Below are 72089 nucleotides of genomic sequence, written 5' to 3'. Positions count from 1 at the left end.
ACCCACTACTTCCCCAAATTGCGTTCATAATCTTGTAGGTGCAGAAATGATCTTGTAAGTGTCCCAGGGTTGGCTAGACTTGCAAAGCTGAGTCATTCAAACAAAGCCCAGAAGTCAGTGATGTGTAAAGCTAGAATGCTAATTCAGAATTTTACATCCATGATGGCCTGAGTAGCCTCCTCTGCCCTTCTAGACAAGCTACCTTATCACCAAAGTGCTTGGTCAGCATGGATGGCAGTCAAGGTAATCAGGGCACAGTGGCTTAGAGCTGTGTTGTGTCCATCTTCAAATTGGAGATAAACTTGCGGGACAGACCAAGTGCATGGTCACTGATAGAGAGCCCTCTTCTTACACATGTCTTTGGGAGTCTCTTTTTCCTCTGTGTCCATTGCTGATGAATTCCTTTTCTGGTTGACACTTTTTTTTCTTTAACTATGTGACTACTTTCCCTTGTTTACCAGTAGCCATTCAATAGGGTCGCTTTCTATCTTTCTAGGGCTGTGCTGGTCTGGTGTGCTTGGTTCTTTTCTTTTTTCACCTTAAAAAAATGATATTTATATATTTATAAAACAATTTCCCATTCTCTGGGACTCAGAATAAAAAAGATCCATTTGAGGGGAAATAAACAGTGGAGACAGGTGTATTTCCATCCCCCAAAATCACCAAACCCAGGTCCCAGGCCCAAGTTAGGCTGATACTGACAGGAGATAAACCTGTCAGTGGTTTTAAACACAGCCTCTCTAGTCTGGAAATTATTTCCTCATTTAATGGATAGGATGCAGTCGCTCTTCCTCTCTCTCTCTCTCTCTCTCTCTTTTTTTTTTTTTTTTTTTTTTTTTTTTTTTTTTTTTTTTTTATGGCTGCACCTGCAGCATATGGAAGTTCCCGGATTAGGGGTTGAATCAGAGCTGCAGCTGCCAGCCTAGCCACAACCATGGCGACACTGGATCTGAGCCACATCTGGATCACAGCATGCAACAATACTGGATCCTTAAGCCACTGAGAGAGGCCAGGGATCAAACCCACATCCTCACAGACACTAGATCAGGTTCTTAACCCACTGAGCCACAACGGGAACTCCTAGAGTGCAGTTTCATTTCAAATCGTTAGGGGCACTTTCCCAAGTGCCACCTACATAATGGAAGGATGTGAAGATATTTGATGAAAACCTGAAGACCACGTGATGCCTTAAGAGCTGGCAGCCACGGGGGGCAGGGGGTGTTGGGCAGTGCTCAAGACTAGGCTAGAAAAAGCATCACCAAGATGACTGTGTCTCCTGGAGGTTTTATCCTTAAAGAGATTTGGTTACAGGATCACTAAGGTGTGACAATCAAAGGAGGAAGAAGGAAGGGGAAAAGATACACATCGACACCTGCCGTTTGGAGGTGTGGCAACCACATGGTGCTTCTTACTCAACTGCTTCTGGCTCAGGTGTGGTCCCTGACTGAGCACCTGCTCTTGTCATGGTGCACAGCTCTGCGCTGCGAGTCTTCCAGGCCCAGAGAAAATGAAGACAACTTGGCACAAATGGTTGATGGGCTGTGCTCTCTTTGCCTTGCCAGGGCATAATCTTTTTTCTTCATTGGCATGGAATATCCAGAGGTGAGGAAGGCAGGGCACAGCAGGAGATTTGGGGGAATATCAGAAGAAATCTGAGAAGATGGAAGAGAATAACCACCTGGCATTCCCTAGTGGGATTTTGAAACCTAACATCAGCTTTACGAACTTGCCTAAGTCTTTGAGAAAGATTGTCCCCGTGTCTTTACCCCTTTAGCTTAACAATGAACCTGCCTGACCAACTAGATCCCAGACTTTTACATGAGATATTTCAAGAACAGGAAGTAGATTAGTGAAGGGCAGAGTGTGTGGTGGGGAAGGGGGACTTTCTTTTCTGGACCGCAGAGAAGGTAAGGAAGGAGAAGGAATGGAAGGGGATAGGCCAACAGCCCGAGGAATATCCCATTTGCCCCTTCCTGGTTTTTGGCCTGGAGTGAGACTCTATCAGTCAATTTTTATTCACTACAGTCTGTTCTATAAGATCACCACAAGCACTGAATTAGCAAATACTGGACCATTGTTTCTGAGGAAACCAAGGGTTAGGTTCCTGTGGGCTTGTGGCTCACACATTTTTTTCTTTTTAAATAGATTTTATTTTTAGAGCAATTTTAGGTTCACAGCAAAATTGAGCAACAAGGAGCATGTGCTCCCATGTCCCCTATGCCCCCCACACTCACAGCCTCCCTGACCATCAATATCTGCTCTCATAGTGGTGCATTTGTTACAGTGCATGAAGCTGCATTGACACATCCTAATTAACCAAAGTCCATAGGTTACACTAGAGGTCATTCCTGGTATCGTACATGCTCCAGGTTTTGATGAACAGTGACACATAGTTACCTTCATGGTATCATACAGGTAGTTTCACTACCTAAAAAATTTCTGTTTATCTCTCCTTCTCCCTGGCAACCACTGATCTTTCGCTGTCTCCATAGTCAGTCATGTAGTTGGAATCATACATTACAGAGCCATTTCAGCTTGGCTTCTTCCACTTAGTAATACACATTTAAGGTATTCCCCATGGTTTTTTCATGGCTTATTAGCTCATTTCTTTTTAATACTAAATAACATTTTATTGCCTGGATTATGTCTGTGTTATAGACTGAGTTATGTCCTCACAAAATTCATATATTGAACCCCTAACCCCCAATGTGACTAGACTTTAAGGAGGTAATTAAGGCTAAATAAGGACACCAGTTCTATTGGAATACTGCTAAAGTGGGGCCCTAATCCAATAGGACTGGTGTCCTTATAAAAAGAAGAGACATACACAGAAACAAAAGGGCCATGTGAGGACAGAATAAGAAGGTAGGCATCTGCAAGCCAGGAATAAGTCTCTTACTAGTAGTCAAATTTCCAGTACGTTAATCTTAAACTTCCAGCCTTCAGAACTGTAAAAAAAAAAAAAAAAATTATGTTAAGTCATATAGTCATATAGATATTTTGTTTTAGTAGCTGAAGAAGACTAATACAGTTTATTGATCTTTTCATGTACTGGAAGATGTCTTAATTGCTTCTAAGTTTTGGCAAATATGAATAAAGCTACTCTAAACATCTATGTGGGGATTTTTGTGTAGACATAAGTTTTCAACTCATTGGAGTAAATATATTGAGTAAAGGAGCATGACTGCTTGATCACATGGTAAGAATATATTTAGTTTTGTAAGACCCTGCCAAAGTGTCTTCCAAAATGTCTGCGCCATTTTGTATTCTTTTCAGTGATGAATAAGGCTTCCTGTTGCTCTCTATCCTTGCTAGCATTTGGTGTTGTCACTGTACTGGATTTGGGCCGTTCTAACAGGCATGTGGTGGTATCGCATTGCTTTGCTTTTTTTTTTTTTTTTTTTTTTTTCCACACCCATGGCATATGGAATTTTCTGGGTCAGAGACTGAATCTGAACCACAGATGCAACTTCTACACCACAGTTGTGGCAACAATGTATCCTTAATCCATTGCACCACAGTGGGAACTCCTTTCATTGCTGTTTTAACTTGCATTTTCCTCATTACATAAGATGTGGAGTGTCTTTTTATATGCTTATTGGCCATCCATATATTCTCTTCAGTGAGATGTCTGTTCAGGTCTTCTGCCCATGATTTAAGCAGGTCGTTCCTTTCCTTACTGCTGAGTTTTACAACATCTTTTTATATTTGGGACAATAGTCCTTTGTCAGATATGTCTCTTGAAATATTTTCTCCCATTCGGCAGCTTGTCTTCTCATTCCCCTGATGGTATTTTAATGAAGCAGAATTTTTTAATTCATTAACCAATTGACATATAACTCTGTTTTATGTAGGTATCTGTTTTAAAATATTTGATAGATAATTGTTAATTCAAGAATATTGAACTCACAGCCAACAGGTCTGTAATACATGAAGGAAGCTTATTTAAAACATGTCTTAGCTCAGGCTGCCATGACAAAATACCACAGATTGCATGACTTAACAGAAATTTATTTTCTCACGGTTCTGGAGGCTGGAAAATATGATGACCCTGGAGGTTAGGCTTCAACATAGGAATTTTGGAGAACACAAGCATTTGGTCCATACCCATATGTATTTTCTCACGTGTTCAGTCCATACCACATGTATTCTCTCCCATTAAGCCACATCATAGTCTTCTTGCCCTTAGGAAATCTACACAGCACTTCAGGACTACACAGCAAGCCATTTCAAAGAGCAAAATCACCAATACAAAGCAAACAGATATGAAAAACGTGGCATTAAGTATAACACAAAAAGAACACTTGTTTACAGTGTGTGCACTGAAACAAGAAGGCAGAGTGTCACCTTATAGGACTTCACCTGGAAACATACACAAAGGACAACTCAAATTTTTCACCACTCTGTATATGTCCACAAATGATGGTGAAAGTACAGGAGTGTTGATTTGGGGGTTAAAATAAATTTCAGCTAGCAGGCAAATTCACAAATATGAAATCTGCAACTAATGAAGAATTACCAGATATGGTTTAGATAATTTGAAGGAATGTCTCAGAGAAAAGGGGTTCCCCAACCTGTCCATTTGTATCTTAGGTAGAAGATTATAGAAGGCCAATGACAACATGCGGTCATCTAGGTGCCCAAGAGTGTGAAAACACGGGGAGATAGGAAAGGTCTAGCTGGCCATCTGGAACGTCCCTTGTCCCCTTTGCCCCACAAGACTCTACGTTGAGTGCAGAGAACCAGCCACAGGCCTGCTGTGACAAAGCAAGATGACCCCACAGAAAAGGTCATGGGTGGACAGCCAGGCCAAGGACCTGAAGGGAAAAGAGCAGAAACCCAGCAGCTATAGTACATTAGCATTGAGGAGAAGCAGAGTCAGTGAGCAAGGAATGTATAGCAAGTTCTTTTCAAGAACCTTGCTTAGCCAGATTTTGCCAGCTGCAGATTTCAGACTCAAAGGGCAGCGGGACCTGCTGGACAAGGCATTGCCTATTGGAGATGGGCAGATTCCTCCAAGAGCAACTCATGAAACCTCACGAGGCCAAGAGCCAACAATCCCACCCCACCCCAATACAACTGGGAACCAGTAAGCCATACTCTAGACTCTATCATTTCAAGTACGTTGAAATGCAAGGGGAAGGCCAGGTTAACTGGACCCCCAAGCAGCTTTATCCAATAGCAATTTAAGTTAACCTAAGAGACTTTTTACACCACTGGAGCTTTAAAACAGACTGGACATTCAACTTTTCCCCTACTTCCCAATGGGTGGGCACTTGGAAGGACAGCCACTTCAGTTAAACAAAAGGTAAAGAAATTCCTTTTTCTCTACGTATCTCGGCTGTACTATGAGCTGAAATACACAGCCCAGTTACATAAAACATTTTTCCTTGACAGCTTATTTTTTGAATGGTGTGTATAATATAGTGAGGGAAATAGCTGTTCTTCATTAATCATAATGACAAGGCAAGCAGTGGTGAGTGCTCTGTTAGTTACATTGTTTTGTTGTATCCAGAGGGCAGCAGTGAGCTTTGGCAATACTGTCAGCAAAGAAAAACGTCGAAATGTGCTCCAGAGAGCTGATGCCTTTCAGTCTGAAAGGTCTTTGGAAGGCTGCTAGAGTATATGTGGGTGTTAATTCTCATGGTCTTTGGGGCTCACTGCAGCAGAGTAATCTGTGAGGGGCACAAGCACCACACCCCTGACCTACCGTCTTCTTTTCTCTTCTCACACACTTTCTTACCTCCACGTCCCCATCCTGAGCCCCTCCCCCTCCGGCATCTGGCTCTAGAACACCTTATATTAACTGATTCTCTCTGGTAGTTACTGTGTCCCTTTTGGTCTATTCACAATTTTAATCGCTCAGCAATTCTTCATGCTGCTGCTGATTTTGTACTTGAGATTTAAAATGTGCCGATTATTTTTCATGGCCACTCCTGCCTTCCCCATCCGTTTGCTGTCCTCCTCTGCCCTCATCGGTGCCCTTGAAGCACTTGGGGGAATGCGTTCAGGATTCTTGCTGGCCCACTTCAACTTGGGTTCCCCCTTGGAGGGCACTCTCCCCCTTTCTCTTGGTATCTTCCCTGCTTTCACACAGGCTCTGGCATTTGCTGCATCCCTTTTGACTACTGCCTCTGCTGGGGGCCATCCTCAACAGCCCCACTGTTCAATGGAATTTAGTGACACTATTGCCTTCTCCTTGCTCCTTCGGTCCTGCCGATGGTGATGGCTTCCCACAGCCGCTGAGTGTTTTAATACCTCTCCTGTTTCCCTTAAACCTGCCCACACCTCTAGCATTTCTTCATTGAGACGTTGTTGTTCAACCATAGGAGGTGGATTTTGCTTCTTGATACTCTAGATAATCTCCAATTTACTATTTGTGATACTTCTTTCAAGCCTTGCAGGTTCTCTAGTTCAGCCCCCAGACCACCTGCTTTCAGAATCGTCATGATTGCTGTCTAAAAACGCAAACCTCTGGGGCCCATCCCAGCACCTTCCCAATCCGACTCCCTGGGAGAGCTGGTGAAGATCAGGGCATCTTCATTTTAACCAGTGCCTGAAGAACTTCAAAGCAAACTGAAACCAAAGAACTTTGTATCAGGCTCCCCTCTGCCTGCCATCAGCTAGCACCTGAGTGTGTTCTTGGGCATGTCAGTAGCTTTCCAGAACGCATGAGTACAGCCCCTTTTTATTCTTTAAAGTTGAATCAAAGATGAATGACACATATTTCAAGCAATTTAAACTTATTGGAGAAAAAGGTATCTATTAAATAAGATATTTTTGAGCTAAGCTCACTAATGTTTGTAGCCTTGCCTATATGAATCCCTGTCTACACTCTTAGGAACACCCAAAGTGCCTCTGTTAAAGGGGAACTGCAATGTTTAGTCCAGTTCGCTCAGCCAGGATAAGGTCTCTGTTACAAAGGCACCTCTATTCCTGCCAGGTTCCCTGTTTGAGATCCTGAAAGAATTCAGACTGGCAGTAAACACAGCAGCCTAGTTGCCATCTGGTTCAACTTACTAACATTACAGAAAGGAAACTAAGCTAAAGAGACTCGCCCAGAGTCTCACACCCTGTTGGTTTGTTAAGTGTATTTTTTGACAGGTTTTCCTGCTCAGTAATGACTTTGGGTGTCGCTTACATATAGGTTGTGACGGAGATGTCCTCTGGGTCCAGTCCTTCCACTGACACTTAGTGACATATGATTGAAATGTCACCTTTTTGTTTGTCTTTTTGAGGTCTGTCTTAGTTTCCTATTGCTCATAACAGATTACCACACATTTAGCAGTTTAAAACAACAAACCTTTATTATCTCTACAGTTTCTGTAAGTCAGAAATCCAGGCCCAGTTGAACTAGGTTCTCTGCTTAGGATTTCACAAAACTGAAATAAAGGTGTTGGCCAGGCTGCACTCCTTTCTGGAGCTCAGGGTCCTTTTCCAAGTTTATGTAGCTGTTGGCAGAATTCAGGTCCTTGTGGGTGAAGGACTGCAGCCCCTGTTCTCTGGCTGGCTGGCCGAGACTGCCTACAGTTCACTGCCATGTGGCCTCCCCCACAGGCTCTTTCACTTTAAGTCGTTTTGGTTTTTCCTGTCTCTGGCTTCTAGATGTAAAGGGCTTCTGTGATTGGGTCAGGTCCACTAGATAACCTCTCTTTTAATGAAGGTGAAGTCAACTGATGAGCAACCTTATCACAAGAGTGATGTGCCTGTGATTCAAAGGTTCTGCCCATACTCAAGGTGTGGGAATTACATAAGGAGTACATCCCAGGAACATCGCAGGGGCCGTGTAAGATTCTTCCTATCACCAGGCCTTAAGGCAGCAGACATTTATTGAGTGTCAAACACTGATCTAAACCTTGTTAAAAATATGGAATTCCCTTTATGGCTCAGCAGAGAGGAACCTGACTAGTGCCTGTGAGGGTGCAGGTTCAATCCCTGGCCTCACTCAGTGGGTTAAGAATCCGGCATTGCCATGAGCTGTGGTGTAGATTGTAGATGTGGCTCTGATCCAGGGTTGCTGTGGCTGTGGCATAGGCTGGCAGCTGCAGCTCTGATTTGACCCCTAGCCTGGGAACTTTCACATGCTACGGGCATGGCCCTAAATCAACGACAACAAAAACAAACCTTGTTAAAAGATAAACTGAGGCATTTTTTTTTAATTTAAGAGTTTATTTGAGCGGACATCAATTCCAATTAGGCAACAGAAACCAAAAAGTAGCTAGGAGTGCTCTAGCAACCAAAGCTAGGGGTAAGACTTTATGGAAAGAAAGTAATTTCTTGATTGGCTCTAGCTTGAAGCCTAGTTGGCTGTTTGTGATGGGCTGGCTGTCCTTAGCATTTTGATTTTGTAATCTTGAGGCATTTACAGGTTTGTATATATAGGTCACTGGCAGCATTATAGTTACCTCATTATAATGGTCTCCTTGTTTAATTAATATAACAACTCCATACATGTTTTAACTCCTAAAATCCTTACAATAGCTCTAAGAAGTAAATACTATTGCTACTATTATTATCCTCTTTTTATGGACAAGTAACTTGAGGTATATCAGAGCAAATACAAATGAAAAATAAGAGGTTTAATTCCCTCTGTTGAAAAGTAAGGGAAGAGATTCATGCCTCTCCTCTTGCTTCCAGAATTTCTCTCTCTTTTTATATATATAAATCTTTTTCATGGCTAAATAAACCTCTGGCCAGTCTCACAACTCAAGGACTAGGAGTCATCTCTTTGAAATGCAATCATCAAGGAAGACAGAGCCCAGTGTCCCAGTGGCCTGGGAGGAGATAGGCTACTGGTCCCTTGACTCTCAATTGCAAAACCCACATAACATAATGGATCAGATCCCCCTAATTCTGTGGACAAGTGACATTTCTGTCTGTCTTTGCAATCCCTTTGGCAAGTTGCCTGTGACACCATATCACATTCAGGTTTAATGTTTTTTCAATAATAAAATTGCTTTCTTTCTTCTTTACGTTCATAGCAAGATTTTCTGGGTTGGAAGATTTTTTTTTTAATTTTCCCAATAGGTAGAGAGAAAGTAACTAACTTGTCACTGACACCTCGCTGCTGAGTGGCAGAGTTCCAACTGTGAGCTCAGGTCACCCAGGTGTCTACCCACCTCACTATCTTGCTGTTGTTTGGTCAGAAACAGCTTGTAGTTGCCAACAGTACCTGAATGGAGGCTTCTCCGTACACTGTTCTATGATCAGTGAGGCCTCACATTTAATCCTTTAGACCAGGGTTCCTCCACCTTAGGAATATTGACATTTTAGGCCCTGTAAGCCTGTTGTGGAAGACTTCCTGTGCATTGGAAAATGTTCAGCAGCATCCCTGGCCTCTACCCACTAGATGCTAGTAGCACACACAGTTGTGACGACCAAACATGTCTCCAGACATTGACAAATGTCTGGAAGGAAGAGGGGGAAATCACCCCAGGTTGAGAACCACCCAGTTAGTGAAAGAAGTAAGAAATACACACACACACACACACACACACACACACACACACACACACACACACACTCCATTACTTGGCAGGAAGCAGGGAAGGGAGAGAAGAAGAACATGGATGCGAGAAAGCCACAGAATGGCTGAGGACCCACAGTCTGGTAGTTGAGGTAATCAATTTCTAAATCTTGATTTTGAAGAAACAAGTAGAGACCAGGGTTGGGTTTAGCTTTGGCCTCATTGTTCTTTCATTTACTCTCTCTCTCTCTTTTTTTTTTTTTTTTTTTTTGTCTGGTTGGGTTGAAGAATTGCCTAAGAAGAGCAAGTCACAATAAAAATAATGCTTTTGGGAATCTATTGTGGTTCAGTGGGTTAAGAACCTTGATGATATCCACAAGGAGGCAGGTTCAACCCCTGGCCCTGCTCAGTGGGTTAAGGATCTGGTGTTTCTGTGAAGTAGGTCACAGATGTGGCTCAGATCTGGCATTGCTGTGTCTGTGGTGTAGGCTGGCAGCTGCATCTCTGATTTGGCCCCTAGCCCAGAAACTTCCATATGCCGTAGGTCCAGCCCCAAAAAGCAAAACAAACAAAAAAAACTCATCCCCTTTACCAAAGCTTTGGGCAGCTCTAGTTTGTCCTGTATTTTCCTCACCTTTGGTGAAATTAAAAAATTTGTTAAATCCCATAAAGATCTTTGGTGGGGGGGGGGATTAATGAGCTGGGTCAAAGACTGCCCTTCAGACTTTATTTAACTGCAGACCATAGCATGAAGGTGAAAATTCTCAGCTTAAGGCATGGGAACAATTTAATAAATTTTTTTTAGGGAAAGATTATTTCCTGCTACATTCAAAATTTTGTGTTTTTCCTGTGCTATCAAGAAACATACATATCTTTGGGAGCAAGATAATTTGCGCACTGAAAACCAACCCAATGCACTTTCACCTCTTTGTCTGCACATTCTGTACTTTAAATACACTTCAGAACTATTGCAGTCTTTGTTCTGTAGTCATTTCCTTCCAAGCTGTGTAAAGGACGATTCCTTTCAAGCAGTCAGCAAATGCTGTGTATTAAAAATCTGCTATCTCACCCATATTTTAGGAAAGATAAAGAATCATAAGATCCAGTCTCTCGACCCTCAAGTTAGGTCACTGCTGTAAGAAACCAGTTGTGCAGCTGAGGTGGGAAAACATTTGCAAAATTTTCCAATCTGGGAGCCCTCCTACTCCCAAGCAGGTTAGGTTTCAAAATTTACTCATGGATTCTTTTGTTGATTAGTAAAAGGAGGCCAAAAGTTGTTTAATACTCTCTTGCTTCTTGAAGTATTTCTACCAAAGAGAAATGAGAATGATTTCATTCATGTGGTAGAATTTGACATACTCTTTTCCTCTTTACTTTGGATATGTCACCATTGCATTAAACATCTTTCTTTTATAAAATAAAGCAACTTTGGGAATACCTGTTGTGGCTCAGTGGGTTAAGAACTAGACTAGCATCCATGAGGATGCGGGTTCAATATCTGGACTTGCTTAGTGGGTTAGGGATCCAGCATTGCAGTGAGCTGTGGTGTGGGTCGCAGAAGCAGCTCAAATTCTGTGTTGCTGTGATGTAGGCTGTGATGTAGGCCTATGGCTGCAGCTCTTGTTCAACCCCTAGCCTGGGAACTTCAATATGCCATGAGAAAAAGAAAGAAAGAAAGAAGGGAGGGAGGGAGGAAGGAAGGAAGGAAGGAAAGAGAAAGAAAGAAAGAAAGAAAGAAAGAAAGAAAGAAAGAAAGAAAGAAAGAAAGAAAGAAAGAAAGAAAGAAAGAAAGAAAAAGAAAAGAAAGCAACTTTAACTAAAATGAGGATCTATTGAAGAAAATGATATCTCACTTGATGATAGTTCCAATATTCTATAAAGCCTCTTAGCAACTACATTTTGATGTTAAGCAAATCCCAACAGGCATCAGATTTATGAAAACCTCAGTCACACTCTTACCATGCATAAGCTTGGAGTTACTGAATTCACATTCTAGACTTCTCCTAAATCAACCTTGGGCTATTATGTGCCTAGTCTCCATGCCTTAGCTGTGTGGCCTGGTGGATCCTGTTTTATTTCTTCCACCACAAGCCTAATGCTGAGTCTTGACACTGATCCTTCCAGTACTTTCCACTGCGTGGCTGCCAAGGTCAGAGGCTGCCTTTAAAGTCTCAAATGCAGGAATCAACAGAACTTTCTAACCTTGGGAAAATCCCTGCTACATTGACTATGACATCATAGTCTTTAATACCAGGAGAGATTGACCTGACCTCTCTGTCTCAAAACCCAAGTTTCTGGCGGGGGGTGGGGGGGGCATTATACAATCTAAGGGAGGAAAAGTTTTTCCTCTACCCTCTTAGGTTCTTTTTCTGCCGGCTGTAAATTAAACTGACTGAAAGAAACCAGAATGTGTCACTCCAAGGTGTGTCGCTTTGGCATTTTGTTTATTTTGAATTACACGCACTTAAGAAACAGCAGGTACAAGAATACTCTGAGTCTCCTTTTTCCTCCTGAAAGCTGGAGATAAAACTCTCTTCTGAATGGTACCTCCCTGTATTAGGAAAAAAGAAGACATTCTTATCACTGGTGATGGGGAATTGGGGGTCAGGAAATCTGTTTAACTGACCCTTACCTTCCCAGTTACTCTTTTACCATTTACTATCCCCAGCCCAAACCCTTTTGTTAGGTGAATTCTCCACAAATTTATTGTTTCTTTGTCTAAAAGGCATAAAAGCTTCTTGTTCTGCTTATTTAAGGTCTTCATTTTCTTGAGAAAGCTCTGGTGTACATGTAAAAATTTAATCCAATGTGTATGCTTTGCTCCTGCTAATGTCTTATCTCGGTTCAGTTCTTAAGCCAGAGACCCAAAGAGACTAGAGAAGAAATGTTCTTCCCTTACGAGATAATAGACAGATTCGCAGGAGAAATGTTACACATTTATTTGATGTTAACTTTTTTATGTGACATAGATGTGAAGGGAGAACATTAAAGAAAGAAATAAAAATCCCCAAAGACTTCAGGGCTCATGTACCATTTTAACAATGGGCTGTAAATTGTGGAGAAATAGCTAGACAGAACGAATGAGTTTAGGTTTCTAGAGGTGATCAACTATGAAAAAGTGACTAGGAAGTATATAAGGGAAACCAATGAAAGTGTCAGAGCCCAGGGAAGGCCACCTCAAAATATGCCTCAATTGTGTATTGATTATTTTGAATTAAAGTCACTTAAGAAATGGTCAGTGCAAGAGGACATTTGACCTCCTTTCTGTCTCCCTGAAAACAGGAAATAAAGCTCTCATGTGAAAGTTGCATGCCCTGCATCTGGAGGGAAAGGACATCCTTATCACCAGAGATGGAGAATCTGGGCCAAGAAACCCATATGAACAAATCTTGTTGCTTCTTTAATTTATTAGCCCAACCCAACCTCTGTTTATATTCTTTACTAATTGAGCACCCAAAGCCTATGTTTCTTCATCCTGTCAATTTCTCATAAATTTATTGTTTGTCTATCTAAAAAGTATAAAAATGTTGCCTGTTTGGCCACTTCTTAAGTCCCGTTTCTATGAGACCTCCATGTGCACAAGTTGAAATTTGTTTCTTTTTCTCCTGTTCATCTGTCTTATGCAATTTTATTAGTAGTAGTCCAGCCATAAGAACTCAAGAGGGGTAGGGGGGAAATTTGCCCTCCCTAATTGAAAACAAAGTTTTTTTGTGTGCAGACTCATTTGAGGATCAATTCCCCCTCTTTAGTGATAAGAAACTTCTCTTCCTCTTGGTACTGGGAGGGCATCTTTCTCATGGGAAATTTATGCCTGTTTTGGGGGCAGAAAGGAAGAGGGCAGAGAAGACTTCACGAATCTGCTGTATTTCAGTTGTCATCAGCTCAAAATAATCAATGTGCCAAAGCAGCATATTTGAGGGTATTGTGTTCTGATCCCCTTCAGTGAGCACCAGGACTTCCTTGCTGGATCATCATTGCCTTGCCTAGGCAGGAAGCAAGCCTGCAAGTCTGAATGGTTTTCAGGATATTCTCTTTTCAGTGATGGTCTCTGGGTATTGCTGGGAGGTCCCCTGCCTCTTGCTTCATTTGCTATATTTTAGTGGGGAAAATGCCACTGGATCTTGAACTCAAGAGTAGAGCTGACCCTCACATTTGCTATGCCTGGCTCACTTATTGTGTATATTTCCATTTCCTCTGTCCCTTGTTCTAGCTAGCACTGATTATTGAGGAGTGGACAGATGGATCATTTTTCACAGGTGGCATGATTCACTCTTTGCCCTTTAAAATAATTGTCCAGCAATTGCTCCAATGTTCTCTACAATGTTTGCCATGGCCTCACAATTTTCTTCCTTCTTTCCTTCCTTCTTTCCTTCCTTTCTTTCTTTCTTTCCTTCTTTCTTTCCTTCTTTTTCTTTCTTTCTTTCTTGCTTGCTTGCTTGCTTTTTTTGGTCTTTTTGTCTTTTTGGTGCCACACCCAAGGCATATGGAGGTTCCCAGGCTAGAGGTCAAATCAGAGTCGAGCTGTAGCTGTCAGCCTATACCACAGCCATAGCAACAGCAAGGTGGGATCTAAGCCATGATTGCGACATATACTACAGCTCACTGTTACATCGAATCCTTAACCCACTGAGCAAGGCCAGGAATCAAACCTTCATTCACATGGATACTAGTCAGGTTTGTCAACCACTGAGCTATGACAAAAACTTCAAAATTTTCAATTATCATCTGTACTTATGTTTTTGTCAGTGACACATTTCTTCTAAGATAATGATCCTAAAAACATCTTTGCAAACAAACCCCATCCAATAGAAAAGCATAATGGCAAAATCCTATTATTCATGGCCATTGATGGCATCTTCTGGTGCAGGCATATTTGGAATAGTTTTACTCCAAGTTTATAAAGTATTTAGTAGAAAGGGTTTTCCTGATGTTAGTTTGAAGGCAGTTAAACACGGACAATTCTTTGTTTATCTTGTCTTTTTTTTTTTTTTTTTTTTTTGTCTTTTTGCTATTTCTTGGGCCGCTCCAGCAGCATATGGAGGTCCCCAGGCTAGGGGTCTAATCGGAGCTACAGCCACTGGCCTACACCAGAGCCACAGCAACACGGGATCTGAGCCGCGTCTGCAACCCACACCACAGCTCCCAGCAATGCCGGATTGACAACCCACCGAGCAAGGGCAGGGACCGAACCCGCAACCTCATGGTTCCTAGCCGGATTCGTTAACCACTGCGCCACGACGGGAACTCCTATCTTGTCTTTTAAAAGACAGTGTGGTGTTATGGCAGGAAGGATGGACTAGGAACCAAGGTTCTTGTCCTAATACATAGCTCATTTGCTCTCAGACCCAGGTTTTTGTACCTCAGTTTGGTCACTTTGAAATGAGAAGGTAGACTAGATTATTTGAATTTTGTATTCCAATGCTTAGATTCTATAAAGTGCTACTCAAAGCCATGCAGTTCTGTTAATCCAAAAAAACTTTTATTGTGTTTTAATGTATATGGTAGGGGTATTATGCAAAAGGGAGTTAGAGAAATTGCCTGTGTTGGAACATTAATAGTCTAATAAAAGACATAAATGCATAAATAACTATAAGCAATGTATGAAATGACAAGCATCTCCAGAAAGGAACAGATAAAACAATTTCTATTTAAAGTTGTCATCCAGTTTTGGAAAGCTGGTTAAGATGCTACATCTTGGTCAGACAACTTGTATGAGTGAGATTAAGGCAGGGCAGAAAGTGATCTAATTCTCCTTGTATAAATGAGAATTTTTATGATAATAGAAGCAATGCATGAGAAAAAAGGTGAACAGGCACCCACAAAAGGCCAGTCAACATATGCAAGTAGTCTGAATCTCAACAGTCAACAAGGAAATGCAATTAACTATCGTACAACTATACACCCACCCGAAAGGGCTAAATTAATACCAAGTGCTCATCAAAATGGGCAACAATAGGAACTCTCATAAGCTGCTGGTGAGTGTGTAAATTCATGTAGTCACTTTGGAAAACTGTTTGGCATTACTACTAAAACAACTGAACTATGCTTACTGCAGGACCCAGGTATTTTACTTGTAGGCTCACCCCCAACAGATATGTGTGCACTTGTGAATGAAAAGACATGGAACAAGAATGTTCATAGCTGCATTATCCATAACAGCCTCACACTGAAAACAACCTCAATGTCCATCAACAGTGAAGTGAGTAGATAAACTTTGGAAGATTCACAACTGTAGATACTATGGTATTTTTCTTTACAGTCTTTTTGTGCCTATGTAGTATTAAAGATCCACACTCTGCATCCTTTCTTAAAATGTAGTAACACAAGCATTTCTTCCTAAGATAAAGTTATTTGTAAACATTTTAATGGTTACACAATCATTGACTTTCTTCTGGTTATTATGATGCGTTGTGGTTAATACATGCGCTGTGTGCCAAGAACTGTGTTCAGTACTTTATATTCTTTGTCCAGCCTGAACCCAGAGTCCTATGCTCCAACCCAGCTTTTAACGTCATCGCCTATGGCTGAAGTCCAGGCCATCTGCTTTGGCCTAAAGTCCTATCCTCTGAAGCCTCTGGTCAACTAGTTTGCAAAGTGTTCCTTTATCTCTTTACCAAACCATTAGTCACCAGGGCCACCATCTCAGGCTCACTGGCCTAGTCAATTCCATTTGCCACTGCAACGCTAATACTTGGGACAAAGTGAACATGGTACCACACTTGCTCCTGGGATAGCTGTCCTCCAGTTTCTCTATTCCTCTCTGGAAATTTCAACCATATCTCTTCACTTCTACTCCTCCTACTCTTGTAATTCTGCCTCAAAAGTTTGACTAAGGATGAGAGATTAAAAACTCTGATAATTTACTTCCATAATCTTCCTATTCCTTTTTCCTTCCCACAAGTTACTGACTTGCTCTTCCCTTTTCTTGGCTGGAGCTCATCTTCCTTAAGTCAGGAGAACTCTATTGTCTAACTGAGATAGAGAATCCAATGGAAATCTCCTCTATGCCGTGAAAGGAACTCTATGGTCTGAGTCCTCCAGCCTCAGCCTTTGAAATGGGACTAGAAGACAACACCAGCAATTAGTAAGTACCCTAAACAAAAATACATTGCTCTGCTCTCTAAAAACTTATCTTTGTATTACAATTTTTAGTGTAGAGTAAGTGCCTGTCTCATGTCTCTCCTGGCCTGTACTTACGTTTTTTTTTTTAAGCACCACATTTACAGACAAGGAGAGACAAAGAGAAGAAAAGATGCAAAAGAATCTTGCTACTTTAATTTGCACATTTCAAATTTCTAACATTGAAGTATTTCTTATTTGTTAACAATTTTAATTCACATTTTTGTGCCATGTCACAGCCTTCACTCATTTTCTTATATTGAGTTTTTCTCATAGATTTTTTGTTTGGTTGGTTGGTTTTGTTTACTTGTTTGTTCTTTAGGGCCACACCGTCCACATATGGAAGTTCCCTGGCTAGGGGTCTAGGGGTCAAATCAGAGCCACAGCTACTGGCCAACGCCACAGCAACACGAGATCTGAGCCATGTCTACAATTTACACCACAGGTCACGGCAACGCTGGATCCAAGACCTACTGAGTGAGGCCAGGGATAAAACCTGTATCCTCATGGATACTAGTAGGATTCATTTCTGCTGCATCACAACAGAAACTCCCTCTCATAGACTTTTATGATCATTTACTTTTTTAAATTAATCACAATAACATTTTGTTTCTCATATTAGTTGAAGGTACACGTCCCAGTTTTTTCACCTTTCAATTTGGTTTACCTAGTAGGTTTGTGGCAGTTTAAAATGTTATGTCATCAAACTAATCAGCTTCTGTTTTCCATCACCTTTAAACTTAAAAAGTCCTTCCACATTCAAAAGATCTAATAAACCTTTACCTTCATTTTCTAATATACTTATAGTCTGATATTTTTATAACTAAAGATTTAAGTGAGGTTAAAAATGTTGTATGTGTACTGTTACTCTTTAAGTAAGATAAATTTCCAAATTGGAAACTGGTTTTTTATTGACTCTCTACAGTATGCCGAATATTTTATATACATCTGCATTTGCCCCAAAATATTTGCAGATTGGTATCATTATTTTCCCTTCAAAGACAATGCAACTCAAGATGAGAAAGATCAGGGAGTTCCTGTTGTGGTTCAGTGGGTTAAGAACCCTACTACTATCCACGAGGATGAGGATTCAATCCCTGGCCTCACTCAGTGGGTTAAGGATCCAGTGTTGCTGTGGCTGTGGCATAGGCTGGCAGCTGAAGCTCTGATTCGACCCCTAGCCCAGGAACTTCAATATGCCACAGGTGTAACCCTCAAAAAAAAAAAAAAAAAAAAAAAAAAGGATGAGACAAGTCAAGCATAAACTTGTCCACGATAATATAGACAGTGACCAATGCAACTAGCCTTGAACTCAGGTGGGATTGGCTGCCTCTGAAGACCACGTTGTCTGCTGTGGTCAGGGCATTAATTCAGACAAGCATCCTAAAAACCAGCTCATGGCTGCTAGTATTTCAACTTAACTGATTTCTGCAGGTTTTCTTTCATTTCCAAATTCACATACCACCCAACATAATTGTGCTATCTTTCTGAAAAAAAATGATATTTTTCTCTTCTGTTGGTCTCCAGTCCCACCCCAAACAATTTTATTAAAAATTATATCTAGCTATTCTTCATGTCCATGATTTTCTTTTCTGTGGAAAGGTTCATTTCTGCCATATATTAGATTCCAAATACAAGTGATATCATATGGTATTTGTCTTTCTCTTTCTGACATTTTTCACTTAGTATGAGAGTCTCTAGTTCCATCCATGTCTTGTGGTTGCCAAGGGGGAGGGGGAGGGAGGGGGATGGATTGGGAATTTGGGGTTAATAGATGCAATCTATTGCCTGTGGAATAGATAAGCAACGAGATCCTACTGTATAGCACTGGGAACTATATCTAGCCTCTTATGATGGAGCATGATAATGTGAGAAAAAAGAATGTATACGTGTACGTGTGACTGGGTCACCTTGCTATACAGTAGAAAATTGACAGAACACTGCAAACCAGCTACAATGGAAAAAATAAAAATCATTAAAAAATTTGAAAGAGTATACCTAGCTATACCTTGAAGTGAAGTCTATATTATTCTGCCCCATAGAATTTTCTCTGATGATATAAATCTGTATCTGCATTGCCCAATACAATAATGTGCCATTGGTCACATGTAGCTATTGAACACTTAAAAATGTGTCTAAGGTAGGAGCTCCTGTCATGGCTCAGTGGAAAAGAATCTGCTAGCATCCTGAGGATGCAGGTTCGATCTCCAGCCTCGCTCAGTGGGCTAAGGATCCGGCTTTGCTGTGAGCTATGGTGTAGGTCACAGACAGGGCTCGGACCCTGCATTGCTATGGCTGTGGTATAGACCAGCAGCTACAGCTCTGATTCAACACCTAGCCTGGGAACCTCCATATGCTGTGGGTGTGGCCCTAAAAAGACAAAAAAAAAATGTGTCTAATGTAAATGATGACCTTAATTTTAAATTTAATTCAATGAAAAGTAGTTTAAATTTAAAGAGTCACTTGTTACTAAAGGGGCAGTGGCTACTGTATGAGCAGGTCTATAGATTAAGTCCTTTCAATTAAGTACCAAAGATTTTCAAACCCCAAACCTTAAACCTAAAATATTTTCCCTTGTATTAGTTTATTGTCAGTAAAATAATTGTAGTTTAGCATCTGGTTCACTTCATCAGAATGGAATGACTAGTCAAGCCTACCAATAGAATGTCAGTAAGTGCTTCCTCCTGGGCTGCTATTTCTGAAAAAGAAAGTGCATGGACTTTTGTAATGCATGTGTCATTTATGTAAAACTGCTTGCAGTGAGTCGTTCCAAGAGGGAAGGATAACAGCCCACCATAGCTGAGCCCCAACTCTAACCTGCCCAAGTGTCCCATATGTCTATCCACATCTTCCTGGAATCCTTATAAAAATGGTAGCTGCCACCAGAAATAATTGAAGACCTAGAGGCTCCTTTTCACCAGTGGTTTCAAGCTTCTAGAAAACAAAGGTCATAAAAAACAAAAATAAGGGAGGGAAAAAACCAAAACAGTAAGAGCACAATAATTCAGCAGGAAAAAAAAAAAAAAAGATGCTTTTCTGAATTGTACTGATTACTATTGAGTCTTTGTTCAAAGTAGATGCGATCCTTTCCATATCTTGGCAATGGTAGATAATACTGTTACAAACACTGAGGTGAAAGTATCTTTTCCAGCTGGTGTTTTTGTATTTTTTTTTTTTTTTTGGATATATACTTAGGAGTGGAATTGCTGGATCATTCTATTTTTAGTTTTTTGAGACATCTCTATACTTTTCCACAGTTGCTGCACTGATTTGCCTTCCCATCAATGGTATACGAAGTTTCCCTTTTCTCCACATCCTCGCCAACATGTTATTTGTGGTCTTTTTGATGATAGCCATTCTGACAGGTGTGAGGTGATATCTCTTTGTGGTTTTGATTTGCATTTCCCTGATGATTAGCGATGTTGTACATTTTTTCATGTGCTTGTTGGCCATCTGCATTCCCTCTTTAAAAAAAATGTCTATTCAGTTCTTCTGTCCATTTTTTAATTGTACTTTTTTATGTTGGATTGTATGAGCTATTTATATATGTTGGATACTAATCCCTTATGGGGCAAATCATTCACAGATATTTTCTCCCATTGAATAGGTTGTCTTTTCCTTTTGTCAATTTTTTTTTTTTTTTTTTTTGCTTTGCAAAAGCCTTTAAGTTTAATTAAGTCCTGTTTGTTTATTTTTGCTTTTATTCTCATTACTCTAGGAGAGGAATCCAAAAAAATATTGTGGTGATTTACGTCAAAGAATGTTCTGCCTATGCTTTCTTCTAGGAGTTTTATGGTATCTGGTCTTACATTTACGTCTTTAATCCATTTTGAGTTTACTTTTGCATATGGTGTTAGAGAATGTTCTAATTCCATTCCTTTACATGTAGCTGTCCAGTTTTCCCAGCACCACTTAATTGAAAAGATTGTCTTTTCTCCATTGTTTATTCTTGCCTCCTTCATCATAGATTAGTTGACCGTAATTGAGCAGGTTTATTTCTGGGCTCTCTATCCTGTTTCATTGATCTTTGTGTCATCAACAGATGAATGGATAAAGAAGATGTGGTATATGAATACATTACATATATATTTATATATTATACAATAATACATAAAAAACATAAATATTATATATTCATATAAATATTTATACAGCTATAATATATAAAAATAACTGATATAGCAATTAAAAATAAATAAATAGGAGTTCCGGTCGTTGCACAGTGGAAACAAATCCAACTAGGAACCATAATGTTGCGAGTTCGATCCCTGGCCTCTCTCAGTGGGTTAAGGATTCAACGTTGCTGTGAGCTGTGGTATGGGCTGCAGACCCAGCTGGGATCTGGCATTGCTGTGGCTGTGGCATAGGCTGGCAGCTATAACTCCAATTAGCCCCTAGCCTGAGAACCTCCATATGCCGTAGGTGCAGCCCTAAAAAAGGAAAAAATAAAAATAAAATAAATAAATAAAAACATAGATAAAATATACAGGAAAAAAACCAACAAGGTCCCTCCTTGCAAACCATCCCACCCTTCCCTCCTGGGCTAGACCTCTGGAGCCTTGCTCTTATTGCAAATGTTCATCCAAATTCTGCTGTTGCCCCAGAGCCTTTTAGACTCAGCTCTGGTCCCTGAAAAGCATTTCTCTCTAGTTCCCAGAGTGTCCACCCTTGGCTTTGAACCGTGACACCCTGTTTTGACAAGGCCCTACTTCACTCCTTTTCTGAGGTTTTCCATTGCTTGTGGCCCCTAAAATTCTGCCTTTATTCCTATTCCATTAATCTTTACACTGCATGGTTTACTTGTAGCATGTTTACCAAACAGTTGTTAAAAACATGGTCTGCTTCTCCCATGTTTAGAATGAAGTAGCTGCTCAACAAATATTTTGGGAATGACTCAATCTGGGAACTTTTGTGTTGCTAAGTGAATGATTGAGCCCCTCCCAGGCAGGGAACTGACGTCCCTATCCACCACTTCAGGGCAGCCTTACAAAGACTAGAACACCTCAACTATCTGTGACAGGGATAAAAATTTTTGAGACATTAAGTCAATACCTTTTTGTTTCTGGTGATTCATTTTCCCCAATTTTTCTGGAAGTTGCTACCCCTTGGACCCAGGGCCAGAATTCAATGAGAACAAGAGCCATCACCACTCTTTGTTTAAAAACGAGGTCATAAAAGATTATAGTTAGACAAAAGCCTTAAAACAAAAACTGCTGTTTTGCAAAAGTTCAGCCTTGCTGAGGGGGGGGGGGGGGGACAGAAAAAAAAAAAAAAAGGCTAAAAGTAACCGTGTGGCCTGATGAGCTGGATGTCGGGGGCTGGTTCTAGGGCAGAAAGGAGAGAAAGGCAGTTCTTAGCCCCAGGAAGAGATTAATCACTAAGTCCCCATGACAGCCATCCTGAGCTGCAGAAAGATGCTGAATGAAAGACATGGGAGAAGGGCCAAGGCCAGACCTGGGCCTGGGGCAATCAGAGAGGTTTGGGGGGAATCTGTAAACATAACGGGAGCGGGGAAAACAGCCAGCCTCTCATGGATTTCCAGCACTCTCGTCAGGGGGTGGACCTGGGGCCACCACAGGTCCCTGGGGACTCACACACTGCAGCGTGGCACTAAGATGGCAAAGAGAGGAGGGGACTGGGAAGAAGGAGGGATACAGGCACCGCGGAGACCATCTGACTAGATGAGGCTTGGGGACAGAGTGCAGAATGCACAGACCCACGGAGACCATGCGGGTGGGCCACTGGACATCGGCAGGGGGTGGCAGCTCAATATCTGAGGTGCATGCTGGCTGTGAACAGCAAAAGCCCCAGGGAGCCAGCTGGAGGTCATCTGCACAAGCCTAGGGGCTGCAGAGGGCATTGGGGACCAGAGGTGTCCCCTCCCTTGGCCTAGCACACAGTCCTCTAGTCTAGAACAAGGAAAGAGAGAGGCGGAACTTCTTGACAGGGCAGAAACTGCCCTATGAGAGGATTTAAGCTTTGGAATGATGCAATATTTACCCCTAAAGAAATTTTTAGCCTGGAAAGAATGGAAATTGTCAAGGAAAACACATCTACTCTGTCATCAACAGGGGCTCCAAGCAAGATGAGCTCACTGAAGGGAACTAAAGAAGGATGCGTTTCTTTATTTCTGCAGATGTGATTCAGAGTGTGTGAATTGTAATGCCACTACAAATACATTAAGCATTTTTCCATCAAGGTTAAGAGGAAACAAATGCTTCTCACTCCCCACATTAGAAGCAATGCATCTTAGGGTTGCATCTTAAATCTAGGAAAAGCCTTCGATCACTATGCCCTGGGTTCTTACCACATACCTGCAATGTGCTAGTTCTGTTAAGCACAAAATTAAAATGTAATGTTCATTTGTGATATTTTGAACAAAATATCTTCATGGACAGGGAAAATGGAAAGATCCTTAGAAAGATGATACCTGTATTAATGATAGTATTACAAAATGAATGTCTTCCCTTGCTTCTAACAGGACCCCAATCCAAGCTTATGCATGTTCTTACTGATCACCAGCATGTTATGATTTCATATGCAGTTTCTCCCATCTCCAACTCTTCTTCTTAACCTCTGAATAGATGCTAGATAAACACACTCTAAGTGTATCAAGTCATCTGCCTACAATGAGCATGCACCTCAGATATTGAGCTGCCACCCCCTGCCGATGTCCCGTGGCCCACCCACTGGACATCAGGTGGGCCACGGGACATCCCTTCCAGTTTGGCTATGTTTTATTTCTTTTTTTGTCTGACTGCTTTGGCTAAGGCTTCCAATACTATGCTGTTTGTTTGGTTGATTTTTTGTCTTTTGTCTTTTAAAGAGCCATACCCGCGGCATATGGAGGTTCCCAGGCTGGGGGTCGAATCACAGCTACAGCTGTTGGCCTATGCCACAGCCACAACAATGCCAGATCCAAGCCACGTCTGTGACCTATACAACAGCTCATGGCAATGCCGGATCCTTAACCCACTGAGGAAGACCAGGAATTGAACCCACGACCTCATGGTTCCTAGTCGTTTCCACTGCTCCACGACAGGAACTCCCCAATGCTATGTTGAATAGAAGTGGTGAGAAAGGGTTTATTGCCTTATTCAAGATGAATGGATGTTACCACTTCAGTCTTAAAATTAAGCAGTTTCTCTACATGCAAAGCTATATTCCTAAAGTCCTAATATATCACAACTAACAACAACATAGGATTATTATGTGGGTTATGGTTTGCGACATGATTCATATTATTTCACTTAATCTGGATGTCAGGTAGGGCATTTATTCCACCCATTCTACAGATGAAGAAACAGAGGCTTCGCTGTTCAGCAATCTTTCTGAACAAAAACTAACACATTTTTAGACTCTCATATCTGTACTACCATTCTGCTCAAATATCTACCTTGGCTACTTCCATTCCTGGGATAATCGATTTGATCTTTGCTGCTGATTTAGAATGGACTCTGTCCTCTTTAATGTGGAGTATAGTTCCAGATCCTCACTTTGCACAAACACTTCCCTGATCAGCCATGTCCACACTGACCTGGCCTTTCTCTGGCCACCCACTGCACATCTGTTCCCTTGACATAGCCTTTTGGTAAGCCATTAAACTCTTCCTTGAAACACTCTTTTCCTGTTACTAATCTTTCAATATGTTTACATCTTGTTGTCCCAGTTAGATGGAGTTCCTCAAGGATCTTTTCCTATCCAGCCCTTTCATACTCCCTTACAGAATCCTTGGCACACCACAGGACCATAGATAGATGGATGGATAGATAGATAGATAGATAGATAGATAGATAGATAGATAGATAGATAGATGGATGGATGGATGGATGGATGGATGGATGGATAGATAGATAGATAGATAGATAGATAGATAGATAGATAGATAGATAGATAGACTTCCAGATTTGTTGATTGGCTGAAAGAGTTCACTTCCTCTTCTTTAAAAGAAAAGTGGCCCCAGGAAATCCCTGAACCCCTGGGACAAGAGAAGAACTCCAGACAATAAGCAACCACACTGAGAGGGAAGATACCCGCTTCACAATTTCCCTCTGAGACCCCAGCAATGAATTTATTATTTAATTCAGCCTAATGAAGATTGGTTGATTTCATTCTTCCAACAAGAGTGCTGTTCTGTATTTAAGGACCCAAACAAACATGCATAGCCTGCAAATATCATAGGAATGTCTTTATATGCAGATCAATGCATTCCCAGACCACTGCCTTGCACAGACCCACCAAGTGTAATCCGACTCTCTAACCTTGTGACATAGCCCATCATCTACAAAGTGCTGGCTTTATTTCCTTTTCTTAAAAAGTACATTCAATCTACTCCGGACTTTCCCGTCTGTCAGTGTAGCTTGAGGTGACTTCCTGCCCCGTCAGCCGACCGTGAGTCACATCACTGCTGCACGTTAGTTGGGCAGCTTCTGCATCTTCACCACTGGGGGAAAAGAAGGATGGATCTGAGCTATCAGACCACCCTCCTCCCCTGCTTAGGGGGCTCAGTTTTTCCCCTGTTCATTTAAACCTCATGTTATAAGCTCTTTGCCCTCCAGCTCCTGGCTTTGTGATGATGCTTCAAAAGACAGGAAAACCAGTTTCCTCCTTTCCAGAATGAAAATGACATTTTGAAAAATCCATCTCTGTAGTGAATGAATCATTTATCTGGGCAACCCCTTTTTCCCAAGGGGTCCTTCCTTTGAGCCACATTTCGGGGATGTCTTCAGTGAGGCAAATGGCAATGACAGAAGTGCTAGTTCTGGGATTCAATATGATGCAAGTAGGATTTAAAAGAAATTTCAAAATCACAGGAAAGGAGCTATGAGGGTAGATAGGGTAGATATGAAATACAAAGGAGAAAACTTCCTGGATTGGGGTCGCCATGCAAGCGAAATCATAAAGAAGCTGGGGGCTCAAGAATAAGCCACCTGAAGGAAGTCAGGGGAGTTTGGAGACCACTTCCGCCTACTGCAAATATCTTGCATGTTATTTAGCTACTTGGAAGTTTAAAGTCCTCATTCAAAGAGGATAAGGGAACAGTGACACTAAGCTATCTTATCTGATGCTTTTGAAAAGAGCAACAAAATGTTGTTGTGATGCACTCGTTAACTGTAAATGAATTTAAAATGCAATTCAGCCAGTGACACAACAATCCAGTTACATTGTCATCACCTCTGATTTATCCAGAGGTGTGGCTGATTAGGGATGTCAGGATATTGCCTCAGATTTTTGTTTGATTTTGTTTTCTCCCCCTTTCCAGATTGTTGGCATGAGAATGATGGGGGGGCAGGGGATGAACAGGTAAATTAGAGCTGGGAGTAGAAGAAGGAACTCTTAGTTATGATCATATATTTATTTGTTGAGGGGTGGGGAGTAGCTGGTCAGCCCAAGCCCTCTTGAGTCTTAAATCAGGGAGAGTCACCGACCCTGACATGGCAAAGCTGAGAAAAGAGCTATAAGCCTCTCATAGTAGAATGTTCCATTAGCATTCTACTCGTTTCAGTATCACTAATAACTAAATTACCTGTAACCATTGTAACCAAAGCACCACCAGCCCAACTATTGACATATGTGTAATAGAAACAGATGGCAAGCTTCCATTCTGAGTTTTTTCAATGTCATCTCAATTTGAAACTCTCTGGTTCATTTACTGGACCATACATCTGATCATATAGCCTGATATCAACTTCAGAAAAAAATGTGTCATTATTTTTATCAAGGAAAATCAGGCTAATGCCCATCAAAGTATAAGTGATGAGTAATGGAAATTGGCTATAAATTAACAAATGGTCTGAAAAAGGATGGAAGTCTATTTTCCTCTTGTAAAAAAGTCTAGAGGTAGCAACCTAGGTCTGGCATGGGAGCTTTGTTCCCCAATTATGTAAGGGACCCTTTCATATTTCTCTTCTGTTGTCCCAAAGCTCTGGCCTTCAATTTCTGGTCCAAGACCTATATTATATCAGACCCATATTGCAAGTAGAGAGGGGAAGGAAGATTAAGAGGCTCGGGTGCACATGTCATTCGTCCGTAAAGTTCCCAGAAACTATCACCCACAAGGCACTTCCTCATGTTATCCCATCAGTTAGAAGTTCATAACTTGGACACATTTATCTGCAAGAGAGGCTAAGAAATGCCATCTCTTTCTGCATAACCATGGATCCAGACCAAAGTCCATCCATCACTGAGGAAAGCTAGATATTAGAGGTAATTTTCTACCTCGGCTACAGAACCAAAGAACATGATATGTCACTCAGACAGACTCTACACACTTCCATGTAATAATGCCAGTGAGGTCATCAGCATTGGTACAAATGTTGGCTGAAGACGAAAATAATAATTCTCACCCAATACAAGAATTTATGGGTCATTTGGGAAGTCATCTATTAGCTCTATAATGTCATGTGTATATGTAAATACTTATTTATCCCATCCTTTCCAGATAAATGATACTATAGACTTATGTTGTCGAAATAAATGTAGCCATTAGTATGGTAGATTAGTATCTCTAAGCCCAGAGAGAAAAGCATGTGTGCAGGTCAAGGTTATATTTTTAGAGCATTCATTGAAGTTATTCTTAGCATCCTGTTTTGGAGAAATTCTGATCTGTAATTATAGGTATGTTTATATATCCTGTTTAAATAAAAAATTTCAAGTTTCTGTATTCCTTCCAGTAAGGTCTAGTGATATGTGGGCACTCCCCAAATATCTATTTCATAAAAGTTAATACATTTCAGTAATACAGATTTGGGATCTAGTACTACTGAATTGAATTGGAAAGTTCAAAATTTTATTAAGGAGAAGATTTACCAATTATTTAGATTGAACTTCTCTAATAACTTCACTTCACTAACTCTCATTTAGAAATACCCTAAAACTTCTGTCATGGGATTTGGACATCTTAGTTGTTTCTGAATCTCAGATGGAAATTTGATGATCGTTCTCTAAAGCTGAATCTTTTCTTCTTAAAAAGGAAATAAATAATGACATCTTCAACTAAACTTGAAGTGGAATCTTAAGGAAAGAGTTTATGACTCTTTCAATTAAAATGAAACTACATTTCAGGATAACATATTCTGTAAAAAAATTTTTATGGGTCCTTAAATATGACTAAACCCCCCAAACCAGGGAAAAGCTAAAATTCTGTCCTGAGTCAAAGGCAGAATTCCACTACCTGAGTCACCTACCACACTTCAGCGCATCCTGGATTTTCCTGAAAGGATCCCCAGCCAAGGATTGGGCAGGTTTAGCCATGTTCTTGTACAAAACCAGCTGATGACACAGTCAAAGCTCAAAGGTTATGGGTTGGGTTGGTGCCAACACCCTCCATTCAATACAAAGAACTTTAATCTCTGTAGATATTAAGACACTCCTTTAGTTCAACCATCTATGTTGTCTGCTTGTGGTAAAAGCACCACTTACAGCTCTAGACTTTTGCAATAGAGAGCTAAGTGTATTTAGTCCACTTTGGTTCACTTCTGGCCTTTCTTGATATTTATGGAAAGCCCATGCCCACTTGCAGCTGCATTTGCTCATTTTCTTTTCATCCTTCTTCCCTCTCTGGCTTGCTTCTAAATCGAGAATTATTCTCAAAATCATGGCATAAAAGTACGCCTAAACAGACATCATCCAGAGGGGCCTGAGACTCAGACTTGAACTATGTTAGTGCCAGAAAAGCATTTAAAGATTATCCAGTCCAAACTCCTTTCAAAGGAATTGGAGTGCTCAAAAGCAGAAATGCAATCAGACTTGGACCCCAGAAATGTTCAATGCCAATAACTTTCACCCAGCAATTACCCATCTAGGAATCTTGTCTATAGAGATTCTAGATAATCTATAGATATCTAGTCTACCAAGGTATTCATATTCAGGCACATGCATTGCAGCACTATTTGTAATCAAGAAGTATTGGACACATCCTCTCAGTAAGAGGAAGCATATTGTGTGCTGGAAATTGGCACTTGCCATCTTCCTCTACAAGGACTGACTCATGAGCCATGGCAGCTGCTGACCCTCAACGCCCCCTGAAAGAGTCCAGGGTGGAGATTAGGAGTAAGACACTCTGTGCTCTGGGAAAACTGACAGGACAGGTTTTCAGATAATTCAATTTTCAGGAGAAGATTTTTATAAGCCTAATTCTTGCATCTCTTCGTATCTAGAAAAGCATTAAAATCCTTCATGGTGACATCTGCTCCTCATGACTAGCAACAACCTTCTGCAAAATGTGTGTTTGATGGCATGTACCTCCTCCTTCACCAAACTGCATATGGACTGATGTTCCCCCCTACCTCTTTGGAGAGGTTTTTTTTTTTTTTTTTCCAGAGCTATCTGAAATACTGCCTCCCGAGCTATAGTTCTCAAATAAAACTCAACTCTCAATGTTTAGGTTGTGCATATTTTCAGATCGACCATGTCAATAAAAAGGTGATCGTGTAAATGATGGGTTATGTATAAGGGAAGGAATACACACAAAGAGTGAGCAAATGCCCGCAAGCCTGTTTTTCACAGTCAGGGAGGAGGAGGACCAGTCATCTTTTATTTATATGCTCCTGTTAGACATTTTTAAAATGAAACAGGGGTGGGGGGTGTAAAAAGAGCACAGATGTGATTCCCTGACTCTCAGGTGACCACCTCATTAAAAGTGTCAGTGTTGAGAGTTCCCGTGGTGGCTCCACAGAAACGAATCTGACTAACATCCATGGGGACGCAGGTTCAATCCTTGGCCTCGCTCAGTGGGTGAAGGATCTGGTGTTGCCATTAGCTCTGGCGTAGGTCACAGACACGGCTCGGATCCTGCATTGCTGTGGCTGTGGTGTAGGCCAGTAGCTACAGCTCTGATTTGACCCTTAGCCTGGGAACCTCCGTATGCTGTGGGTGCGAGCCTAAAAAAAAAAAAAGCAAACAAAGAAAAGAGTCATTGTTAACATTTTCCCAACTTTCTAATTATGTTTACCAGCTTGCCTCTTTCCCAAAGTCCAGATAATATAAGCATATTCAACATTCTTTGTTGTTGGCTAATGCTAGAAATGTGATTTTTTTTTTAAGGTTCAGTGTAACAGAAAATGATCGATTTTCCCTCACCAACACTTCCTATAGCCTGTGGAGACCACGTGGATGATGATATGGGAATTTTGATAAAACCATGCTCTTTCTTTCCTCCCTTCCTGTAACCCTCCATCAGTGAGCTGCTTATGAAATTTGCTAGCGTATTTCTCTCCCTGAACCCTGCACATGGGGATGAGTCCTGGCCATAATAATATTAATATTGTTGTGGGTTCGATCCCTGGCCTTCCTCAGTGGGTTAAGGATCCAGGATTGCCGTGAGCTGTGGTGTAGGTCACAGAGGCGGCTCAGATCCAGCGTTGCTGTGCCTTTGGTGTAGGCTGGCAGCTACAGCTCCAACTGGACCCTCAGCCTGGGAAACTCCATATGCCACGGATGTGGCCCTAAACAGCAAATAATAATGATAATAATAATAATAATATTGTAATTCAAGTTTCCTCCAGGCTTACTCAACTGCACAAATAACAAGAACAACCCCAGTTCAAGTTTCCCTGGTTCTTTCCGTAGCCTGGGGACAGTGGACCTTCAACCCTCTGAAATATATCTTTCAAATATTTCTGGAGGTCCCTGGAAGGTAACTTCCACAAGCTGATGAGTAAGATCCCTGCACCCAGCTGGTCTAAGGGCTCTGTGGGCCATTTAATGGCCATCTCCATCTCCTGCTTGGAATTTCCATCTATTTTGCAGCTGAGGCCCTAGAAATCAGAGGTGGTCAAGTTGCTTGGCATCTTCTTTTAGGTGGGAGGTGTGCTTCCTTCCCATCCCCCAGGCCCAGCCAACCACAGTGACGGTATCCAGCTGTGTGGCTTCTGCCCCAGTATATTACAGAATTATTAGTGATTCAGAATTTCACTTTCCCATTGTAGTTCCCCTCCTGTTCAAAGGACTCAGGCTTTCATTCTTGATTATGTGTTGACTGCCTGCTCTGTGAAGACACATACAATTTTTACAACAATGGGTGAAAGAGCCAAGGACCCTGCCAGGCTGGAATTTTCAGTCTCTTCATAGAGAAGGACAATGAACAAGGAAATAAAAGCAGCTAAGTATGTAACTACAAATGGAGAGATGCAGCAAAGGAAACAAAGAGGCAGGAGAGAAAATAACTTTAGACAGGATGGTGAGAAAAGTCCTCTGAAGCAGTGATGGCTTCTCTAACAACCAAGACATTGAAATGCCAGATTTGAGAAAAGGGAGGGAAGGAGGTGGAGAAGAGAAGAGAAATAGGAACAGAAGGAGGAGGAGCTAACTTTTTTTTTTTTTAATTGAAGTATAGTTGATTTACGATGTTGTGTTAATTTCAAGTGTATAGTAAAGTGATTAGGTTATACATACATATTTTTTTCAGACTTTTTTCCCTTATACAAAATCTTGATTAGAGTTCCCTGTCATATACAGTAGGTCTTTGTTGGTCATCTCTTTTATATATCGTGGTATGTATATGTTAATCCCAAACTCCTCATTGATCCCTTCCCTCCTTTGCCCTTTGAGAAACAGTTTTAGTTATTATGAACTAGGAATAGTCTTAGAAATTTACATATATAAATATCCTTTCATCCTAACCCAAACCTATGAGGTAGGACAAGTGTTGGCCCCATCCCCCAGGTGAGTCAGATGAAGCAAGGGAAAGGGTAAGTAAGGGGAAAGGCAGAACTTGAACCCAGGCTGTCTAAGACCCTAAGGAAGGAAAGACTTTGAATTATTGCAGTAACATACAGGCCAGTGTGGCTGAAGCAGAATGCAAAAAGGGGAAATCAGCAGGCGATGGAGCTGGCAAGGCAGGCAGCGACTAGACCATGCATGGGTACGTGGTCATATTCATTCTGGGAGTAATTCATGGTCTATTACAACTACTCCAAAGGAATAGTGTTGTACTGAAGAGCCAGCTGTAGTCATAAAAATAATTATCACTTATATTCTTTTTGTAAGCTGAGGTATTAGAAAATGAGAGTGATCCCCTTATGTTGTGAATAAGACAGGAGACTTAAGATCCCAGAGAATGAATTATACTCACTGGCACATATGTTGACTTGACATATCGTGTAGGAAATTGCACCATCTCCCAGCGCTTACCTGTAGCAACACATTCCCTGTGTTACAGAATTACGGGTGGCCAAATTAAACAGCATGCTCCTTGGGGTTGAATCCTGAGTTACTAAACATAGAGATGAGGACGGGCCAGAAGAAGAGCCAGTTATCAGAGTGACCTGGTCCTCTGCAGGCAGTGATGAGCTCTGCCTTGGTGGGGTCAGCTTTGAGTGACACCCTTGCTCCGGCCACAGGCTACAACCTGGAGCCTCTCCCTTTGCTTCTTAACTTGGGCAGTAAGTCCTGGAGATGAAGATGTACCAGTGTCTGGTATGCCCAGTGCAGAATTAGAATTAAAGGGGTGGAGTTCCCACTGTAGCTCAAGGGTAACGAACCCGACTAGAATCCATAAGGATTCGGGTTCAATCCCTGGTCTTGCTCAGTGGGTTAAGGATCCCCCGTTGCCGTGAGCTGTGGTGTTGGTTGCAGATGAGGCTTGGATCTGGTGTTGCTGTGGCTGTGGTGTAGGCCAATAGCTGCAGCTCTGATTTGACCCCTAGCCTGGGACCTTCCATATGCTGCGGGTGCAGAAAAAAAAAAAAAAGAATGAAAGGGATGAAGTGACTACTTTTTTTAAAAACCCCTGTAAGTTATAGCAATGGAAAGGGTGACAAAGCAAGAGTTTTTTCATCCTTAAGTTCAGTTTTATGTCTGCTTGCTCTCCTGAATCCTTTCCAAGGATTCCTCCACCTCTTAGGGAAACACAAATTTGCCAAAAAATAAAAATGAGAAGATGAACTCAATCTAATCACATAAACTTGAGTCTAACCTCAGCTCTAGTCAAAGTAGGAAGAACAGAGAGGGGATTTCCCAAATTGTGTTTGCTTGTAATGATAAAACCTCATTGGTTAGTGTGCTCTTCCTTTTTGTTGAGGACATCCATCCGCCACTTCCTCCTCTCCAGCAGCCCCTCATTTTCTGTCTGGGGACCCCTGTGATTCCTGAAAGACTAATTCCATCCTGGTGGAAAGGAGGGAACACGTGCGCTGAGCAATGCCAGCAGCACATCTATCCCCCAGTCATGGTGACTGTGTCTAAGCTCCTTCATTCACAGGATGCTCAGGACTTTTTCTAGGAATGCAAGATGAAGCCTCCTGATGTCTTTGAATTAGAAACCCTGAGGCTAGAGACGTCTGGGGACTGCAGAGCCGCCTGACCTTCGAATAGGGTCAACTCTAAGAAAAACGAGGTAGGTATATACACAGTGAAGAGCAAGGTCCCAATGACATTACTGAGAAAAGGACCCCTCCCCCCATCAGAAACCTGGACTCTTCAGGGATGTGAGTTGATTAAATTGAGTTTAGCAAGTATTTACTGAGCGACAACTTACATGCCAGGTATGATATCAAGCACTTAGAATACATGAATGCATGAACCAGACAAGGCTTACTGTCAGTATTCAGGAGACAAACAATAGACAATACACATAACAGGTAAACTGATAGTATGTTAGAGGGTGATTAATGCTGTGGGAAAAAGAAAAGAACAAGGTAAGGGAGTGGGAGAGTGGAGGAGGGAAGCTTGGGGTGCAGGCTCCATGGTTGAAGCTGGAATGAGGCTGATCTCTCACTACTTGCTGTCTATTACCTGTAAATAAATACCTTAGGACACTTAAAATACTTGCAACCCACCTCCAACCCATATACACACCCAGAAGCAGAAATTATAATAGACAAAAAGAAAGAGAAGGAATATTAATTAGATTTGTCTAAGATTCAGGAAGGGGAAAAAAATTGTATTTGAATTCAGGATAGAGATTGAACTAATTGATTTCAAAACACAGATCCACATTTCTGGGCAGGATGTGGGGAGGCTTGTGTGAAATGCCTCCATTTCAATCCTGTGGCACTTTGGCATAAATTACCATACTTTCCTGAACCAGCAAGATTCTTTCACTCCCACTGTTTCTGCTTCTTGAAATATAAAAAGAATCACTTGTCTCTGTTTCCAGTTTTGATATATGGAAAATGCAGCCGATGAATGCTGACAATGCTTCATAACTTGAGATGTCAGATTCTGTGATTCATTTTCCCAGGCACCAACTTGCCAGAATGATGGTAAAGCCGACCTTTATTCTAAAACTACATTGAAAGCCAGCAATCAAGAAAGCCAGGAAGAAAGAGTGAATGAGAAAGAGAGAAAGAGAGAACAAATTAACTTCATGTAGATATGTCTGCTCCCACCCACCTTTCTGAGTACGTGGCTAGTGGCTTCCTGTAAAGGAAACATTTTGTCGGCTCTTGTCTTAGTTAGTTAAAACTGGCATTCCCCCCTTGTACAACTGTGCGGTGTTGTGTAAAAGAAACCATCACCATAGAGACTCTGGTCTCTTGAACACTAGATATGGTGGCGCGCACTCGGTCTCGCCACGGCATCTGTTCATAGGCTGTGTGTTTTTAGATCCAGTGCCAGACGAACTAAAGCTATGCTCTGATAATGCCAAAAAGACATTTATAAACATGACTAAATGGGCCTAGTGGGTTTTTATGCAAATGCATTGTGCCTTTATACCAGTTTCAGATCTCCACTCCGACTTTCCCTGGATGCTTTGCCGTTTAGCCTCCATGAAGCTGACCTGCAGCGCCAGGGAGGAGTGGGGAGGACAAATACAGGAGATGATGGCCTCCCTCTCAAAGTCTCTCCCTAAAAACTAAATGATGGAAAAGCACCTGACCCCCTCCAGGAAGACACACTGAAGTCGGAATAATTTTGTTTTTACACTTGTGAAAAGAGGCGCCTTAAATCATTGGGAAAGGAAATTTTATTCGACAAATCATATTGAGACAATGGGTCAGGGCTTTTGCGAAACAGAAGATGGCTCCCCATTTACATTAAATCCCAGTGGTTGACACCCAATGACACATGCACACAAATGCATACACAGGGGTATACACACACACAAACACAAACACACACAGGCAAAGAAATCTAACTGTACATGCCAAGAAAAAAAAAATAATTGAATATTTGATCACTAGTCGTGAAGGGCACTCTGTCATGTCAGAAATCCTAAGGAAAAGGAAGACAGACCTGATGACTTGAAAATATTAAGTTAAGAAAATTGTAAGATAAAAAAAAAATAATAAAGAACATATAATGAAAATAGAAACATCCAAGTAGAGGGGAAAACCATCAGTGACTATCAGGATTACAATCTAGCATCTTTACAACATACAGAGCTTCTAAAAAGTGATTACAAAAACATGAAAATTCCAGAATAAAAGTGGGCAAAGGACACCAGACAACTCAGAGCAAATATAAATGAACTAAAAAAATAGATGAAAAAATGTCCATCTCCCTACTTAACAAAGGCAAAATTCAAAGAGGAGAAGGGAACCTTTCTTACTACCAAGTTAGCAAAAAATAATGCCTTTTCCTAATAGTGCTGATAAGAGGACAATGAAACAGGAAATCTCATTCACTGCTAGTAGGAGTATAAAATTTTCTGGAAAGCAATCTGTATTTTCTCAAGAGGCCTCAAAGATGTTTATATCCTTTGACCTAGTAATCCTACTTCCAAGAACTTATCGTCAGAAAGTAATTTAAAAATTCCAATAGTCATTGTTTATAAAAACCAGGAGCACCCACACATGTCCACTGCATAGTTCAGTATCTTCTTGAGCACCAAAGATGTGTCCAACTCTGAGCTGGAATGGAGTCCAAACACAAAACACATGGTCCTCATCCTGCCAGAACTGACAACCTGGAAGGAGATAAGCAGTTAATTGAGTAATTTTGACATTTGCTACAGAACCTCAGAGCCGAGGGAACCTAACCAGAGGAAGTGGCATTTAAACTAAAATGTGTGAAGTTAACCAGAAGATGGGGATGACAGAGGGAAGAGTGTTTTAGAACAGAAAATGGCATCTGCAAAGACCTGGAGGGAAAAAAGCCAGTGACCCTGCCGCTCTGGAGGAGCAGGCGAAGAGGGGTGGGCAGACTGTAAATCACGTTTAGGAGTTTGTTTGCTCGTTTGTTTTTGGTCATGCCCATGGCATGTGGAAGTTCCCTGACCAGGGGTCAAACCCGCCCCACAACAGTGACCCAAGCCACAGCAGTGACAACGCCAGATCCTTAAACCCATTGATCCACCAGAGAACTCCATTTAGAAGTTTAGATTTTATCCTGAGGGCAGTGGTTTGGTAAATGATCCCACATCCATTACATGGAAATATAACTTATTAGGAAAATAGTTTCTCTGTCCTTCCATTGTCTGAGGAGACTCATAAGGAAAAAAAAAAAAAAAAAGGTATTTTTACTCTCTTTATCTCCTCAAGGACATGGAAGTCTCCAGATCCAGGCTTTGCTTACCAACCTCTCCTTGGGCAACTCCTATCCTTCCCAATTCAATTAAGATTGTCTTCGTGCAAATACCATATATCACTTATATGAGGGATATAAAATATGACACAAATGAACCCATCTACAGAACAGAAACAGATCACAGACTTGGAGAACAGATCTGTGGCTGCCAAGAATGAGGAAGAGGGAGTGGGATGCACTGGAAGTTTGGGGTTAGTAGATGCAAACTACTACATTTGGAATGAATAAACAATGAGGTCTTGCTGTATAGCGTAGGGAACTATATCCAATCACTTGGGATAGACCATGATACAAGATAATATGAGAAAAAGAATACACACACACATACATATACATATACAAACATATATAGAAAAGTGGGTCACTTTGCCGTACAGCAGAAAGTGACAGAACATTGTAAATCAACTATAATTTTAAACATTTTATTAAAAAAAAAAAGATTGTCTTTGTGTTTCCAAGTGGCAACAAAGAGAATCCAAGACTCTATCTGGAAGATTAGGACCTAGTAGGAATGAAGTTAGGATAGCTTTTCTGAAGAAGGGAGAGACAGATGTGAAGGAGTGCCACCATCAGGGAGAAGAGGTCTTCCCAGATGTGAGAATTACTGTGATGGTGCTGAGGGAAGGTCAGTAGTAGGTACTGGGTCTCGAATGCATCAGTAAGATACGAAAGCCCACCCATCCGGACAGCCCCACTTCTTAATGCACCACAAGGGCACACACAGCAAGGAGCACGGGCAAGACAGTCAGGGTAGACTAAAAACCCTTATCCCCAAGTTTAGTCTGTATTAGGCTCCAGGATGAAGGTGATGATGATGATGATGTGTGTGTGTGTGTGTGTGTGTGTGTGTGTGTGTGTGTGTGTGTGTGTTTAGATCTCCAAGAGAACCATCTCAAAACACAAGTGAAGTTAGCTTTTCCAAAGAACCTGGTTAGTGTGGTCAAGACAGATTTTTGACTTAGAAATGAGGAAATCTGTGATCCATGCAGCATGCTCATGAAAAAAGAAGAAAAGATGAGAATGTTGATCCTATGTTACAAATAGGTAAATACTATATAACCAACAGTAATTTTATTTATGAAGTTTATAAAAAGAAAAAATTAGCAAAAAAGTAAATGGCAAATTGTATCAATAGAATATTGTCAGCTTTACTTGGAACACACACACACACACACACACACACACACACACAATGCAAGCATGTACTCCAGGCTATGAATGGTGGTTATCTCTGAGTGACATTTTTCCCTCTGCTTTAAATGCATTTTCCAAATTGCTAGATGAGCATATTTTACTTTTATAAGTGCTTGTTACATATTTTAATCATTTTAGTATAAGATCGTCAGAGAATAAGCCTAGTTTAGAGTTTAAAACATAGTAGCACTACGTAAGTAATACTCATCAGTGCATGAAGTGAAGCAGCTTCTTCAAAAGACTATCCACAGATTGTTAAGACTCCTACAATTTTTGACTTACAACCTGCGCACAGGTCCCATTGATTCTCACCAGCAACTTGCTACAGTTTTCCTGTTTGGGGGGAGGGGGGTGAAAACTATACTGATACAACTCCTTTGCTCAACAAATTCAGAAGAGAAACAAAATGACATTTATTGCTTTAAAAACCTTCATCTCTTGTCCTCTTGTCACTACACATTTTTCAAGCCTGAGAAATGGGGCTATGATTTTCCACTTACTTTCTTTTTCAGATGATGAGTCCCGTGAAAATGTAGGGCCATTAATTAAGAATACCCCATCCTTCCAAATCAAAAACTTGACTTCCGGGGTCCTCTTCACCTAAGTTAAAGATATAAAAGCAGCAAGAAGGCGCCACTGTTATCTAGTTAACGTTGACAACTGTGAGCTGTATGGATGCTTGTCTACAAGTTTAGAAACAGGAAACAGTGCTTGCTGCGAGGGCATACAAACGAGAAAGTTGTTATGAAGGAAATCTAGATCAGAGAATGGGCACGCAGATGGCCTTGGAGAACAAAACAGTCCGTGGTGCTAGGCAGAGACGTGAGGTCGTGTTTGTGTGAACAAGAGCCCTCTCATGCTGAGTCTGGTGACTGGAAGGTTTTCTTCCCCCCAAACAACCTAATTGTCAAAGGGCATCGTGTTATTAATGGTGGAAGCATGCCTGTCACTAGTAATGTATCAAACAGAGGTCTTGATATTATCTGCTGCCGATGAGTTGATTAGGTTTCACCCGCAGGAAGAGCCTGGCCGCAGCCCGCCACAGGTCCACCACGCATGACGTGCAGAAGAGTCCTTGTCGCACCCCAGGCGGGAGTGATGCAGGCGAAAAACACACCTGATTCCTTTGGGTCTCCATGGCAGCAGGGCCAGATAATGACGCTCCATCAGCAGGAAGAGGCTGATCCTGTGACAGAGGGTGTTTTCAAGGGTAAGATGTCCACGACAACACCTCAGCCACAACTGTTTGTTATATATTTGTTTTGCTAGTGAACAGAGATGCACAGCGGGGCCAGGGCTGCAGGGAAAGCTTGCATATGGGACACAAGATTCCTGCCTGGAAGAAGAACCAGGGCAGATAGAAATGTTCCCCATTTCCTGGGGGAAGAAGGGGTGTGTGCTGAGTTGGAGCCTCTCTTCATCTTTTTTTTTTTTTTTTTTTTTTTTTTTTTTACATTGGCCACCCCATGGCATGTGGCGTTCCCAGGCCAGGGATTGGATTGGATCCAAGCAACAGTTGCTATCTGTGCAGCAGTTGCAGCAACACCAGATCCTTAACCCACTGTGCCACAGGCCAGGGATTGAACCTGCATCCCAGTGCTCCAAAGAATAAGCCAATCCCATTGTACCACAGCGGGAACTCCTTCATCTATAGATTACTTAGCAGATGAACAGAATACTTCCCTTCTGAACATCCCAGTGCCCTGTACACAGACCTTCAAATCCCTGCCATTTAGGCTTGTCAGTTGTAAATAGAGGGCAAGGGCCTCTTTCCTCAGGGCCAAGTGGGTTCCTGCCCCTCGGGGCTCCGACACCACTTTCTTTTGCCCCTTCCTAGAAGCTGTTTGGGATTTTGTTGGCTTGTTTGCCAGGGTGACTATCTCCTCCAGAGTTCCCTAGGGCAGTACTACAGTCTCTTTTTCATCTTTGTATCCATGGTACCTGGCATAGAACAGAAGCTTAATATTTACCAGTTGCCAGTGACAACAGTGGGGACAGTTGTATCAAGTACGGCTAAGTGATGGGACGTTCCCCTTCTAGCCCGAAATGGTTGTGGTGGTGCCTGGGAAGTTCCAGTGAAGATCCGGGACCCATCAGCCAGGCTCATCAAGAGTGGGACTTCTGGTGTCCTGAGAGAGGCAGGCAAGCACTGCAGTTTACAACATGAGCTCCAGAGCCAGATGACCCACATTAGAATTCTGGCTCCACTTCAAGCTGTGTGAGCTTGAGCAAGTTACTTACCTTCTCAGTGCCTCTGTGAAAATGAACTGAGTCTATGAGAATGGTGGCTGGGGAGATCCCCTCGTGGCTCAGCAGTAACAAACACAACTAGTATCCAGCGTTGCAGTGAGCTGCAGTGTATGTATCCAGCGTTGCAGTGAGCTGCAGTGTATGTCACAGACGTGGCTCGGATCCCTTGTTGCTGTGGCTGTGGTTTAGGCAAGCTGCTGCAGCTCCGTTTCAACCCCTAGCCTGGGAACCTCCATATGCTGCACACACGTTCAGCCCTAAAAAAGTTTAGTTGTCACAATTTCCAGTATTGCCCAGCAATTTTAGGAAAAGATGATTCCAATGATGAGAATCTTTTGCTTCAAATTTTGAATTTCACATATAACCTTGCAGTCATATCGCCTAGGAGCCTCTGCCTGGATGGAAGACGAATCTGGTATCTAAGCTTCTCCCTTAAAGCTGTCAGTGAAGCCACTGCCAACTGGAGTGCTTCCGAGTTCCTCCTAAACTCCTGCATATGTGTAGTTAAGTCACTTGAAAAGAAAATATAAATGGTCCAAACTCATCAGTCCACTGTAACTGTACATGGAGTATTCAGTTTGCCATTAAATTATGATTATCTTGATTGTTCCCTAATGTCTTTTTTCTGTCCCAGGTGTGATTGCTGTTTATCTTGAATCTCGCCAGATAGTATGGCAAGAACTGTAAAACCCCACACCCAAAAGGCTGAAAGGACCTAAAGCCCAGTTAGAGAAAGAATTTGAATATTAGTTGATTAACAAACAGACAGGTCCAGAGAGGGGTTGGGTCATGCAACGCCCCCCTACATACACACAAACAAACTATGAGCCCACAGTATTCCAAGGACACGTTAAAACTTAAATGACAAATAGGAACTTGATACAGTTCATTCTTAAAGCCAAGGAAATAAGGTCATGCATAACTAAAGACCAACAGCAAGATATTGCCTAAACCATCCTTCATTTAAACCACCTTGAGCAGGTTCTCTTGCAAGTGGAAGAGAAAGCAGAGAAAGAGAGAGAGGAACCACCATTGCAATGATTTCCAAACAGGTAGAATCAAAAGGTTGAAATTTTCAACCAAGAGTTTTATGTCATTACAACAGGAGCCTCTCTTATCTAGGACGGGATTCCTACCGCGTGGCTGCAGTGTGATAAAGAAGAATCAGCTATCAGTTTCTCACATTATCATACTTCACACATAGGCACAGTTGTCATAACCAATGAACCAATATAGATACACTGTTTTCTTGATTGTCCCCTAATGTCTTTTTTCTGTCCCAGGACCCCATCCAGGATCCCACATGACATTTTGTTGTCTAATATCATTTTAGGCTCCTCTTGGCTGTGACAGTTTCTTAGACTTTCCTTGTTTTTAACGACCTTGACAGTTTCGAGGACTACTGGTCAGATCTGTGCTAGAATATCCCTCACCTGGGGTTTGTCTGAGGTTTCTCCTGTGATTAGACTATTGATGCATTTCTGCGAGCAAAGGTACACTAGTCAAGTCCACTGTCCCGTTGTCTCTAGGCTGCACACGCTGTGCCTCAACTTCCCACTGGGAGGGGGTTCTTTTTCTTTTCACGTCTAGGGGAAATCCCTTTTGTCAGAGCAGGGGTTCTCAAAGGGTGCTCTCCAGATCAGCCGAATGTGGCAAATTCTTAGCCCCATCGCAGACGTCCTTACTCAGAAACTGTGGGGGCGGGCCTAGCCCGCTGTGTTTCTACAAGTCATCCAGGTGACTCTGATGCACCTGAAGTTTTAGAACCACTGTGTCAGAGGCTGCCTGACACTTCGAGCTCCATAGACAAGAGGACACTTCTCACTGCTCATCTATGGAGCCCATGGCTCTCAACCCTGCTATTTCATGAATAGCTAGCACCACACACCATCCTCAGAGACTCCGATGTAAAAAAAAAAAAAAGCTCCAAGGTGATTGCAAGCTCATGCAGGGTTCAGGGCTGCTGGCGCCTGGCCCCTCACCGAGAGCAGCACCCCCCACGTCCACTCACATTTTCCATCCCCTTCACACACTCCTTCTTTGCCCCCCTTAGACTTCGGAAGAATGGATCAATCAGTAGCCTGATTTCTTAGAAAACATCAAACAGGATTAAATACCGTAGAATTTCAGGGTTGGTAATAGTTATAAAGGTCAACTAGTTACGTGGTTTTAAAACTTTTTCTTTGAGCAGATCTCTTTCTTCGGAGGAAGTTTTATGGGGAAACCCAATATAGAAAAAGAGAGAAAGCTGAGCTGCTCTGAATGCAAGATGAGAGGGGCTTGAGGATGCTTCTGGTCCTCCTGGCACACGTGGGTCCTCACTGGCCAAGTTCAACTTTCCCAGGCAATGGCTGCCCACCCTCTCCTTGATCACCTCTAGTGATCAGGCCTTCTTTACCACAAAGCCACTTCCATTTTCAGTACAGCTCAAAGCTTTCAAATATTCTTCTTGCTTTGAGCCCAAATATGCCTTCCTATCACCTACTTCTCATCGCTAGTGCTAGTTCTTCTCTTGGTGCTAAAGAGAGGAGACCTGGTTCCTTTTCCATTTGGATACTTTTCTCTTTTCATAATCTGGCCCACTGCCCCCTAAATAGTGGTTCCCAGCTTAACTGTGCTTTAGCGTCATCTGAGGAGCTTTTAAGATGCCTGGTGTCCAGATTGCATTCCAGATCAATAATTCGGTATCTCTCTAGGTGGAACCAGATGGAAGGACTTTTTAAAGTGTCCCAGGTAGATAGGATGTGCAGCCCTGGCTGAGACTGCAAGTCTGTGCCAGCCTCCCCTGCCCAGGCAAATGTGGTCACCCCTCCTACCTGATCCTTAGTTGATGCATTTTGAAGCTTCTCACCACCTTCTCTGCTTTCTTTTGTCCAAATTCAAACATAACTCATCATAGCACAATGATTGGTACCAACTGTTTTTGTAGACTGACTGTAAAAACTCCAAGTGCCCGTTTGATATAATATCAAATGCTTCCTTGTGAAGGTACTTAAAGTAATAGGTGTCTGCTGCTTCATAGCTCAACCATTTAAATCCTAGCCATCTGTTTCCCCTTCGCCTGAACAGTAAAGATCAGATAAGTTCTCCTACCTTTCTCTAAGTAGAGTTGGCTTTGGTGAAAGGGAGCAGCTTTCACAGTTAGTATATTTGCCCTGCCTTGGTTTTAGGAGAGGTAGATGGTGTGATAGGTTTTGATGAATGACCCTAACAAGCCCGCCCAAATGGCCTGGTTCTTTGTTTGGTAAGGATTCCCCTCTCATCTTCTACCCCTATACCTATTAGCAAATAATTGAGCCGTGCAAAACACATAGGTTGTCAAGTTCATCAGCCTCCAGGTGGCCCCTCCTGGGTCCTCTTAACCCCTATTTTGAATAAAGTTAAGAGCATAGAGACCAAGAGCCAGAGAGTTTTGCTAGAGAGGATGGGGTGAAGCTCGAGAGCCGATGACAGTTGCTTGTAACTACCAGGCTAAAGAATGTACCTCCACGTGTTCCCATGGTTCCTATCTTCACTTGTTAGCTTGTCTCCCCTTTATTGGATGACTCATAGCCATTAAGTTCAAGGAAACACAAAGGGGATAACGCCTCCTTAACCACTGGCTTCCACCAACTGCTCCAGGCTGCCGAGCATTGCTGAGGTGATGGTGCTGAGAGCTTCATCTCAAATTCACATGTTCCATCCTCAGATCTCAGTTCTTCCCTATAATTATTTTATTTTTTTTCTTACTTAACTCGCTGCCCTCTGCCCTACATCGGTGTCTCAGAACCTCCTTCCAAAGCTGCAGTTTTCTGATCTCTAACATGGGGATAATTATAGCATCTACCTAGTAAAGCTGTTCTGGGTATTAAATGAAAATAATGAACATATGGTTAGAAATACATGATATCATAAGTACCTAATAAAGGCTGTATTATTATTATATTATGTACATGGTATTATACATTATATGCTGTTATTATGTAACATAAATAACAAAATAATAATTATATAACTTTCTATTTATCTCAGAGTTGAGAAGCATTTTTTTCTTTTTTCAACTGCATCTTCGGCATGTGGAAATTCCCAGAGCCAGGGATGGAATCCAAGCCATGGCTATGACCTATGCCACAGCTGCAGCAACACCAGATCCTTAACCCACTGTGCCACAGCAAGAACTCCAAAAAACATTTTTCTAATGCCAGCTATATGTCAGTTATTGTGACAGGTACTGGCATTTTTTAAAGTTAGTAAGACATAGATTTTGTTCTGTTCATCACACAGGGAGAAAGAGGTGTCGAATTTATTTATTTATTATTTATTTATTTTTGTCTGTTTAGGGCCAAACCCACAGCATATGAGGTTCCCAAGCTAGGAGTCAAATCAGAGTTTCAGCTGCTTGCCTACGCCACAGCCACAACAACACCAGATCCGAGCCGCATCTGTGACCTATACCACAGCTCACGGCAATGCCAGATCCTTAACCCACTAAGCAAGGCCAAGGATCAAACCTACGTCCTCATGGATGCTAGTCAGATTCACTTCTGTTGAGCCACGACGGGAACTCCCCAAGAGTTGAGTTCATACATACTCTCTGAGGATCCCAGCTCCCCCCATCTGGCTTTCCCTCATTTGATGGTGTCTCCTCTTTGCTGAGAGCAAGACAAGTCAGTGGAAGCCCTTCAGGGTTCCTCTTCATCTCAGAATTTCTCCAGGTTACCAAGGTTCTTGTTTTTCTGTCCTTTGTCTTAGGAGGCCATGTCTGCTCCACTTCTCAGCCCTGGCTCTTCCCAACCTTAGTGTGGTGTCCAGAGAGGATTTCCCCTCCGCCTCTCTGTAAGCTCTAACATTGCATCCCACAGGTTTAAAGCTGAGTTCTTGCTCTTGAAGAGATTAGAACAGAGTTGAGGCAACAGAAGAGAAAGAAAGGAATGAAAGAAAGAACAAAAACCAAAAAACAACCAACCTGCAAGATAGCTCAGAGCAAGTGCCATATGAGTCATTGGCGGCGGGGGGAAGGGTGCCACAACCTCTGCAGAGGAGAACAAAGTTTAAAAAAATCCTATTCCCAATAGAAATAAAGTTAACGCCCCAAAACTTTATAATCGTATCAATCACTTTGATCTCTTAGCATTTTTGTAAAGTAATTTCACAAAAAAAGTATTCCCTAAGCTGCTTAACTCAGTGAAGAGAGTTAAGGAATATTCTGCCCATTTTATAAATGAGAAAACTTTGGCTCAGAGTGAACCGGGTGGGTAAGGAGAATTGGGGCAGCTAGTAAGTGCTGAGCCAGGACTTTCAGCTGGGTCCTGGGATGCCTCCCCCAACCACCTCACCTGCTTTTCTTCCCATTATCTTAACATTTATTTGTTTATTATATGCCAACATTATGCATATTAGCATAATTAGGAAAATTAGCATTTCTTACCTACACTTTACAACTCTGGCAGGTAAGTTTTAATTACCTGCATTTTAGAGGCCAGGATGACATTGTGTGAAGGGGCTGGGAAGGAATCCTACTAAATAACTTGCCCCCATCCCACCTCCAGGAACCTAGCGTTGGCATAAAATCCAAGCCCATGAAAACCTGAATTCTAGGCATTATACATAACATATTCCTTACCTGTTGAGGACTTTTGCTTGAGAGAGCAAAAGATAATACAAAAATGAAAGCCAAGTTTAGAGCAAATGTCAGTGACAACATCTAAACGTGAATGAGATAACTGTAGCTAGGTAACTTGTGTGCCTGAGGCTGGGCGGTGGTACAGGGTGGAGACAGGAAGACCTTCCTCTGGAATGGCCAGAAATACTGAGCTTTTTTCATAAACACTAATTCATAAACACTAATTCATTTCATTATCTCTTGGTTTTTATTGCTCTTTATAGTAATATGAGGTCCCCTGCTAGAATGTCTCAATGACCAAAGTGCATGGCATGATCTGTATGTCCATTCTTATCTGTCACCCACAGATACAGCCTCTGACAAATGATATGATGGCTTATGTTTTTCAAATAAATTCAATTTTTTTGTATTACATTGGACAGGTAGACATCTTTAAAAAGTGCCTTCATCATTTTGAAGCTTAGGATATCAGCAAAAATCTCTTTGTGAAGGACACTAAGGAAAAGGTTATGAGCAAATTTAAAGAATGTGTACAACGAATTATATAAAAATAACAATTCTTTAATATAATGTAGCAAAGTTTATGGCAGATACTTGGTATGGCAGTCTCTTTGAAACGTTAAGTTTAGGAATAGTTCAGTGGGTTGGATCTCAAAATTTTAAGGCATGACAATAATTTTCTCTTGGGTACACTGTACTTTTATGAGGATTTTATCCTTTTTTCCCTTTTTGTGTTCAGGCCGACCTGGTTGGTAACTATGACTCAGATGATTGGTTGTGGTTTGAAGGGTATCGGGTATGCTTCAGAATTCTATTCTCCTTTGTCATGGACCATCCCTGGGGATTCCAGAGTGTTGCTGGCCTTAAAGGAACTCCCCTTCCTCGATAACCACAGCTCCCAAAAAGAAACGAGCAACTTCTGGTAGTGTAAATGGGACATTTTAGAAGTGCTAACTAATAGTAAAACCAAGTCAAGAAAACTCTCTCTGAAACTCACTGTTTGCCATATAAGGAAGTGATGCCTGGGAGACAGACAAAAGCTTCATAAGAAAGTAAAAAGTGGATTAATTTTATTAAAAGCTTATTAACCAAAGTTTTCATTATTGAGTTTTACCAATGAAGTCTATTAGGAACAAAGAAAGGATCAGTTATAACCTACATAAAAACTAAATATCCCATTTTTGGGGATCAGAGACAAAGAAGTCATTCCTAGGCATTTCTTAATCAAATTTGACTCTGATCAATATTTATGGAGTCTGACTGTATAGTACAGGGAACTGTGTGACAGAAATTGAAGAAACATTGTAAATCAACAATAATTTAAAATTGTTATGCCACTTAATATTCAGATAGAAAGAAAGATATTTCCCTTCACAAGCTTGCTATCCAGTGGAGAAGTTACTACTATATTCATAAACTTTTTAATATTCATTACCAGAGTTATTAGGTCCTACTACCTGCCAAGAGCTTTGTCCTCAGAATGAATACATGAGAGGACCCAGAGACATGTGAAGGCTTCATACAATCCCAGGCCAATATGCATCCTCACTTCCATTTGTGGTATTATACTTATTTTTATTAATCCATTTCAGGCAGAGGCATGTTCATTTATTAATAATACTATAAATACTATTCAAGATCCCAGAAAATACAACTTACTTATTTTCAGCCCAGAGACTTAACTCTCAATAAGTAGGAGGCTAATTTGAATCAAAAAGTAGCCTATTTAAAAGTAAAGAGGTACTGGGAAAATCAGCAGTGGGCCAAAGTGATGGTTAATTCAAGCCAAAGATTCCCCAAGTGTGGCTTAGTGTCAATACATTAAATGCACTGATTGAGAGAGTATAAGGGTTTGTGCAAATATTTTTCTAGAGAGAGTATATTGTACATAAAATACTTAAACTTTTCAGATTCAAAATTCCCAAGTGGAGGAGGGGTTAGGGACTTTTTTAAGGGACTACATGACTCAGCTTGACTACCCAACTTCATTCAATGAGTGTTCAAAAGTAAACAAACAAAACAAAACACATTCTTTAGTTAGGTAATAGACTCAAAATACCCAAGGAAGTTTGTAGCTTTGGAAATTGTATCAAGTAATGGCACGAAGAGCTTGATACTGAATTTTCTATTTCCTTTAACTCCTCCCATCAGGATGAGCAGAGTCTTACCTCCCACCAAAGATGTTCACACTTAGTGAATATGCCTTTAGATTGAAAGAAAAAAAAAATGAATAAACAAGTCAATGAATCATTGATTTTTGGATCAAAAAGTAGCCTATTTAAAAAAGGCTATCAATTAATACATATCAATGCCTCTATAGGCAGATATATGTGTGGGTGTGAGGGCTTGTATATTTTATGCTTTAAATACCACATCAGGAAATTATAACGAACTAATTCAATGCTTTCCAAACTTGCCTGCTTCTAAGAAACACCAGGGGCCATGTATTAAGAGGACCGATTTCTAAGTTTCTGTCCTGAAGATTCTGATGTGAGAGGAATCTAGAAATCTCTACTGTTAACAGATAACTCCTGGTGACTCTTGTTATCAGTCAGGTGTAGGATATACCAAACTAACAGATTCTCGCTGCTCTGTTTATAATATCTACTCGTTCGATTGAGGGTCTTATTTTATTTGTTTTTATTACAGACCTTCCTAATGTTCCTTTCTTTAGCTCCCATTCCTGCTTCCCCACATTTTTCTCCCCTTGAATCTCATCTATTTCCTTACATGATGGCCATGCAGCCCCATCTGAGTCATTATCTGTAGCCTGGATCTCTATTCCTTTCCCACTTAAGAGTCACCACTGATAATGCTCTCATTAAAGTCCTAACAGTCAGAGTAATATATGTTCATTTCAAGAACTTTTAAAACTTTGGAGAGAGGAAACAATTTTATCATTTCAGTGGCTTTAGGAAAATTAAAAATAAAAATAAAAATAAAAAAATTTTTGAGGAACTGAAACTATCTGAGGCCTAAAGTCAGGGAATATACCAAAGGAACAAATTCCCAATCTCTTGTTCACACTTCCTCCAGACTCACTTATAAGATGCTTGCACACTCCTACCACAAAGGAGGTTATTTTCTCCTTTGGCCAAAGTTTTAAAAGAGGATATTGTACAGGATGTTCATGTATTCCGATCATAGCTGGCTGGATTTGTCAGTGTGTTACTCCCCCACATGAAGAAATTTACTATTCATTCTTTCTTTTTCATTCACTCAATGATTTTCATTGCGCAAATGGCCTACTGTGTGCCACATGCTAGTATTTGAGGTAGTATACAAAGACTAGGAAGCGGTTAACCTCACCTCTAACTCACAATTCATTGGAAAACTAGGCATATAAGCAAGTAATTATGCCACAATAAGCTGATTAAATTAAGGTGCATATGTAAGATGCTATGAGAACATAGAAAAATGCATTATAGTGTTGACATAAAAAATGCACAACCTGAAAGTTGGGAGTTAAGTTTTATTTGAAGCAAAATTAGTACTTAAGCCCTGGAGACAGCATTGCAGGTAGCCCTGAGAAACTGCTCCAGGAGGTGAGGGAGGAGCTAGGATATATAGGAGTTTTTGCATCAGAGGGCAGGAAGCAGGAACAAAAGAGGCCTGGGGTCACTGAAGTCACTCCTTTGATATGCACCTCTGCTATCGGGGCCAGTATCCTGAGTTTTCACAGCCTGCCGGCGTCACCGGCTCTCACCCTTGGAGGTGACTGCATTCATAGATGGCCGTGACTTTCTTTATCCTTCACAACAGACCAGGCTGAAATACCAACCAAGGAGGAAAAGGGGGAACATCAGGATATGATAAAGGGGAGGGGGAGGTGCATGCAACATACACACATTTTACAAAAGTTTGTTACTGATCTCCTGAAGGTAGAAGGTTACTACCGGTCACAAGGAGCAGACATCACCACGAAGGATTTTAGCCTTTTTCTAAGATATGAGAAGATACAAGAACTGGGCTCACAAAATCTCCTAAAGATATCCGCCTATCTGAAGACCTGATCTTCCAGTTTTCCCAGAGCACACAGTGCCTCACTTCTGATGTTCACCCCGAGCTCTGCTCATGGGGGTCTTTTGAGGGTCAGCATCTGCAGTGGCTCATAATTTAATCCATGTAGAGGCGGATGGCAAGTGCCAACCTTCAGTTCCCAATAGGTATGAGGTGGAGTCACTTTTGGAGAGGAGATAATTCTTTTGCGGTAATCGATTTCTAAGGCTATTTTTTAATGGTATAAATAATATAACATTAAGAAGGATATTTTTCACCACTTTGCACATTAACAATTTTCCTTTTCCTATGTTCCCATCTATTTTTTATGTAAAATACATGTATATTTATATATAGACAATATACACATATATTAGAACATATAACACAGATACATATACAAATATATAATATAGAGAGGACTATATGTTTATATTTATATGATACCCATATATTAGACTATATATATTGGATACTTGAAATCATAAATTTATAACCATGTGTTCCAAAAGTCTACATACATTTGGCTGTTTGAAAACTGAAATATGTTTTCCTATTAAAAAGAAAATTATTAAAGGTTGTTAGCTTTCCTGGAATAGCCTATTTAATACGTATCACTCTACTGCTATACTATTATGATTGTACTGTGGTAGCGTAATTGTGTAGTAATTAGAAAAATATGCTTTTTTTTAATACATTTCTACAGTAAAAAAGACAACAATAAAATGACTTTAAAGTATGTTTTAAATGCATTCCCAATGCTCGTTCATCCTTGAGACTGGAATTTTTAATAGATTTCGCATGGCCGGGTAAGGGAGAGTTGGCAGCCAAATGCTAGTGGAATGGGCAGTTCTGTTTCCCTTTTGATAACATTACAACTGGAGATATGAGCAACAGAACCCCAGAGCTGGTGGAAGAGAGCAGGAATAGAGCTTGTTTTTCTTTTTCTTTTTTTTTTTTTTTTTGGCTTTTTGTTATTTCTTGGGCCGCACCCGCGGCATATGGAGGTCCCCAGGCTAGGGGTCTAATTGGAGCTGTAGCCACCAGCCTACACCAGAGCCACAGCAACACGGGATCCGAGCCGCTTCTGCAACCTACACCACAGCTCACGGCAACGCCGGATCTTTAACCCACTGAGCAAGGGCAGGGACCGAACCCGCAACCTTATGGTTCCTAGTCGGATTCTTAACCACTGCACCACGACGGGAACTCCAGAGCTTGTTTTTCTAATTAGGAGATGGACACTCTCCCTGTGATGGGGCAAAGCTGAGCAAACATGGATTGAGGTCAGCCTTTGGCTAACTGGGAAAACTAGCACCCTGAAATAGCCGGGCCTTTGTATAGCAGAGTAGAGAGAGAAAAAGGAAAGCAAATCCCTTCAGATGGTTGGCTGGCACAAGAAAATATTTGCTCTGCCTGCTGGAGACTTGGCACCTATAGTAGGGAAAGTAGAATGACTGACTGCAAGGTGCCCCCCCCCACCCCATTCTCTGGGTACTGGCCCCTGGACCATGGAATCTGCTGATTTGGGAAGACACTAGCCCAACAGCAAACTGGCTGGACCAGTATCATTGCTGTGGTAGCTCCCAGGCAGCTGAAGAATGGTATGCATGGAGGTCCTGAGGGGCCACCGGTCCTTCAGTTTCAGAGTTAAGTATATCTTAAGGAACCTCAGTTGTGCTATGGGATAGTTATAAATTTGATGTTTTCAATACAGACATCTATACTGGTACTTTGGGTTTATTTTTCTAAGCTATATACGTGCGAGTTAACATCACAAAAGACCAAAGTTTGAAGGTAATTAAATTAAATTAAATGGCATCTTTCTATTCCACACATTTCCTACTATACCAGTTCAACTATGAATTGAAAAGATATACATGAGCATGTATAATGAATAATACTTTGGCTGGAACATAGAGTAATTGAGGAATAAAGGTGGAAATTTAGCTTGGGATTTTATTGCGAATGGACATGAAGGCTTAGTAGAGAAGCCTGTAAATTGATTTGGGAGGCAAGAAAAAGAATTTCAAATTAGACATTTATAAAATTATAACACAAAGTCACAGTCATGGTACAAAATTCAAGGAGTACGCTTTCTTCCTAAATCCTTCCCAAAGTTTTCTATACCATCACAGTTTTTGGAGCAAAGCCTTAAGGTGATCTGAACTGGTATTTCAGGAAGATGGCTTTAGAGGTAATGTGAAGGCTGCGTTACATCAGAAAGGAAAGGATGGTGATTAAAGGCAGAGAGCTGGCAATTGAAGAAGTGACAGAACTTGGTGACTGATTCGTAGGAGGTGTCAGAGAGAGTGAACAGAGCTGATTCCCAGATGTAAGTCCACACTAATGGGGGAGGGAGGGGAGGCTGTGCTTTCACTGGCTGACAAATGGGACACAGGAAGAGGGCCCTTGATAGATTTGCTTTTGAACCATGGTCGACTTTGGGTTACCAATGGGATTCTCATTTGGAGTTATAAAGCAGGCCAAACCTGAAGCTCAGGAAGAGACTGAGAACAGAAATGAAGTTTGCAGCTCATTCACCTGAAGATCACAGTTGAAATCTCTGGGGTGGGTTGTGTAGCCTTCAAAAAACTGCTTCCCAGAAAGCAGAGAAGACATTGAGAGAAGGAAGGAGACAGAGAAGGAGAGACCAGAAGCATAGGAGAAAAACTAGGTTGGTACGTTCTCCCGGAAGCCAGTAATAGAATTGCAAGGAAGGGTTGTCAAATGCCACAGAAATGTCAAGGCTGTGGGATTTGGTAATAAAGTCGTCACTGGCCAACTTAGAAGGAGCAATTTCAGTAGAGCAGTGGACTAAAACCAGAAGGTGTGGGAAAGAGCATGAAAGCGCAGAATTCAATGGGGATTGCAGTGAAGACAGGAGTATCATTTATTCCTTTACTCATTCACATACTCACTTATGCATTAATTTACCCAACAGATATATTAAGTAAATTGTGCCTTGGCACAAGGTACTGCATCAGACCTTGGGGACAGATCTGGCCCCCATGGAACTTACATGCTAATGAGAACCAAAATGAGTTAACAGAAAAATAATCTAATAGTGTTGTGACAAGTGCTGTTAGGAAAATAAGTTAACAAATGAAAGTGGGGTCAGGATGGGTTTGGAGGGAAAAATTGTCATAGTATGATGAGGGGATAGTTGAGGGAGGTGGGCTTATGTTGTTTTAATAAGGGGGACAGAACCCATTTGCAGGCGGAAGGAAAATCACAGTAGAAAAAGAAACCAAAAATGGAAGATAAAGGAGCAGCAATTTATGGAGCAAAGTTCAAGAGAAATGAGATCATCTTAGATCCAGGGCACTAGGGCTGGGATTAACCTTGGAAAGGATCAGGGCACTTCTTTCTCAAGATCCGATTGAGGAAAGAGAGGGGACATAAAGATTTTTCTCTGGAAAGAAGGAAGAGGAAGGAGAGGGAAGGGTCCCCTGTGAGGAAACGTGCACCCCCGTAAGGTAGACCAGAAGATCATTTGCAAGACAGAGAGTCCGGCCTTTGGTCTGGTGGAGTCCTTTGAATGGCCACTGTGGTCAGGAATTGTGCTGGGGACCAAGCAGGTAAAGTTGACTAATACAGAGAGCTTATAACCATTTTCAAGAATGGGGATTTGAAAACAAATCACCGCAGGTATACTAAGTGCTCTGATACAAAGATGCATTCGGTGGAGTGGAGGAAGGAGAGTTCAGAACGAGTTGTGGGGGAGGGAGAGAAGGGGGTTCAGAAGAGGTCTCCTGGAGTTCCTGTTGTGGCACAGCAGAAACAAATCCGACTAGGAACCATAAGGTGGCAGGTTCGATTCCTGGCCTCACTCAGTGGGTTAAGGATCCGGCATTGCCGTGAGCTGTGGTGTGGGTCGCAGACTCGGCTCAGATCTGGGGTTGCTGTGGCTGTGGTGTGGGCCAGCGGCTACAGCTCTGATTAGACCCCTAGCCTAGGAACCTCCCCATAGGCCTCGGGTGCGGCCCTGAAATAAAGACAAAAAGGCGAAAAAAGAAGAAGAAGAAGAGGTCTCTTGTAACGTGTGGAGCTGAATCTCAAAAGATATCAAGTCTCTGGGAAGGAAACTGGGTGTCAAAAGACACCCCAGACCAAGGAGCACCATGTCCAGAGGCACATCCAGAGCACCATGGGTTAGAATAAGGGCAAATTTGTATGGATAGAATACAAGGTTGAAGGGTGGAAGAAGGCAGGAGAAAGGGGTAACACACTTGAATGGAAGAGTCAGAGAGGTGGGCAGAGATCAGGCCACAGAGGGCCCTGCTTTTTATTTAAGGAAGGTGGACTTTCCTCCTGTAGGTAATGGGAGTCATTGGAGAGTTTACAGCATGGCAATGACAAAGTTAGATGTCATATCTGAGGCCGTGCGGGAGAATGATTAGAAGAATACCGAATGGGAGGCAAGGAAACCAGTTAAGACAAGGAAAATGACAGTCTGATGGTGGGAAACAGCGGTTGGATACAGAGAAGGAAACTGAAAAGAGAAGCAAAGTCAGTAGACAATTCATGGGATTTGGCCACTGTCTGAAAGTGAAAGTGAGAAAAGGAGAGTCCAGAGGACTCCTGGGTTCCTGGCACAGGTGACTCCCGACGGGGTGCCAATCCCAGAAATAGGGGGCCAGTGTGTCAGGAGAGCAGGCTTGGGGTTAAGGAGGATAAAGTTGTTGGAAAGCACTTAGCAGGACTGAAATAAACAATCAACCAAAAATGCTTGTCAAGTGACGTGAGAGACAAGTTGAAGCGTGAATGAGTCGTAAACTCACCTGGGCGTGACCTAAGTTTCCCAGCAAAATCAAGAATGGAGCACAGACAACAGGCACGTGGTTCCTCCAGAGGGAGGGTCTGGTTGAGTGGTTGCCCCTGAGCTCTGTGCAGGGGGCTGAGAAGACCCAGTGGGTGAACAAGCGTCAGGAACAGTGATGGAACTGAATGTGCTCCGAGGTCAAACAGCAATGGAACTGAATGTGCTCCGAGGTCAAACAGCAGCTAGGCCAGAGATGAAAGGCTAAGTGGCCATGGCCACACAGAGAATTTCAGGGTTTAGGATAATACAGATGGAGCACTCAGCTGACCTTAAATGCGTGGCCGTGCTCAGCTGTAGCTTCTGTGCACCAAAGTGTCGCAGTTAGTCTGAGGCCTTGATGCTAAGTGTGGATGTTGAAATCACTGGGGCTCTTGGTCGGGGGAGGGGAAGGCACACGTTGAAGGAGAAGGAGCAGCGCCCTGAAAGCCCTTATTGTGGTTTTCAAGGCCCGGTGCCATCTGCCCCCTCCCAGTCTCTCTCCATCCTGCTTGGGCTGTACCCTGCCACTCCAGTCCAGCTGGCCTTCTTTCAGTTCCTTGAATGCTCTGGACTCCGTTTCACCCCAGGGCCCCCACAAGTCTAATTTCCTCTTCTTAGAATTTCAAACCCACTTCAGCTCCGACTCTCCCTTCGTCCAAGCCAATCAGATCTCATTTTGAATGTCACTTCCCCGAGAGACTTTCTCCCCAATCCTCAGGCCATAAATCTGCTTTAGAACCCCTTCTCAGACGTCCCCCATTTACCCCTCCCTACTTAGCACCATGGTAACTAGTTCTTTCTGTTATGATTTGCTGACAGCCAATCTTTCTCAATGGGCAGGCATTCTGGGGGCAAACACTGTGTCCACTTTTTCTACCAATACAAGCCATCCCTGATGGGTCCCCGTTTCTGTATTTTTACCTGCCTTTGGTCCAAAGGACCAGAAGTAGTAGTAAAGTTTATGGAGTATTTTGATATAAAATATGGACACAATATTGCATTAAATAAATTTAAATTGTTAGCTAAGCTATCTAAATGAATGTGAAGATAAGTGGTCTACTAGGTGTCAAAATAGCTAATCTCCTAAATTAAGACCCTAGAATATAAAAACATACAAGAAGCTTCTACCCAAAGGGCCACCTTCCAGTCTTTGCCAGGGTATGCCACTGCAAAAGCAATCTTCTTTAAATATCACTTTTATCAGAGCTCTTCCCTGCTTAAAATTCTTCTAGGATTCCCAAACAAAGCTGAAGTCCCCTGGTGACTTGCAGTGGCCTCTGTGATGTGACCAAGGCCAATTTTTTTTCTGCTTGAATCAGGAAAGTTTTTCCACACTTGCATTAACTTGCTGGGATCACTGCCCACCTCAGTGACTTGGTCCACATGATTTCTCTCTCCTGGCAGGCCCCTGCCCCTCTCCAGAGCCCATCTGACATTGTCCCTGTTTAAGACCTGCTTCCCTAGAGGAGGTCATTTCTTGCCTTGTTAATATGTCCTCCTTTGAATTTGATAGCCTGGAGTTCCCATTGTGGCTCAGTGGGTTAAGAGCCTGACTAGTATCCATGAGGATTCGGGTTCCATCCCTGGCCTCACTCAGTGGGTTAAGGACCTGGCATTGCCGTGAGCTGTGGCGTTGGTCGCAGGTGCAGCTCAGATCCAGTGTTGCTGTGGCTGTGGTGTAGGCCAGCAGCTGTAGCTCCGATTAGACCTCTAGCCTGGGAACTTTCATATGCTGTGGGTGTGGCCCTAAAAAGAAAAAAAAAAAAAAATTAAAGAATTTGATAGCCTTTGTTCATAGGAACCACAAAACAGTACCTAACTGAATACTGTCCTGGACTCCTCAATATAGATTTTTGGGAGTTAAAACACATACAATAATAATCTCTAATAGACACTAATGAATTCCTCATTTAACCAAAGGGAACCTAAAATAACCTAAATTACTTTGTATTCCCCAGACTAGGATGTTGGTCTGGTTTTCTTTTTACTGGATGTCCAAACACCTGTGAGATCATTTGCCTCAAGAATTTCTTTTCAAAATAGAAAATTTTTAGAAAATGTATTTTAGAAATCTTTTTTTCTGTTGTTTTTCTTTTCTAGTCTTCATGTAAGCAAACATTAGTTAATGGGGTATTTGGAAGTCGAATTATGAACAATCTTTCTAGAACACAAAATCAAAACTTTACTGCCATAAGGATCTGTCCCCAGCCACTTACTAAAGGTCATATGGTGTTTATGAGACCAGACTGAGGCTAGGAATTCCTGGTATTCCATGTATTTTTACAACTGACTGCACCCTCATAATATATTAAGAAATTGCTACATAGCATGTTTAAAGAAATTCAGGACTTTTTCTATGACTCTCATTTAACTAAACCACTCTTTCCAATGATTTTCTTGGCTGTATATTCCATAGAAATTAGGCAGGCTCTGCCCTTTAACCACTGAAGGAATACTTCTTATAAAACTGAAATCCAGGAGTTCTCAGCATGGCTCAGTAGTTAACGAACCCGACTAGTATCCATGAGGATGCGGGTTCAATCCCTGGGCTCGCTCAGTGGGTTAGGGATCCTGCGTTGCCATGATCTGTGCTGTGGGCCACAGACATGGCTCACATCCCAAGTTGCTGTGGCTGTGACATAGGCTGGCAGCTGTCGCCCTGATTGGACCCCTATCCTGGGAACCTCCATATGCTGTGGGTGTAGCCCTAAAAAGACAAAAAGACAAAAACACACACACATAAAAAAAAAAAAAAAAAAAAAAAAAAAAAAAAAAAAAAAAAAAAAACCTGAAATCGATGCCATTACAAAATCTCTATGTATTAAATCAATAAAAAAGAATATGAAGGCATTCCCTGGTGGTTCAGTGGGTTAAGGATCCAGCGTTGTCACTGCTATGGCTCTGGTTACTGCTGGTTCGATCCCTGGCCCAGGAACTTCTGCATGACACAGGCATGGCCAAAAAAAAGAAAACTGAAAGTAAATCTCCATCACAAATGCCAGTTATATTTGAAGTGCTTATATTCATGATTACCATTGCCTTAATAAAAACGTTATCATTATATATTATTTCCTATTAATAAAATATTAATTTTATGCAGAGCTAGAATTCAGGACAGACCTATTACTCTATTAGAAATCAGGCACAGAATCTATTGGAACTATACAGTCACTAATCAGCTAGAAAGGTTTCTTCGAGAATTCAGAAAATTTGAAATTGTTTTGCTTTACTGGGAAAGCTGACACTGGGTCACGGTCAAAGCTTATAAACACAGAATTTTATAGCCATGAAGATACGCAGTCCATGTATCCTTCTTTATCCTTGGAGAAAAGGTAACAAGAGTTTTAGTTTCAGTGTTCTCACAAATTAAAAACAAACAAATAAAACAAAATGCAGAAATGGCAATTCTGGAACATCCAGGAAATCTGATCTCATTGGTGAGGAAGCTACCAAATATGGGCACACATAGTGAGATAATTTTCCAGGGCAAATTCTCTGAGGTATTTAGAGATGGGAATACCCTTATTAAAAGTCCTTTCCCAAATTCAATATAAAAAGAGCTGCTTAATCATTAGACTATAACTGATGGGAAAACAACGGTCACGATGTGGGGAATCACCCAAAGTTTTCTATAGACTCATAGGATCCAAGTAATCAGAGGCACTAATTTCAGAAGATCTGCTTCAAGGGACATTTCCTTCTGATCCACAATGGACATCTTTCTGTTTCATATTGCCTGTGCACAGTCCACATTTGAGGCCAGGGTCATCTCCCACCCAGAAAAGAAGCAAAAATATTGTGTGCCACCCCCACCCACTCTGACAATGAATCTACATCAAAATACAGAATAGTCTGGGAGTTCCCGTTGTGGCTCAGCCATTAAGAACCCACCTAGTGCCCATGAGGATGTAGGTTCAATCTCTGGCCTCACTCTGTGGGTTGAGGATCCGGCACTGCTGCGAGCTGTGGTGTAGGTTGCAGACGGGGCTTGGCTCCCGCGTTGCTGTGGCTGGGGCATAGGCTGGAAGCTGTAGCTCCAATCTACCCCCTAGCCTGGGAACTTCCATATACCGCAGAGGTGGCCCTAAAAAGAAAAAAAACAAAAACAAAAACAAGATACAGAATAGTCTGAACTTGCACTGTCTACCATATGACTACAACAGGACTCTGGCTTGAGTGGTTAGTAAATGTGAACTACAAAGACAGAAAGAATATTTCCATTTCCACATGCATCAGATTTGCTGTCACACCCCAGTGGCCGGAAAGAATTGCAAAAGCCGGGAACCCCATTCGCTCTCTGGGAGAAGACCCCCCCTCCCCACCCACATCGTCCTGCTCTACCAGGCTAATCTTATGCAGAGACCCTAGAGCTCCTGGAGTGAAAATTTCCAGTGTGGTGACGAAGAACAAGGGTGCTGGAACCAGCCTGCACTGCCTCTTAAAGAAAGGGTGGCCTTGGGCCTGTTACCCTCTCTCTGTCTCGGTTTTTAATCTGTTAAAAGGGAATAATAATGGTGCTTACCTTATTATGTGATCGGGAGAATTAAACAGATGGCTGCTTATTAAACACTAGGCTATTACCAACGGCATGGTTATGAGTGCCTGGGTCAGCTATTAATTGTGATTATTAAATGAATGCCAACCACGTCAACACTCTCTTGAGGGTTTCCCTTGCCTGCCTTAAATAGACATCTTCACACGAGCTCTGCATTGACGTCCCCCCCCCACCCCGCCCCACAGAGAACTGTGCTTAGTTCTCGCTTCCTCATTGTGTTTTCCTCAAACTTGGATGGTTGTTTACACCCACAGCGTGATCAGCAAATTCTCTGTCACGTAATCGAAGCTGCCGGGCTCCGAGGCCGGGTCAGGTTTGGCTGGGCTCGTCTTCACACCTTGGGTCAGTCATGGATGCTGATATTGGAATTCCAACCTCCTAATTCCTCTCTGCTGGTATCACTGAAACTTTCTGTGCCCTAGTTCGTTTCTCCACGTCTTCACTATAACCCTGTGAGGTAGGTACTCTTTTTAGCCCCACTTGACATGAGGAAACTGAGACATCAAGATTAAAAGGCCTTCCTGTGTCACCTCACTGAACGTGGCCAGGCTTATGACAGAGGTGGCTCTGGCGCCAAGGCCCTTGCTCTCCCGTCTTAGTTTGCCAACTGCTGTGGTCGGTTTTGATCTCAGACGACCTCAGAGCCCAGGACCATCCTCTTTGCTGAGTTTTTCAGCTCCATCAGAGCAAGGCCCCTGCATTTCTAGAATGACTGGAGACAGGAAACAGTGGCCTAGGAGCTGACCATGTTTTTCACATTCTTAAATGGTTGAAAGCAAATCCAAAGAAAAATAGTACTTTGTGACCTGCGAAAATTATCAGAAATTCACGTGTCAGTCTCCATAATAAAGGTTATTGGAACAGGGCCGCATTTTTATTTCATGACATATTGTCCATGGTTGCTTTCACACTTCCTTGGCCAAACTAGGTACCTGTGACAGAGATCTTGTAGACCACAGAGCCAAAAATATGTACCATCTGGCCACCCCTATTCTAGACCTTGGCTACTCACTGGGTGGTTCAGGGACCAATGACAACACCATCCCTGGGAAGCACATTAGAAAAGCAGTCTTGGGCCCCATTCGAATCTGAACCAGAATCTGCATTTACCCCAGTAAGTCAGCTGCACTTGGAAGTTGGAGCAGTGCTAGTCCAGGAAAAGGAACACATCAGAGAGGTTTGAGGAAAGATAGCGGAGTCCGAGCCTAACATTCCTGCTCCAACATTTCCTGTCTATGTAGCCTTAGGTGTTAACATTGAACTTAATCCTCAGTTTTCTCATCTGTAAAGTGGACCCAATACCATCTACCTTTAGGAATTATGTAGGGAAATAGAGTTACACTCCATAGTGGACTAATCCCAGTGGCAGTCACACAGCAAATATTTAATTGAAACTGAATGGGAAGAAGAAAAAAAAAAAAAAGGAGAGCCCATTGTGGTTCAGTGTTGGCAACTGGAGGGAGGGCCTTTGGGAGGCGATTAGGTCATAAGGGAAGAGCCCTCATGGATGAGATTAGTGCACGTATAAACGATGCCAGAGGAGTTCCCATCGTGGTCCAGCGGACACAAATCCAACTAGGAACCATGAGGTTGCGGGTTCGATCCCTGGCCTTGATCAGTAGATTAAGGATCCGGCACTGCCGTGAGCTGTGGTGTAGATCACAGATGTGGCTCGGATCTGGTGCTGCTGTGGCTCTGACGTAATCCAGCAGCTGTAGCTCCAATTCGACCCCTAGCCTGGGAACCTCCATATGCCACAGGTGCGGCCCTAAAAAGCAAAATAAATAAATAAGTAAATAAATACACACATAAATAAATAATGCCAGAGAGATCCCTTGTCCCCTGTCCCATGTGAGGACATGGTGAAAAGACAGCCATCTATGAACCAGGAAGAGGGTCTGCATCAGACACTGAATCTGCCAGCACTTTTATCTTAGACTTCTCTGCCTCTGAAACTACGAGAAAAAAAATTCTGTTGTTCATAAGCTACCATCTTCGGCATTTTTGTTATTGCAGCCCAAAGAGGCTAAGACAGTGTATTTGATCAAAAGTGAAGACCTAATGACAATGTAAAACTATCACAGAATGAGTAGGAATTGCCTGCCTACTCCTTACGCTTCTCTTTTCCTCCACCTGGGCCCTTGATCACCACCTGCAGGTTCAGCCCCACCCTAAGTTCTGGGATAACTATGTCCTTGGTCAGTGTTCAGGTGACTCAACACAGGTCACCTCCACTCAGAGACCTGCTGGCACCCAGTATCCCACATTCAGAGACTGAGTGCTTATCTTATGACTCATTTATTCAACAAACACTTAGTTGAATGGCTGCGAGGTGCCAAGTAGGGGGCATCTTGAAGACAGACAGAGTCTAGGAACAGTTGGTATTCATTTTACCTGAGTACCTACCTTACTAAAATGCCAAGTACTCCAATTCCTCCATGTCCAAGTCCCAGACCTGACCTCCCTAGTTCTCCTAGGACTGAGGTCCTCTGACAATTAGTCCAGCCAGTGTCTCCCTGCCAATGCTGTGATTACGTGGGTCTCCATGATGTTCTGCTCCCAGACCCTAGACCTCTCTTCCTTTGGGACTTCATCAATGCTTAACCCTCCAAATGCCTGCCCCACTCACCCAGGGGTGTTCCCCAGGCTCCATACCTGGAAGGAGTTCCCTCTCTGAAAAAGCATCCTTCTGGATGCTTTAGTGACAACTCCTCATTCTTCACCATTGACAGACCTCACCAGCCTGTGTAGGAACAAGCCCAAGTTGATCACATCAATGGAAACTGTAAAAGGAACTCTGGCTTTATTCATTCACCTTTTTTGATCATGGGATAGTCCTATGTTCTGTGACTCATACTGAAATGCCTTGAGTATGCTCTTCCCTGGGCAGCCAATTTCCCCTGATTCACTGGCCACATGCTTTTCCCCCGGGGAATAAGTAATTTGCTAGATTGTCTTTTTTATTTGCTAAAATACTTCTCAGAGGTTCGATGGGTTACCTGGGAAAGGCCAAGTGGGGGTGTGACACAAATGAGTTTCCTATCAAATGAAGGCATTAAAAAAGGAAGACAAATAATTGAATAGACTACACCTCAGGTCTTGCTGCTCTGGCACATCCAGATCACATGAAAATGCAAATCTTGGGCCCTGAAAGCAAAGGCAGCTGAAAAGATCATTAATTTCCCCCAGGACTTTTTCATGATGATTTTCAAGAAGGACCAGGACTCGTAGTCATCAGTGGAGGTGTGATTTTATTAACAAAAAGAATACTTGAACTAATAATACCTAGTATGACAATAACTCCGTTCCAGATAAGAGAGCATGCTTGGACATGCAATCAAATAGTACGTCAATTTATTTCGCAGTTGATTTTGTTGAACTTGTTCAAAATCTGCTAAATTAAGCATTATGGTTAAAAGTGCAGGCTTTGAAGACAAGCAAGTCTCCAGTACCAGCTTTGTCAGTTTCTAGATCTGTGACCTTGACCCTGTTATTATAGCTGGAAAATGGGATAATGATAGCCACATGTGAAGACTAAATGTGATCAAACAAATAAAACACTTAGCTCAATATTGAGCATACAGTGAGTGTGCTGTGAAGGTATATAAAATTCATGGATATGGGACACAGGGTATCCGAGGATAATCCAGAATCTCCACTTGATTGACAACTGAGCTACCTTAATCAAACCCACTACTATCCTATAGTAAAGGGAGATTCTCTACCTTCACAATAGAAATAAAATCTCTATATATAGTATCTGGTAATATTTTCTCCACCTGGTACACAGTTGTCAAGAGAGATATGGAATGTATATCCTAACCAGTCACCTTTGCCTGGGTGCTGACACTTCTTTGGATAGAAGGGCAGCCATACCTGTTTAATTAACTCATATCCATCAAGGATGTCACAGATGCGTCCAGTGGGACTTGTAGTCACTTTAGAAAACCTGCCACAAAGGTGAGTAGGACAAAGGGAAGAGTAGCAAAGATGAGGAATATCATTTCTATTTCAAGGTAGAGCCAAGCGTGAGTCATAATCACGGAAATTTCAGATTATTGAGAGACTGATTTATCTTATTAGATTAGTCACACATATAACAGGATATGGCAATGAAGGATGTATTTGTCATATACTGTATTTTTTGAGCATGTTAAGGGCCAGGCACTGTATCTTATCCTTATTTAATCATTACAATAACTCTTTGAGGTAGGTACCATTATAACCCTTTTCATGGTATCTCCGCTTTATGACATCTATGCATATAAACTTCTGCTGGGGGACATAAAAATAGTTAAATGGGAAGACATAGCACAGTCTTGAATAAAAAAGATTCAATATCATCTATATATATAAAATCTTCCTTTAAAAATTATCAATTCAATGCACTTCCCTCTCCAAAAAACTCATCAAATTTGTTCGAAAGGAAGGGACTAGATAAGCAGATTTTTCATATAAAAATTTAAACAAGTAATATTAGCTAGGAAAATTCTTGAAAAAAATCAGAAGACAGATAGATATTCTATCAGATATTAAATTATAACATTTTAATTGTTAAAACAATGCTTTCTTTGCATAAGAAAAGACCCAAAAATCAGTAAAGCAGTGTCATAACTCCAATAATATATTAAAATAGGTACAGAAATTTAGGCTTTGATAAATTCAGTTGGAGATTAAGGTACAATTTAATCATATGTCTTTGGAACAACCAGGGGGCCACCTAGAAAAATGAAATGGAATGAAATGAAATTAGAGCTCCACAGCTTAAAATAAAATAAATTTCAGATGGGTCAAATATTTTAATATGAAAAATGAAGTCACAAAATATTCAGAAGAAAATTAGAAAATTTTAATGTTTTTAAATTTCAGAATGAATCGTTCCTATATATGATTTTTTAAAAATCCAGGGTCCATAAAACAATTTTTTAAATTTCTGCTTGGAAAACAACCAAGTTAAATGGCAAATATATTTATAAGTATATAATTTATATATAAATAGAATATATATTTGCAAGTTGCAATTCATACAAAAGACTCATTTTTATGTACATAAAGAATTCCTACATTTCAATAAGAAGAAAATCAACATCCAAAAAAGATAATGCACAAGATTTGAGCAGTTAGAGAAAAGGAAATAAAGACTTCTTTAAAATATGAAAAGATGCTCACCCTTAGACCAAGAGCATTGCATGTTAAACTCCTGTTGAGATGCTATTCTCACCCAACGGTTCCACAAAGATTTCCAAGAGAAAACAGCACTGGCAGACACTGCTGGTGAGAATACAGAGGCAACTACAATGCAGAACAATGTGGCACTATCTATCCAAATTTCAAACACAAAGATCTTTTTTACCCAGCAATTCCACTCAAAAAAATGTCTTACAAAGACATATTTCCGTGTATGCAGTGATCCACCCACATTCCAGCACTGCCTTCCAGAACAAAGATTGAAAGAAGCCTAAATGTCCATCAACAGGTAAACCACGGTCCAGCTATATAATGGACTGTCCCGTAGCCATTAAAAACCTAATAAAATGGAACACATGTGCTGATATGGGTCAGTTCCAACACATTTTAAGTGAAAAAATATGTAAGCCTGAGGAAAGAGGCTTTGTGAAACTGAGTAACTTCCCTAAAATAACTTTGCTATTATAGGGTGGTTGGTACTAGAACCCTGTTGTTTCTGAGTACAAGGCATTGCATTTAGCTCACTGCAGTTCTGCTGTTGTGGAAAAGTCATGCTGTTGATAAAATGGTGAGGTCAGCGGACTGCAGTCTTCTGTGACGCTGTGAACGCATTGTTCCTTTGGGAAGTTTTTCAAGGAGGCGGGAGGGTGTGGAGTGGGGAATTGACTGCAAGTTAACATTGTTTCTTGGGCAAGTTATTAAAGCTTTGCCCTTAACCTTTGTCAGACATACCAGGACTAGCAAGGAAGGTATAGTTTATTAATTCCTCCTGGAGCACAATTGAAGCTGAATTCTGCTTCAGAATCTAGTGTTCAGAAACATGAGAATTCGCACCCTAACCCTTGGAAAGTGTTTGTACCCTGCGGAGAGCCGAATACTTCATGGCAAAATCTCTTCTGTTCCGAAGGAAAAAGCATTCAGCAAACGAGGGCATTAACAGTTGTTGAAAGGCATGTGGCAACATCACAATTCAGTTTATGAAAGGAAATGAAGGCAGAGTTCTTATCTAATTAAACAGCTTGGGGAAAGAAAGCGGGCAAAGGGTAATTACCTAACTTGGCATTTGGCCTGGAAAAGAAAGGTTAATATGTCTTTTCTTTCAAAAACTGTCAGGAAACCTCAAATTATAATGCTTGCTTTAGAGCTGCAGGGAATTTTTCATCCCTGAATCCCATGGCACTTGACACATTCGAATTATGTGGCCCTTGAGATGCTTCCTTTAAAAAACGATTAATTGGGAGTTCCCATTGTGGCTCAGTGGTTAACAAATCCAACTAGGAACCATGAGGTTGCGGGTTCGATCCCTGGCCTTGCTCAGTAGGTTAAGGATCCGGCGTTGCCATGAGCTGTGGTATAGGTCGCAGATGCGGCTCGGATCCCGAGTTGCTGTGGCTCTGGCGTAGGCAGGCGGCTATAGCTCTGATTAGACCTCTAGCCTGGGAATCTCCATATGCCGCAGGAGTGGCCCAAGAAATGGCAAAAAAAGACAAAAAAATAAAAAACAATCATTTTTCTATAGATAAGGAAGTTAAATTTGATTAAGCTGCTGAAGATTTTACAAAACTATCTAAAGGCCCAACCTCTGGTATCTTATTTAATGTCTAAATTCTAGTTTCCTTGATTCAGGCTTCACTGCTGTTACCAAGTGGAAGAAACTGTGTTCCCCCACGATGAGCTAGTATTTCCTAGAGAGTTTCTTGGGGGTTTTGGTTGTTGTTGTTTGTGAATTTGTTTATTTTTACTTTAATTTGTTTGAAAGTTTCCACGGCAGCATGGTATGGATGTAGTTTATTAGGCACCTGGAAACCTGGAGTTTATTTCTGGACTGTTGCCAACCTGCTATGTGTCCTTGGACACATCACTGCAACTTGTTGAGGCTTAGTTTCTTCGCCTGTGAAATGAGGGTATATGTAAAATAAGATAAATTTTATCAAGAATTGCAATACACAAAATAGATGGAAACAAGCCATTCTGGTGGAATTAGGAGTGACCATGGAGACTTATCTTTCCTCATTCATCCTACGTTGAGGATGACCTTCAAATCACCTCCAAGGAATTCTAGGATTCCTGTGTAGGGGGAGATATTGGTCAAAGGGTACAAACTTTCAGTTATAAGATAAATAAGTTCTGAGGTTCTAATGCACAGCATGGTGACTACAGTTGATAATACTTGACTGTAAATTTGCTAAGAAAGTAGCTTTCAGGGAGTTCCTGAAAATGGCACAGCAGAAATGAATCTGGCTAGGAACCATGAGGTTGCAGGTTTGATCCATGGCCTCGCTCAGTGGGTTAAGGATCTGGCATTGCTGTGAGCTGTGGTGTAGGTCGAACATGTGGCTCAGATTTGATGTTGCTGTGGCTGTGGTGCAGGCCGGCAGCTGTAGCTCCAACTGGATCCCAGCCTGGGAACTTCCATATGCCATGAATGTGGCCCTAAAAAGCGGAAAATAAAATAAAATAAAAAACAATTTAAAAAATGGAGCTTTCAGGTATTTTCATCACAAAAAGAAAAATAGCTAAGTATGTAAGGAAATGGATTTGTTAATTAGCTTGACCATAGTAATCATGTTACTATGTATGAATACCAAAACATCATCTTGTACACCTTAAATACAGGAGAATTCTTATTTTTAAAGAAGTAAATTATGATGTGGACAATAAATCAAGTCATTTACATAAAATAACTGACCCTGATAAAAATTCATTCTGTGAACTAAGTCTAAGAGTATGCAAATTAAAACTAGTTAACTGTGCTATTTTTTTAATGAATCAGTGCAGGGAACCCTCCTGCACTGGGGTTGGGAATGTAAATCATGGAAAACAGTGTGGAGGTACCTTAGAAAACTATATGTAGAACTAACATATGACCCAGCAATACCACTCTTGGGCATATATCTGGAGGAAACTTTGCTTGAAAAAGACACACGCACCTGTATGTTCATTGCAGCACTATTCACAATAGCCAAGACATGGAAACAACCTAAATGTCCATTGACAGATGAATGGATTAAGAAGATGTGGCCTATATACACAATGGAATACTACTCAGCCATAAAAAAGAACAAAATATTGTCATTTGCAGCAACATGGATGGAACTAGACACTCTCAGACTATGTGAAGTAAGTCAGAAAAAGAAAGACAAATACCATATGATATCACATATCTGGAATCTAATATATGATTCAAATGAATCTTTCCATGGAAAAGGAAATCATGGACGTGGAAAACAGACCTGTGGTTGCCAAGGGGGAGGAGGAGGGAGTGGGATGAACTGGGAATTTGAGGTTAATAGATACAAACTATTGTCTTTGGAATGGATAAGCAATGAGATCCTGTATATAGCACTGGGAACTATATCTCATCACTTATGATGGAGCATGACAATGTGAGAAAAAGGAATGTATACGTGTATGTGTGACTGGATCACCTTGTTGTACAGTAGAACATTGACAGAACACTGCAAACCAGCTATAATGGAAAAAAATAAAAATAATTAAATATAAAAATAAATAAATATTAAAATGCCTTATCGAAAAATAATTTTACTGTATCAGATACCTGAAATTTGCTAAGAGAGTAAATCTTAAGTGTTGTTGTCACACAAAAAAATGGTGACTGTGAGATTATGGATTTTTATCAGTTGGGCTGTTAGTAATTTCACAACGTATACATATATCAAACCATCCCATATACCTTAAATATATACATATTTTTGTCAATTGTACCTCCATAACGCTGGGTAAAATGTTCATTAAAAGAACTAAAACCCTATCCAGAAGAGAAATTAAAGAAAATTACCAGACTTGATGGTTTCTAGAGTCACAGCAAGCACTATCATTCAATAGTTCTATGATTCTGCATTTGTAAATAAAAAGAAAATGTATAAAGGGATTCTTGCAATTCCTTGCAAAATAAAGATAATACTCTTCCCCCCAAATATGGAAAACAGCCATGAAATGCCTTGTTGTACCTTTTAGTATGAATTCCAAGTGAACTTTGAAATAAAACAATGTGTTCTGTCAAGAACGTGAACAACTAACACCAACATCGTTATGTGCCAGCTAAGTTTTAAGTACATCACATGTATTAGTTTATTCAATTCTCGTAATAACCCTATGTCTCATTATTATCTCCAGTTTTTAAAAGCAGAACTAAAGGTAGAGAAATGAAGTAACTTGATCAGGATCATTCAGCTAGTAAGTGGCTGGACTGAGCTTTCAACCCAGCGGTGTGATTAATACCCCATATGCAGATTTCTGCATTAAATGTAGCCCACTGGAATATTAATTAATATACAATTTTCCTGATAGAACCCTACCAAGATTTTTTTTTTAAGTTTGGCGTTGGAATGACTCTTAGGGATCAGTGCATCCAAATCTTTCATATCATAAACAAGCGCAATGAGACCATTTAAGAAGGGAAAAAATAATCTCTTGGCTCAGCTGAAAGTTCTACCATTTTTTCTAAAGTTTCTAAAAGTGATTTCTATCAGAAATTTCCCCCTTAAAAACTTACAAATAAAAAGTAAACCATTAACTCAGAAAATATCAGACAAATAGAAGCTTTAAGGCTTAAAGCAAAAGATAATTAGCTTAAAAGGTTATTTACATTTTCTCATGGTAAGTTTTCCATTCACATCGTCTGATTTAGCTCTGGAAAGGCCCTTTGAAAGCAAAGTACCATCCAGAGTTCTTCCTGGATAGTTCAGTTATCATAAGGAAAACTACTATAGTTAGGGAATAAGATAGAACAGGTTGTGCATTTCTGTGTGATTAGAGTTAAAATGCCCAAGGCCAAGAATTTTTTAGCCACCCAAGCAGTATAGTAATTTTTCTGAAGTTCAAAGCCGGGAATGTATATATGAATTAAGTTCTTTCATTATTATTATTTTTTTTAAATCTCAAATCCCACACTTGCTCAACTTTGTTACTTGACATTAAGGACCAACCAAAGAATGACTATTTGGTTCAAGGAGAGAAGCCAAAGAACCAACCATTGAAAGCCTCAAGAATCAAAGCATTTTTTCTTTAAGAATATATCTCAGAGCTGAAATGCAACAAGTTGAGTTTTTGTAGGGGGCTGGGGGTGGGGAGTTGGGTATTTCTGTGAAACACCATGAGAGTCACTTGTTTCAGGAGAAAAGTTACATTTCACTCTGAGATGAAGCATGATGTCTATCTAGTTGCTTTCTTTAGAAATCTGAACATGTCCTAAGACAGATTCAGCACATTTATTTCCAGTATGAAAAACCCAGGCAGCCTCTAAATATCCATCAAAAGTACTGCAATAGTAAAATTTCTTCTAGGTTTCTAAATCTCCTCTAAGGAAAATTAGAAATCAATTAAAGCTAAAATCTTAGGACTTTTTGAGAATAGAACCAGTTCAGAAAATAAATGCTGGGTTTTTTTTTAGTAATATAAAGTAAACAAAAGGTTCATATTTTTGCACATGATAAACTCACAAATGAACTTTCAAAGACTAAGGTGCATGAATAAACATTTTAAAACTCAGAAGCATTCATTTGAGAGACTAGTCAATTACTCTATACTCAAAAGAGTAATAGACATGCACAAACATACTTAATACCCCTGGCAGAGGGTCCTTGCTTCTCTGACCTGCTGATGTTTATTCATTCATATAAGAAAGGGGAAAATGGCCAGTTTATCTCAAGGACATACACTTTTTTCCTGCAATGCCCCATGCACAAAGTATTAAAAATTAATAGATGTGTATTCCCTTTCTCCTGTTAATCTCCCCATTGTCAGTTTATTTCATAGATCCAGGTATTGAACCTAGGAGTGTACAGGTAAAGTCTTTCCTCCCTTACAGATTAAAGAAGAAAAGGGGAACGTAATTAAATCAATAATGTGGGCTACTGTCAGCGAGTAAAAGAAGGGACATGTATACACCCACGTTTAATATAATGAGGTGCGTACATTTAATATAATGAGGTTGTGGAGTTCCCGTCGTGGCACAACGGAAACGAATCCGACTAGGAACCACGAGGTTGCGGGTTCTGGCCTCACTCAGTGGGTGAAGGATCCAGTGTTGCCACGAGCTGTGGTGTAGGTCGCAGACAAGGCTTGGATCTGGTGTTGCTGTGGCTGTGGTGTAGGCCGGCAGCTGTAGCTCCGATTCGACCCCTAGCCTGGGAACCTCCATATGCCGTGGGGGCGGCCCTAAAAGGACAAAAGACCAAATATATATATAATGAGGTTGTTTCCACGTTGATATTAAATCCTTAGTATGTCTTACAACCAAGGATTTTTCAGAAACATGGAAATATAGCTGTTTCTTCTCCAGCCTTCAGATACTTGGAATTTCCACCTTTAAACTCCAGGAAGTTTTGGTGTCAATAGGAATGTTTCTCAAGAAACATAACACAGTCATACGTTGCAATCTGTTTCTGAAAGTGAACATGAGTTACCTTATTAGACTAGCTAGTCCCAGAAAACAGGCCCCTGGGAGAGAAGGAAAGGCAACATCTTTTTTTATGGAGATGGGGGGTAGGTGAAGCGAGGAGGCAGGAGTGACAAGGAATCAGGCCTATGGGTGCCCCCAACTGTACTCAGGAAACTGAGAGACAAATGAAGAAAAATGGGGAGCACCAAAGGCAAAGTGTCATAGTGGCTTATACAACTCCAAGTAACAGAAACTAATTTATTTTGGTATTCAGCTTACAGCTAAACTCAACCCTGCATACCAGCGGGTTCCTAATAACTCCCATTTTAGATCTTTTGGTTATCATTTTTATTTGGTCATTAATAGCAGCCTCCACAGAAACAGAAATGAAACCAAAAATTAAGTATTTATATTCATGATGTAAAATAAAATTGCTTTGCCAAGTGTTTTAGCCAAGTGTTGACAGAAAACTCAGCCAGAATTCATTGAGGAACGCATTTTCTAACACATTTCAGATTTCAGCACCCCATGCTTTCAGGCAAAGCAGGAGAAGGGGAGTTGAACTTGGTACTAAACCAACTTCCTCCCTTCTAGTGGAGGGTCTTTGTTCCTGTTACTAGTGACTCATTGGGTTATCTCAGTTAGGTCCCTTCCCCATAATGGATCCTAGTTTCTCCTTTCACCCCAAATAGTACCTGTAAAGGATGTAAAGTCCCCACTTGAGAAGGAGCATTTCAGGAAAATCTGGCATCCAGATGAAATCGGTGACATCATCATCCAGGTTCTCCTTGGAGTTACAGCCCACAAAGAACTCCTACTGTCTTCTCAGAACCAGCCCTTAGCGCAGCCTTGAAAGTACAAACATTACACACCAGTAATCTCAAAACTCAGCTCAGGGTTTTTAAAATTTGAAGCAGGATTCAAAGCTACCTTGCAATAACCAAACTGCCATACTTACATAAGGCTGTTTCAAAATATGTTTAATGTGGATTTTCCTTTTCAGCAGAGCACAATGCCAGGAAAAGGGGAACAATTGTACAAGAGACACACAATGTTCGATTTTAGTTTAACCCCCGTGATTACCATGTGGTAGAATTCCACACATCTTCAGAAATACACTGTAGCTGTTGCTTAAGGAAAACTCAGAGTCTTGAGGTGACCCAGATATGGGTCCTCTTCCCAACTGTCACATCTGCCTCTCTTTTATCAAGTTTCTCCAGCCCCTTTCCTGACACCCCCCACCTCTCTACCCTAGCCCCCCCTGTCCTGAGATGCACATCTTTTTCATTATGTGGAACAAGCACACAGGCCACAGGCACAGTCCCACGGACTGTTTAGCTCTAAAAGGTCATTTGTGTTCACGGTGTGAAGCTCACCATTCATGAATGCTGGCACTACCAAAACAAACAAACAAACAACGAAAAAAAAAACAAAAATAAAAATAAAAAACTTGCATATTGCTTGGAAGCTCTCCAAAACACTCCATACAACCAAAATTCCTCTTCTCTCTGATAAGGAAACATTTTTTTCCTCCTATGTGTCCTCTTGATATTGACATTCCTTTCTCTTTGCAGAGTTCTCTTCATCTTGATAAGATCGGAAATTAAAGTCGCTTGTAAGGCTTGTATATCTCTTTGGTTTCAATTCATTCCACCGATTTCCCCAAATGTGATTCCTCCTTTCCCATAAAGAGCCTCTCCTGGAGTTCCCATCGTGGTGCAGTGGTTAATGAATCCGACCATGAGGTTGCGGGTTCGATCCCTGGCCTTGCTCAGTGGGTTAACGATCCGGCGTTGCTGTGAGCTGTGGTGTAGATTGCAGACGCGGCTCGGATCCCGAGTTGCTGTGACTCTGGCAGAGGCCGGTGGCTACTGCTCCGATTCGACCCCTAGCCTGGGAACCTCCATATGCCTCGGGAGCGGCGTAAAGAAATAGCAAAAGACAAAAAAAAAAAAAAAAAAAAGAAAAGAAAAAAAAAGAACCTCTCCTTCTACATTCTGCCTGCCTCTTCCACTCTTCATTTCTGATCTACCACCAAGA

General features: G+C 41.4%; 1 long non-coding RNA gene across 7 annotated transcripts; it reads right to left on the bottom strand.

The window, feature by feature from the left end:
• LOC100621792 lies at positions 34476 to 64915 on the bottom strand. Of its 7 annotated transcripts, none has more exons than XR_002342642.1 (6): positions 63629 to 64915; positions 62336 to 63179; positions 47161 to 47304; positions 44445 to 44510; positions 37750 to 37849; positions 34476 to 35435 (listed from the first exon to the last, which is right to left on the bottom strand). It is a non-coding gene; the product is annotated as an uncharacterized LOC100621792 (long non-coding RNA). The 7 variants fall into 7 exon arrangements; XR_002342646.1 differs by having other exon boundaries at positions 62336 to 62408; XR_002342647.1 differs by lacking the exons at positions 44445 to 44510; positions 47161 to 47304; positions 62336 to 63179 and adding exons at positions 38367 to 38435; positions 39220 to 39378.

This window comes from Sus scrofa, chromosome 1 (assembly GCF_000003025.6).
Source record: "Sus scrofa isolate TJ Tabasco breed Duroc chromosome 1, Sscrofa11.1, whole genome shotgun sequence".
Lineage (NCBI taxonomy): Eukaryota > Metazoa > Chordata > Mammalia > Artiodactyla > Suidae > Sus > Sus scrofa.
The sequence above is the reverse complement of the archived record's forward strand: the minus strand, read 5'-3'. Positions and strand labels throughout refer to the sequence as shown.